This window comes from Bactrocera latifrons, unplaced genomic scaffold (assembly GCF_001853355.1).
Source record: "Bactrocera latifrons isolate USDA-ARS-PBARC rearing strain unplaced genomic scaffold, ASM185335v1 scaffold_35, whole genome shotgun sequence".
Lineage (NCBI taxonomy): Eukaryota > Metazoa > Arthropoda > Insecta > Diptera > Tephritidae > Bactrocera > Bactrocera latifrons.
In genome coordinates this window covers 884,450-941,230 of record NW_017536990.1, presented here as the reverse complement: position 1 = coordinate 941,230, position 56,781 = coordinate 884,450, and the positions used below count along the sequence as shown (strand labels likewise).

General features: G+C 35.0%; 3 protein-coding genes across 3 annotated transcripts; 1 reads left to right on the top strand and 2 right to left on the bottom strand.

The window, feature by feature from the left end:
* Positions 1 to 2,446: 2,446 nt before the first annotated feature.
* Positions 2,447 to 13,295, top strand: LOC108971668 (protein lethal(3)malignant blood neoplasm 1; the record flags this gene model as incomplete). The annotated part of the gene is given in 6 exon segments (XM_018937904.1): positions 2,447 to 2,677; positions 2,752 to 2,860; positions 11,084 to 11,221; positions 11,297 to 11,548; positions 12,252 to 12,350; positions 12,429 to 13,295. Coding segments are annotated over 6 exon segments (1,350 nt in total). The 3' UTR covers positions 13,139 to 13,295.
* Positions 13,296 to 16,438: 3,143 nt separating this feature from the next.
* LOC108971572 (glycine-rich protein 5-like) lies at positions 16,439 to 17,077 on the bottom strand. The gene has a single exon (XM_018937732.1). It carries the CDS (start codon positions 17,075 to 17,077, stop codon positions 16,439 to 16,441), a length of 639 nt encoding a protein of 212 aa, XP_018793277.1.
* Positions 17,078 to 17,100: 23 nt separating this feature from the next.
* LOC108971666 (DNA-binding protein D-ETS-3) lies at positions 17,101 to 53,570 on the bottom strand. Its single transcript, XM_018937903.1, has 7 exons — positions 52,121 to 53,570; positions 50,523 to 50,573; positions 45,709 to 45,792; positions 40,678 to 40,725; positions 28,900 to 29,089; positions 17,504 to 17,712; positions 17,101 to 17,328 (listed from the first exon to the last, which is right to left on the bottom strand). The coding sequence occupies exons 1-7, from the start codon at positions 52,200 to 52,202 to the stop codon at positions 17,192 to 17,194; spliced, it is 801 nt and encodes a 266-aa protein (XP_018793448.1). The 5' UTR covers positions 52,203 to 53,570; the 3' UTR covers positions 17,101 to 17,191.
* Positions 53,571 to 56,781: the final 3,211 nt, after the last annotated feature.

Genomic DNA, 56,781 nt, shown 5'->3' with positions numbered 1-56,781 from the left:
AAAAAAAAAAAAAAAAAAAAAAAAAAAAATGTTTGACTAATACATTATTATATTAGCTGCTGTAATTTGATTGCTGTTGTTGTAAAATTACATTTGTTTATTTTTATTCCAAATTCAATTTGGCGAGGACATTATCGAAAAATCCGTAGGAGCCTAAAACCGTAAAAACCGAAAGTCATTTACGTAGCGTTACTAGGCTCCATATCTGTAAGAAGCTCTCTCTGAAGCTGATCATTAAAGCGCTTTTCAAGCAGAGGTGGTTGTCATTAAGGGAACCGTAGATGTTTTGTCTCAAATGCAGCCTCTTTCAAGGAGAACTCGCTCGTTTGAAAGGAGTGTCTGACCTTACCACCGATAGCATCAAGTTATTTTATTAGTTATCACACTCTCCACTCAATACCATTCATCTTGCCGCAGTGGTAGTTCTCCTTCCCTAAAGACGTGCACGCGGTAAGGCTAAAAATTTTGTCTTAAACTAACTGTCAATGTTTAATGAAGGAAAGTGAGATGGAAACAACTAAGCACTTTCGCCTTCTTTGCAATATTGAAGTTGAAGCCTTTTCAGCTTTTCAACACCTAAAAATCTTTATTATGCGTTTGCTGCAAATTAACTAGTCAAAAATTACGGAAAGTCGATGTTATAGAAAGAGGAAACAAATAATTTACACTCGATCCATAAGAGGTGTTGAGAACCCTTGCTAGACTTACTTTTATGTTTACTGAGGTGAATTGACAACTCGCATGGGAAAATCGTATGAAAAATTCGAGACCCTTAAGGGGCTATACCAGTATGACACTTTCAAAACAAACACATTTTTTTATTTGCTTTTTCGATAGCTTATATTTCCATAAATATCCTGTGGAATCGGGAAGACCGTTTCTTCATTAGTTTTTGGGTGACAGCGTTCTAAAGAGCAACCGCTCGGGGGTGCAAACATATATAAATGAAACTTTAAACGCGTTTTTCTCGAAACGACATTTTGCTGGCGTCGTAAACAAGAAATTGACAGATCGACTTCAAATTAAAACTGAGTATTTTTGAATACATTTACAATGACCTACGACCTTTGTGATTGGTTGAAAATTGTCACTTTGGCTTTAAAAAAAGGCCAATTACCTGAAAACCGTTTTTTTTTTTTTAATTACGCCATTTGTTAATTTTCGATATTTTTTAAAGATCGTAGGTCATTGTATAAGAAACATCTTTATGTTTAATAAACTTTTCAAATTTTTTTGTTTCACCTACTCATTCGTCCGGAATCATGCCAGCAGTTGGGGCACTTTTTTTTGGCTCCTACGAAGACACCGTTATTTTTTAACATTTTTGTAAAACAAAAACAAACATAAAATATAGCTGAAAATATACTTTATTACATTCCAAGAAGTTCGAAATATTCAATCGTGTATTTTCTTTAAACAAAAATTACTTAGGAAATAGAAAATTTAAAAATGTCGTGATACATTAGAAAAATAATTGACATATTGAGATGAATAAAATCACTTCTCCTTACAATCGAATAAGAATACCGAAAAGGTTATATTAACATCCGATAAAAAGCATAAGGCGCAAGATATGACGAGATAATTCATTATAATTAAATAATGAAATCACACTAACAATGCGAGAACTACACACAACAAATTGCGATTCCGCAAACAAGCACGTTTTACCTTCAGACCGCTCAGCTAAAAAATTCTGATAAAAGATAACACAGAAGCTTGAGTAAGCAGCTTCACAAACATAGTCACACACAAACACGTACACAGCATTTGCTCAATGAGAGCTTACAGTGATTCAATGGATTGCTTCGTTTGACACGTGCGACGCATTCACAATAGATGGCATTGTGTCTGTGAGCGCAGCCACCCAACACTGCCAGAGTAAAAGTACCGCTGGCGTTCTAACTTCTATGTGAGTAGGTGACATCTACATATACACACACGTCATGTAGTAGGCGTAAAGTAAGGTCTTACTAGCATTACTATCTCTGTGTGTGTTTGTGGTTATAGCAAAGCAAGAAAGGAAGCAACAGCATCAGCACCAACATCGGGGCAGGTGAAGATCATAAAGCTGCGTTTGCGGCTGCGCATTAGTTTGTGCTGTTCTAATGTTTTATAATACTTACTTTACTTAATATTATTAACTTTGTCAATTTCGCTCAGAAACAAACGAGGTGTGTTTCAAAACGGCGGTCAGACACGTTGCTCTAAGTAAGCGTACAGCGTACAGACAGGCAGGCGCGCAGGTATTGCTAAACTTGCTAAAAACGTCTCCACACACAATATTCAAAACCGAGCAACCAATTGAACGCGCCAATAGTTACGAACGCGCAGGCGTAGAACGAAGTGCAGCAAAGTGCTATTGTTGGCTGAGTGCAGTGCAGTGCGTGTAAACAAAATACATTAAAAAAAGTAGTGTTCATAATAATTAAACAAGTGTACCTAACCTTAAAGTGTGCTAAAAATTTTAATAAAAAATTTGAGTTTATGCGAAAAAAAAAAATAAAAAGTTTGGAAGAAAAGCTAAATTATTGTTTGCAATATTGAAATAAGAGAAATAAATTAACTTGTGGGAGCCTAATTACCGTTACGCAATAGTTCACTTGTCTGCTCTTCAATATTGACGAGCCAAAAAATGCTGTTGCGTTTAGTGTCGACATTGCTTGGCGTGGTGGTCGTAAGTTGTTTCTTCGCCCGTCGAGTTTCCGCGCCTTTCGGCACTAAATATATTTATTTTTATTTTGCTTAAAGTTAACGGTACTGATTGGTTACTTACCCAACACAGAGGCTGCCTCGACTCAACGACCTTACGAGTTTGGTTTCTCAATCGAGAAGCAGCAACATCGTCATGAGAAAAAAGGTGCGTATTACAATGGTGGCATGCCAAAGATATGGCGCCACTATTGTTTTGTTGTTGCAATGCGTTGCCTGAGCATACAGCTGTCTTCTATTTCGTTTACTACTTTTTGTTGGGAGTTAACTAGGTGATAGAAAGTTCAGTTACTTAAAATATTAAATTCAAATTAGTTAGATACTTCTAACCTCAAGTACTTGTTTTCTGGACATTATTAACAGTTTCATTATAGATAATTATATTAACTGCTGACATGCAACAAGCAAAGTTTAAAATCACATTCAAAAGTTGGAATAATTCGTACAGTCGAAATTTGGCAAAGATTATTGCCTAACACAGTGCCATAATCTGCGAACCTATTGTTCAGATCGGACCCCTATAACATACAACCGTCCGATAAAAATCATGCTATATATATTTCTCTGCACTTTTATGCCATAAAAAATGTACTTGTGAAAGTATTAGCTGCCGTGCAATCAAAGTTATGGTGCTCTCCTGTTTCGAGGGTCTTACATATGTATATAATAACATATATATAATAATATAGGGTAATTATTGGTTTCCTCACAATAAAAATATTATGACAAGAAAGCTTCAACAACTTAAGGATGATAATATTCACACTTTCTATCAAATAATTAAAATATGTTATTTTTAGTATCACTATTGCATCTACAATTGTTCTCAAATTTTATGTTGAAGACCTCAACCTATGTTGAATACTAATTAAAATGAAAGAAGGGTGAAGCAGTTTTGCACATCGGATACTCTAAATTTTAAATGAACCACGAACATTGTATGTCGCGGGCTAGTGTCTTAAGCCTTTTGTTATATCATTATTAAAAATCGTTTAGTACTATATAAATGAAAAGATCTTACTGGTTGACAGTGGTAAAAGTTTGTTAAGGAAAGGGAGCTACAATCATCTCAACTATTCCTTCTGGATTTCACTTCAAAAATGCCTGGATTTAGGCGCCGCAGACTACACTTCACCCATACAGGTCCAGAAATCGCCTCAGCAGATTTATAATGGGCTCAAGACGCTTTACAGATAAATGGCTCTATTCTAGAAATGTTTCAGGTAGAATTTTCCAATGCACACCCTTTCGACTTCTGTTCCAAAGGAACTTTTTGTTGTATTTTCTCCCTACAAATGTTTTAGCATTTCGCCGGGTAAACTAACATCGACATGCTTTCGAAGTTAACTTTTTTAATCATTTAAAAGTTTTTTGCTGACTAAGAAATAATATTATATGTCTTCTTGGCAACAAAAGTGTACATAAAAATTACAGCTGTTCACATATCTTACTTCAATAGATTGATTTTTACAAAGATAACACAAAAATAAACACAAAGTCATATTGAAATGATGGCTTAAATCATTTCTAGACGCTAATGTAAACTCTCTTGACTACATATATTTATGCATTCCAATAAGCATATATACATATGTATGTATGTATGTGCACGCCTGTGACTACGAATTAGCTAGCAAAAGGCTATTAATAAAAGTGATGATTGTGTAAAGCTTTATGATTTTGGAATATTACCTGGGTGAGCTATGTGCGCTTATATTGATGTTACTCTTAAAAACATGCATTTACATATACATGAAAATAGATAGCCACTCATATATTATATATATTCTATGTACATATGGATTCGTGCACTTGCACTCTTGCAGTTAGATAACCTTTCGATACCAAAGCAAATCATCATTGCGTCTGTCGGTGCAGCAAACAACAATTGTTGCAGTAAACCAAAAAACAACGACATAAGTACATTCATACATACGTATGCATGTGTGCATTTGAAAAGCATCAATCTTCTTATGGCTAAGTATTGTCGGCACCGCTAAGCTTAAAAGACAAACAATAATTCACAGAGATGTCAGCTTGAAAATATTATAAAGACACCAGTTAGTCAATCTCGCTGATTGCTTATGCCTGTGTGTGGGTGTCAAAAACGTGTCCGTGCGGGTATGAGCGCATTCTAAACGCCTCATTATGCTCAGAATAGTGCTGAAAGGTCAGTAAAGGTCAGTGTGTAGAAATGGTATTATGCAACATGGAGGTTGGCGTAATTTATGGAATGACATTTTATAGCTTTTCGAAAACCTTATACAACATGTTGAACTACAATGAACGAGCAAACAAACCGAAGAAATAACGCCATAAGAAAACTGGTTCGATAAAGAACTAAATGCAAATTTTGAAATGATTACCGGTTATTTATAAGACATAGGGGTGACACTATCTCATTGAATTTGTGCATGGCTATTTTACCAAAAAGGACACAGAAGCTTCCAAGTTTTGTGCTTTTATGCACATAATAGCGTAATATTAATAAACGTTTACATGTTTCCCAGATAGATATTTATTTATATATAGTTTCTGGATTGAAAAATGGTATATTTAAGGAAATAAAATAACTTAAGCCATATTAGTTGCTTTCGAAACAAACCAAATTAATGTGAAGAGCAATTATTTGTAAATAAAACTTATATAACTTCAAAAAATTCTTTCTTTGCATCATTTGCAAAATTCTTAGGTGAGATAGAAGTTAAAAATAGAAACTACAAACTTCTATCTTTGACTGTTTAAAAATTAATATTTGAAAAGCATTATGCCTTCGAATGTTCAGCGCAAATAAGAGTTAGAGTATTTCAATTAGTCAATAGTTAAGCTAATATATCTGCTGGCAGCTTAGCTTAAGTGGTTATGGTCAACACTTGTAATAGTACAGGAGACCTAAGCAAGCAAAAGTTGGTAATTTTTTCTGAGAGTAAGGGAAAAATAAGCATTTTATTTGTTTCGTGCCGTTTTAAACATGTGTTTGAGCGTACAAAATATTTTTTCTATAGATTTTGATATTCTGATTCACAATGGGGTCTACTAGGTTACTCTTCGGTATTTTTTTATATGAAATTACGACAGTATTTTTAGGATTTCATACTAGTTGAAAAAAAAGGTAATCTTACTTTCATAAAATTTTTAACAAATTTCCACTAGTAGAATGGCTTAACCCCTTAACATAATTCCAGCAGTCCAAATGACGGAAGTATAGACAGAACTATCAGCAGCTTGGCAGAATTTTGGGCTTTATGTAAACATCACATGTAAAATTTTGACAGTTGACAACCATTGTAGAATCTCCACTTGAAAATAAAACTTCCGTCAAAAGCTGAAAAAATTAAAAACCTGCATACTCTAATGATCACTCCTGAAACTTCCTGCAGTTACATTAAGGGCTTACATGAAGTTACTATCTTGAAATCGTTTTTCTTTTTTTTCTCAATTAAAAAGTTAAATATATTATTAAAAATTTGTGTTATTGCGAAAGCAAGTATTTTATAAAGATTTTGTTTCAAAGGAAAATATAGGGATTGGTTGGAGAAAACACAGTGAACATGTATTTTTGGCAGGCGTTTTTTACAAAAATTTTGTTAAAAATATATTTGCAATTGAAAAGTTCTTTATTCAATACATTATAAATTATATCTCGCAGACCTGTATGGAATTTCAATTAGATTTGTTGATTTGTTTGAAAACATATTGATAACCAACCGTGAAAACACTATTTCGAGAAAAACGCTTTAAATCTTTTGAAGTAGTTATGTAGCCCAACTCGCATTTTTTTAAGGTTTTATCTCTAAAACTATTCTCGGATCAATGTGAGCATTAAACAAATTTTAAAACGAGATAATAAAAAGTTATTATTTTTAGCCGGGAAACCAATATAACCCCTCAAAAACAACTTATTTTATTAAAAATATTCCTTTCCATATAATAATAAGAATAAAACCATAACATTTTCTGCTATAATCATTACACCCAAATTTATATTATTATATGGCTTACTGTTTTAAAAGTGTTCGTGTATTTTTTACCGATTGTACTTAACAATCTAGGTTGATTAATTTTTAAGTATATGTTAGTACGGTAAAACCCTTCTTGGTTAAAATTATTCCGTTTTCTGTTTTTGTCAAGAAGACAAATTTGTCCAACACATTTTTTAAATCATTTTTTATGGATACAATTAATTTCTGTGCAGATGTTTTCTATTTAAGAATGAAATTTACAACTCTTACGCTATTGCTTTTTCTAAAATTCGTCAATGAAACAATGAAACAATCAATACAAAAACATGAACAATTTGCGTACTTATTTGGCTATTCGAATAATTCATGCCTACATATATTAGAATTGAAATTTGCATAAAACCATTTCGTTCCACACAAAAATCCGCAAAACCAGTAAGCATTCCAACACTTGGCGTCCATAGACAAATCGGGTGGTAATGAAACTGACTTGGCTAATTTGAGAGTGTCAATAAATCACCTTTAAATTACCGATTGATTGATAAATTTTATTATTACTGGCGCTTGAAAAATTATCGCTGTGCTAAAGAGCTGTCAATTGGCACTAAGTGAACAATTGAGTTCATGACATAATTTATAATTTAGTGCCAAATAATTGAGTGCAAACAAAGTTAATCTTCTCTCATTTTAATCCGTTTGGTAAAAAAAATTATGTATGTCTGGTTTGATTAAATTTTACTTTGAAATAAAAATAAATTTAGCTCATGCACAACTCATCGCGTTTTCTTTAATTAAATCAAGCCTTTGCGTTTTCAAGACAGCCTTTCATGGCGTATGAGTAAAGTAAATATAAATTTGCGATTGCTCCGCATATAGGTGAAATTATATTGCTATAAATTATTTTTTGTATTATTTTCGAAACCAGTTATTATAGATCTTTCCAGCATACACCGCAATTAGTGAGAATTCAATTAGCAAGTCGCAGAATGCTAGATAACACACCATCATCTTGAGGTGTTGACATTTTTGCTGGTGGAATTTGTGAATATCAAGTAGAAAAAAACTTAAAATCTGGGCATGCGATCAAAAGTGTAGCTGCATTATATTGAAACAGGAGCTTGGGTTGTTTATTTTTAACACCTAAAATTAGCTGCTGACGAAATCGCTACAATTGGATTATCTGCGCCATAACAGTGCCTCAAAAACATATTACAAATATTTTATATTAATGGAATGAACTTTTTATTGTTCAACAATAAAGTAAACACTTTTTGTCATAACTTTTTAAGTAATTGATATGTCACATAGAGCGATTGCCCAATTTATATTGTCGGTCTTTACAGATTTTTAAAAATGACATTAAAATTAATAATTAAGCTATTAATTTTAAAACAGATGCCAAGTGGAACACTTACAAATCAGTTATTGTAATAAATATCCTAATGTCGTTTACCTTTAATTTCTAATAAGATATGTTCAAAAAGAAAGACGGTTCTTTTTTCATACTTTTTTCGTTTTTACGTCTCATATTAATGAGTTCATAACACTTCTAGTAGTTTCTTTCGAGTATAGCTTTGAGTTCTTTTAGTTGCATCTTTCTGGTAAATTTTCGGTTTGGAAAAGGCATTATTTGCTGTAAATGTGGAACATATAACGTTAGCATTTTTTTTTTCTTAATTATTCGAGGCACATTATATTCACACTCCTTATTAACATCAAACTCTTCCGAACAGAAATTCTTATATACTACGCCTAATTAAAACAAGTAACCAATGGCTAAACTCGGGTGCAACCGGACATTTCATACTTTGGAAAATTACTCGGATTAGAGTTAGGGAATAACTTTATATTAAAAAATTGTTGCGAAATAATTCAATATCCATTATCGGATCCAATTACAATCAAATTTGGTGTTTTTAATTAGTAGTTTAATAACTTTACTTTAATATATTGAGTTAATATGCAAAACGTCAACAAAGAACATCGCAATTAAGGCCAACCGGGAGTTTGAAAATCGTTTAATAGGGATATGGGAGACAGATGCTGTATTGGCCCGATGTTATTTATTTTTGTCATTACTATATATTATTATATTAGAAAAAGATTATCTCTGAGTTTTATTAGGTACCTCACATACTATCAACAATATATGAGGAGTAAAATCAATTGAATGTTTCAAAACCTGATATTAGCTAAATTTGGGCTACAATAATATTTCACCAGATTTTATCCAATTTAGGTACAAAGATGTTTCGCTAAGAAAAAAAATCGTCCACTAAATTTAATTAAGATAAATCACATATTGCACGATATATGGGGTATAAAGTCAGCCAAAAGTTTGAACTTTTTTCTGTTACGTATATGGAAGCTAAGAGATATCGAGCCAATCCAGCCCATTTTTGACATACAGACATACTACAAGTATTATAATTTCTTTTTTGTCCCTATTTTTTAATGTATATCTCACCTATTGACCAATGTTTACGGCAAAAAGTCAGCCGCTATGGAACTTGAAAGCGAAGCTATTTCCATAAAAAGGAAAAGAGTTAAATCGTGTAAAGGAAGGCCCATATTAATGGTTTTTACGCAACAGCCAAAATCCTTTATTTATGTGTAATTCGAAGAATATACTGTTGAATTTTCATGGAGAAATATTAAAAAAATATGGCAAAGGAAGAAATTATCTGAATCGTCTCAGAAAAAAGTTGGATTGTGGTGCCACTCATAATTAGGTGCTGGACCGTCGGAAATCAAGAAATCAATATTATATCGTTAGATAATCGCTTTGCTCAGAAGGTGTTTTCGATGTTTTTTTTTTTTTTTTTTTTTGTAACTTTTATGGAAAAACGTGATTTTTTGCAAAAAGCTGATTTAATTTTATTAATGTAAAATGAAAGATATTAACCAATTAAAAACACTCTCCAAATTTAGCATAGAAATAGTATTTGAAAGCAATCGGTGCTGTAGCTTTGAAGTTATAGTGAGCACCGGCGGGACGAGGAGTTGAAGGGAAACCTTTAAAAGTTTTGAAATCTAATATAAAACGTTCATAAGTCATATGTAAACATATTTATAATATGTAATTTGGATATAAGAGAAAAATTTATGTTATTAATTTCATAAGCAAATGGTTTGGCATAACAGTACAAGTATAAACTTTATGCACAACTGTAGAAACTAGATACCCGAATTCGCTAGTCAAGATACACAAAATTTCTCAGCGAAAGTGCTTCTTAACACAATCCATACAAAGTCTTTTATTATGTAATAAATATCAACAGTGTTTCCTAAAATTTACGGCTTCTCTATGTGCGCATTTCCAAAAATCAAGTTGAACAAGGAACAAAAGCACTTTATTTCCAGTGAATAGCAGACTATTGCTAATTAGGCGAAACATCAATACTTTGCAGAGCCGAAATAGTCAGAACACAAAACAAAGTAATAAATGCAAATAATTTGAAAATAATATACATATAAAAAATATGATAACATGTAGCCGTTGAACAAGTTCCATTCCTGTATTTTGAAATTGGAACAATAGACATACTTCTTCATATTGCAAAAGAAAGTGAAATTTCGTATTGAAAAACTATGCAATTCGCTTTGTACCTTGGGGTATGGTATTTTTTATAATCATTCAAGCCGTAATAAGTTATGATAATTTGATAGAGGATACTTAAAAAGATCTGATAAGATTATTTATTACTTCTCTTTTAACTTAAAAAGAAATATCAATTTCTATTTGATTTGAATATTTGGTATTATGTTATTAACGACTTTCGTTTGAAATAAATCAAATATACATTTTTTAAAGGTATAAGCATAAAACAAAATGAAGATTTTTAGCTTGATTTTGATCGTTCATACATTCAACGTTTCTAATGCAGCAGTCGATAACTTGTTATCTTTTGACTTTTGCTTCTGCTGCCAATGGAACTGATCAAGTTCACTTGAGCTTAAAATGTCGAACGGTTTTGTCACTATCCAAGAGATCTTTGAATCTGTCTATCAAGCAGTCAATAACATTTTCCATTTCTTTGGTTTTTAAAGCACATATTTTTCTGGAATCAGCAAACATAGTTGAAATTCATTCAATACTTCTCTAAAAACGAGTATCTTCAAATCATCGAAGATTGTATCCTACAGAGGAATGTACACTGAGTTTAGAATTTTCCCCATTACTTTCTTCTGACTCCGACACTGCTTTATCTTTTGCATTTTTCAGTAGTTTTATCTTTTTTACCAACGTATTTGTTTTCCAAATGAGTTTTGGAAACTAAAAAAGCTGGCATTTGAAAGTGCAACTTGAAAAGGTAGACTTTACTCTAATAGTTGCACAACCCTAAATTTTATTTTAATATATTTTTTAATGCTTCACTAACAAAAATAATACGAACCTGTTCATCTAGATGAGCGTGGCATCGTTATGGGCGAATTTGGTTTCATAACCGCTGACGGCATTTATCACGTGACAGTCTATGCAACTGATGAAGAGGGAAAATTTCGCATATTAGCTATGCGCAGTTATCCCTATGAGGAGAATCCAAGTGAGTATTTACGATTAAGGTGCACACAAAATGTTTAGAAATACAACTACATATATACTTGTGATATTTTCCCAGAGACAATCGAAATGGTGGTGCGGCCGAAGGCTAAGCCGACTACACCAAAAGCCATCGCTCCACCTTCACCTGGCACGACAACGGAGCGCGCCAAACCGAAACCTTTCGAAAAACACAATTTCAGTGTACAAGGTTGTTCCGGCTGTTTTATTAAAAATAACGCACCAACAACAACAAAAAAACCAGAAGATAAAAAATATGACATAAGTCTCCTATCAAAGCCGCTCGCACCAGAAGGAACACCTGTTATTGGTAAGCAAATTGTTTCGCAAGTTTTCCCGCAAGATTTGCCCCAAGTGATACAAGAGGTTCAATTAGTCGAAACAAGATTGAAACAAACAGCCACAAATGTGGTACCCAGGGTAACTGCAGGTATAGGCTCAGCTATTAATTTGGCACTACCAGAGAAGAATACACAACAACAAACAACACAAAAAGTACACACTGCATTCCTGCAACCTCATCTAACAACACCTAAAGTACAGAAAACACCAAATTCACAATCCGCTTCACCACTTTCGGTACAAACAAATAATATAAAGGCTGGCAAGCCAATTGCAGGACTTAGTACAAACACAAACCACCTGAGTCTTTCAGACAATGCGCACACCATCACACGAAACCCTCAACTAACAACAACACAAAAAGCACAGGGCTCAAAACCTACGCAACACAATTTACCACTTGCGACACAAACACAAATCAAACCGTTAGAAACAAATAACATTCCGCAAAATGCTAAAACACCCGCGACACAAACTCAAGCAAAAGTGCCAAAACCTTTTGAAACAGTTAGCGCAAACGCAAACCATTTGCGTCCTGTCATTGCGCCGAACGTAGGAAGTGAGTACACAAAAACAAACTATATATTTAAATACACAGAGTTGCATTTTCATACATTTCGCTACAAAAATACTTTTTATACGGACTTGCTATAATATTGCTACTTTTACAGATTCTGCACCACCTGGTACCACTTTAAATGTCGGAAAAGCAAAGACCTCAACCACCGGCGCATATGCACCACAAGCACCCGGTAAAACCGGCACAAACGGTTAGTGTAGTGAGGAGCACACACAAGTAATCTTCGCTTGCTATAAATTCATTAAATTTTCTATTTCTACAACCGCAGCAGTTCCCAAAGCTCCGAGCAATCAACCCTCTGTCGGCGTTAAGGGTTCAACCAGTAACATTTCAACCCCTAATACTCAAATTACGGTTCCGGCGATCAATGCTGGCAACACTGGCGGCGCAAGTACAGGTATCGGTGGTGCTAGTGGTGGAAGTAGCGGCTTTGGTGGAACCAATAACTTTGACGGAAATAGTGGAAGCGGCGCAGCAAAAGGGGCTGTAGGCAGTAAAGCAGGTAGTGTTGCTGGTTCTGGCAGAGGTGCGCCTGGCAGTAAAGCAGGCAACGCTGAAGGTTTTGCTGGCGGTTCTCCTGGAAATCAAGCTGGCAACGCCGCAGGCTTTGTTGGCGGTTCACCTGGTAGTAAAGCTGCAGGATTTGGCGGCGGCTCGGCTGGTGGTAAAACTGGCAACGCTGCAGGCTTTGTTAGTGGTCTCGCTGGCAGTAAATCTGCCGTGGGCGAAGCGGGGGATTTGTACCGCTTCAAGTATCTGCTTGACTACAATGGTCACCGGGAAACCGGCTCGCATAATGGCAATAAGGAAGGGAGCTTCTACGCCATTGGCGATGACAATGTGGAACGCACCATTGAGTATATCGCGAATGAATTCGGCTACCAGCCGCGTGTGCGTTTCCGTAAATTGGACGCACCTGTGCTAGCGAATGAAAATACGCTGAAAGATTATGAGTTTGTGTGGTTCAAAAAGGCATAAGCGCCATAACGATGATTTCGCTAAATAATTTATAATTACATGTTTTTGTTTAATTTATTTATGCTGAAGTTGCTGTTGCAGCAGCGATCGTATGAGCGGAGTGGCACCAGAAAGAGAGTACTCAATAAATTTAATGAAAAAGATAGCGTATTTCGAATTTTGAAATCGTTTTATTTCCACTCTGATTTTTTATATATTTTTAATTATTTTTGCAGTTTCATTTATTTTATAATTTATTTTGCTTCTTAATCACACTAAAATTTATTTTCCAAATACACTGCAATCAATTGTAATTTGCACATTTATGTTTATTTAACTTTTAAATCTTACTTCTGTATAATAAATGTGAGGAGGTCCTTTAATTTATTTATACACATCGAGATGACTTTAAAATTACATTTTTTATAATAATGAATATTATTAATTTGTAAATACATACAATTAGAGAAATGTTACTGCGAATTGGTACTAATCTTTATTTCATTTCTACATTTGTAGTACTGACCTTTTTACTTCATTTTCATTATTTTATACATTTATTTTGTTTTTGTTTTTGTTTTTGTATATGCAGCTGTCATATTTGATTTGTTTCTTAAATGCAATACGCAGTATTTATGCACAGTAATTAATTAGAATGCAAGTGTTTTTGGATTTAATATTTTTCTTTTTACCGTCAATTGCACATACATTTACACGCACACAAACGTAGATATACATGTTATTTACTGTTATCGGAATTTATTTCATATAATATCATACACCAAGATATGAACAGACATTTAATACACACAGATTTCTTAATACTCTTTCTTTTTTTATTTCTTAAGGACTTATGAGTACCGTTAAACATTAATTTTTAAGTATACATTTGAAGTACATATGTAATATTTTTCTGTTTTTGTTTTTGTTTATGTATGTACTTTTTTGTTTTGTTAAAATCAATAAAATACTTTTTATTTTTACTTATTCATATTTAACTGTACATATTCATCTATCACAGTCCACCATTTTAAGACAAACATGAAATACTGCATACACATATTTTTATTTAACAGCTACACAAGCACACATTTGTAATTAGAATTATGTAAATAGTTAGTTCTTATAAGTTGTTCAACTAAAATAACCACTTTGGTTTGAGAAAAAATTATTTCGAAAATTTTATACAATTTGAATAACCTCAAATTATAAATTGTTATAGTGGCAATCGAACCTCGCACACTTCCTTATGACATCAGTAGGTCTATTTCTGAAATGCTAAGTAGTAGCTGCTTAAAATCCGGAAGAAGAGAAATTCGAAAATTGGCACCGAAAAAGTACAGAAACGAAAAACATCATATCAACATTTGAAAATTAAAGATACCATTTTTATTTCCCAATTTAAAACTATTAACAAGTGAGTTGGGTTTCAGAGGTTCAAAAAAGGGTGTATTTTCATTTTTTTTTTCAATTTATATAATCATATATTTTATTTATGCAATTCAGTATATCCGAGATATATGTATATTCAAACAATATTTTGTGAAACTCGTATTTAAAAATTCCGAAAACTCAGGCGTTACTAAGTGATTTGTGAAAGTGAAATTATCGATGGAGTTAGAAAGTACTCGGAAGTTGAAACAATAACCTGTTTTTTAACAGTTCTTGATGCGATCTACAGATCTAATAAATAAGCCCAACCTTGGTAAGTGGTCGATCAAACAACTAATACGAATCAAATAGAATAGAATATTACTTTTCGATTAAGAAAGAATTTACATCACTAAAGTAAGTTATCCTCAACCTATTTCTGGTCAAATTTAACCTGATGGCTTTGCTTTTGCTTTACGACTTTGTTGACAAAGGAACAAAGCTCAAACCTATCACGTTTGTACGAGGAGTAATGCGATGGGAAGTCAGTGCTGTCAGATCTTCCGCGATGTGAATCTGTGCATCGACGGGAAAGTATTGGAGTAAGGAGATATAATCAAATGACGTCAGTTCACTATTGTCATAAAATTAGGACATAAATTCTCGCAACCTGTTGCAGGTTCGAAAGATCCGGAAAATCTGGAAAAACGCGCCGATCTGGCTACTTTTTGTTTTCTAGAAACTTTGGTTTTCAGAAGGAAATATTTAAAATTGACGGACTCTTTGCTCTGAAAGAAATCGCTATAGGAACATTTATTAATGTTCAGTTCTTATTTTAGTTATTTTCGAAACATTTTTTCTCAACCGTTGGAACGAAGTATCGAAAAAATTGTTAATTTTAATTTCGTAATGGAATCAGAAAATAACAAATAAAATTAATATTTAACATAACTATTTATGTCGTTACATACATACATATTTACACTTTATAATAATAATTCAATTTTTATTTAATTTTAAACTTAAAATTATCTACGGGCAAGTGAATTTATATTTAAAAAGCGTCTTTTACGCTAAAATTTTCTTACAGCTATTGTTTAACTATTCTTCATTAATAAAATAGCACACGAGAAACTGTGCTTATAAATTTCGTTTAATGAAATTAATATTGCTGAAAATACACGAAGCATACATACTTATATTTATTGAAAATGTATGCTAAAATTTACATTCTCAAGGAATTTTATAGTAATTTCCATAGAAAAACAAATTTACAAATTTCATTGTTTCCGGGGTTAATGTTAAAAGTATTCTCAAATACGCCCCAAAGCTGAAGAGTGATGAAAGCATTCGATTCACAAGTAAATGTAATAGTTTCTGATATAACTTTAAATCGGTGTATAATTCAATGATAATGGCGCTAAAGGAGCTTAACGACAAAAGAGGGATGTTTATATAAAGAAAAGTATTTTGCAACAAAATTCATTTAATTTGATTCATTTTTGCCGCATGTGTAGAAACATTTATACATACATCAAAGACTATTAACGTCTTTTGCTTCTTCGTTTTTACCTTATTCTTCTTCTTCTTCTTCTTCTTAACGATAATACTTTCAATGCTCGTATTTTACATATTTCCTTATCCGCTAATCTAAGCATGAACGATTTTGTTTTGTACTCGAAATGAATGTAAAATGGTGTAATGGTATTGGGTCTCCAGTTTGTGATTTATAAATATAATATATAGATACACCCACACACATATGGGGTAAGCGAACTGGGGTTGCTGGTCGGTTAGCAGTGGCTTGCTTGCCATTGTTTCTCCCAATTCCCACTGGTTGGTATGCGAGCGTAAGCATTGTTGTTGCGCACATTTATTGGGACGACGCCTGGCAGGTTGGTCGCGCTGCTCGTCTCATCGTTATGCAAAACTTTCCGCATTGAAATGGCATCATTTCAATATCGTCGGTAAGCCTGTGTTCATTAATCGATTACCAACAACAAGAGAGTTGAGATTGCCACCGCCCATCCCCATGCCCATACCGACACCCACACTGATGCCGCCCAAACTGCCAAAGCCACTGCTCGCGCCGACGCTATGCGTTGGAGCAGCCGTTAGGGTTGCAGTTGCTATATTCAAATTATTGCCGCCACTGCCAATGCCACCAACAACACTATTGTGATGATGATGGTGATGATTTGCGCTACTACCATTGGAATTGCTGCTACTACCGCCACTGCCACCAAATGCCGCTAAACTGCTAGCACCACTACCGAAAGCACTCAATCCACCGCCACCACCGCCGCAGCCCGCTGCCATGCCCATCGCGGTGAGTCCTAAACTTGCATGTACACCACCACCGCCACCCAGACCACTGCCACCACTGCTAGCGCCAATGCCAACGCCGCCACCATTGCTGCCACTGCCATTAATGCTACCGCTGCCGCCACTGCTATGACTACTGCCCACCGAGGTGAGACAGTGCAATGTGGCAGCGGCATTGATGGCAGCCGCGCTGCTGCTACTGCTGCCGCTACCACTGCCGCTGCTAATGCCGACACTAACTCCTCCTCCACCTCCACCACCCATCGAACCAACACTGCTGGCTGCGGCAGCTGCATGCGCGGCGTGGGCAGCATGGGCGCTGCTGCCGCTAACAATGGCGTTGCTCTCATATTAGAAGCCACCGCCGGACGATGATGGTCATGCATAATGCGGATAGGAGCTGAGGTGAGGCGCAACATGCGACGGCGTAACATGGCCCATCGAGTGCGGCTGATAGAGATTTGTGGCCGGGTTGCCCCAATTGCCCCACGAAGCGGCCGATGGGAATATCGATGCTGCAATAGAGAAATGGGAATGTGTTATTAGAAATTCACATCAGTGGGGTTATAAAAAACTTCTGCTAACAGTAAAGTGTAATAAAAAGTTTACGATTTCAAAGGCAATAAAATAAAGACGTAAACAATAATTGGTGCTGGGAAAATGAGAAGGAAAGTAAAGCGTGTAAAATACCTGATGACGATGTCATACCATGATGCGGACTCATAAATGAGCTCAGTTTGGCGCTATGATGATATGGTGTCATGAACAAGTCACTCTGGTACTTGTAGGTGGGATCGCTGGCGGCGGGTTGTGTGGCGGCGGCCAAGCCTTGAAAGTCGAACTTGTACGCATAACGTTTGCCATGCACTTTCGTCATAATGTTCTTGTCGTAGTAATATCTGTTGGTGAAATATATTATATTAAGTAATGCCAAAACATAATAACGGTATATGCGATAAAAAATATTCATTTAATCGATTCAGAAATGTTTAGCCAATTAAGACGGGAGCCGCTTTTAAAAATCTTATCTCCGCATAAAAAAGTGCTAAAACGAAACTGGTTCACTCACTAACAAGGCAGAAAATATTAATATTTCAATCACTCACATAAAATCGAGTTTATTTCTACTGGAAATATTTCGTCGCAAGGGAAGCTATGGCAGTTCTAGTTATGATCAGTTTATGATATTTCGAATATGGTAATCAAGGTAGTCTGCTTGCAAATAAACTTACTGTTCAATGGAAGGCTTGGCCTTCTAAATTCACGTGATTTAGAGTTTAAAATGAACTTACGACTACTTTAGAACCTTTTGACGACTCGGCGATATTTAGTTAGTTTAAGCTAATAAATATGAACGGGTTCATTACGAAAATAACCTATAGAGTAATTTTTCAAACGAAGTTAAGACCTCTAAGTTTAAATATTAGTCTCAATACTTTCAATAGTATTATAATAGAATAATAAAATACTCGTATATGGAATTTCTTGCAGTTGTGCATTAAATCATTCCATATTGACCTCCCAAAAAACAAAAAAATTTTTATAGTAGAAATTGTTTAAGAAAGTTAAATTAAATTACAGATGCACGCCTGGCAAATCTATTTCGTGTATTTGAATATTTTCTTCTATCATTTCTAGCTCCAATATTTTACCAATATTAACATAACTCGCTCTTGGCAACTTTTCAAACTCTTCATCATCACTAAAATATAAGGTTTGTGACCCTAAACAGTTTGACAAAACCTGTTTAGAACCCACAATCCTGTCGATACATTTAAAACGCCAAAAATAAGTTTTAAATTTTATCGACTCACCGGATAGAGCTTTATTCGAATAATAATATTCGGTTTATAATAATATTCGGCCGAATGGTCGTGAGTCATCGACTATTCGATTAACCAACAACCAAATTTGTTCAGCGCAAATATTATAAGAACTCCTACCGACAGAATGTCAATGTGTTTTTACGTGAATACCTGTCTATGAAGACTAAACTCCACGGTGCTTTCTATTGCTAGAAGCACACAAATCAATACAATGCGTTGATCAGCGTCCCAAAGCATAAATGCATTTTGCACTTAATTTTTTGGTTCCAATTGGTTCGGGTGCATAGGGACACCCTAGTCACCTTGGTCGGGTTCGAGGCCCATCTAAAATCTCTGCCGTACTTTGGGTCCGGCACCCGGCCGCAGTGCCACTCCACATTGGACAAAATGCTCTTCCTGCATTTAGGTTTAAACCACAGCCACCACGATTCTCCACAAAGGGCCAAACCCAATGAGCAGATTGGAGTTACCTCCAAGGGCTTACTGCTCCCTTGGTACCAGGTTTAAGTCTTTGGTCTGACTTTGTAGCTTTTGCTACTACCAGTTGAGTCCCCAAAAACTCAATGACTGGTTGCATTTGTTGCTGTGACAAATGCCTTATATTTTGTGATGTAAATATAAAGCTAAAAAATTGACTTCCAGCAGAACATTATAGCACTTATCTGACTTAGACCATGTTGACAGCAAAACATGGTCTCTAAAGAGTGACATAGTGCATATGGCTAATAGTCGCCTCATACGACAGGTATGCCTTGCCGCGGGTATATTCGGTTTCCCCTCGAACCCGGAGGGGTCCCCCTACCCGCAGGGGGAATCTTCTACCGACAGTCTGAAATGAGGATGAGGTCTCATTCCCCATATAACGGGACTGCCCACAACTACTAAAAGCGCAATAAATCAATATCTAAATAAGCCAGAGACATAAAATTTTACCTAGGAGATACTAAGTATGTGAGGGGTTATGGTAGTCTCTTTGGTGAAATCACATATCACCTGACCGACCGATTTTGACTAAATTTAGTACGTCTTATTCCACTCTTATTCTTATGTTACTGTGTGAAAATTAGCCTACCTCCCATACAAGTATAACACAATTTTCAATTCTTCTTTATTCTTCCACTTTCTAGTACACAAATCAAGATGTAATTAATACAACGAGATAAAACTTTGCACTAATAATGCCTTTAAAAATCCAAACAAAACCATTCAAAGCGAAAATGAAAACAAAAATCAAAGCCTTCGACTCGAAGCAGAGCAACTATTCGAATAGTCGTAGTATAACGGTTTATATTCCCATGAACGGTTACAAACAGGATATTCGAATAGCCGTGTTTGGGGTTATTCGAATAATTTTAAGAGGCCTATGATGTATGTAATATATGTACATATGTATAGCAGGAAAAAATCAAAAACTGGAAAAAGTTAATAGAAATTAAGAATTAGTTAGCAAGAGCTGTAGTGGTAGAATAATTTTATTAAAAAAATAAATTAATAAAACGTGAAGCGTAGACCAAACATAAGTTGTTGCGAAAATTTACATAAACTTGTATGCAAAAATATAATCTGTAGCATAAAGCAAAGCGCGCAAACTTAACGATGTCTTAAACCTAGTGTGCAAGCATGTAGACAAAGTTAAGTTAACTAATTATTAAAATTTGATTTGATAAGAAAACAAAAGTTGAAAATCCAGTATGTTGATATAATTTTGCATACTTTTATTGCACATACAAACATACCGTTTTGTATATTTTCTAATAAGGAATAAACTGTTTTTATTTAAGAAAAGTGGAAACAGCCAAGAAAATATTGGCTTTTTACTGCTTGAAATGTTCATTTTTCGTGAGTTGTTTTTGGAAGAAGTTGTAAATTATAAAATATTAAGAAATAAATTTGGCTTTTTATTCTCCATCACCCCTCTCTTATTTTGTACACACAAAATAATTGTTCAATATTTTATTTATCAGTTTTATTATGCCAGAAGCAATGAAAAACCTTCATCTTTATCTCTTTATCTTCTTATAACTCGCGTTTAGTATTTATATATACCACAATTCAGACACAAGTCGATAAAGGTTTAAGTTTTGTGGATTAAATTGTTGGTATTTTTGGAATTTTCTTTTTTTTTTTTCTTTCAAAACCAAAAATTTAAGATTTTACTTAGAAGCTTTGCCACTTTTTTTCCTAGTACGATAAAATTAAGATAACTATTAAGCATCATAGTTAAATTCTACATTACCCATCGTCTTTCCTTTTAGGATATGAAAACACTTTTCTTCCCAAGTAAATATCTATAAAAAAGAACCTTAATGCTATGAAATTACTTAATCACAGCTACATTTATAACATTTAAATAATTATACCTATACTATGTAAGAAGACTGGAATGAGATAAACCTATATACAATATGTGCATGCGTCCCTTTGAATTTAGGACTATATTATGACGCATATCATTCTCTACATACACATATTCTAATAATACAATATTTATGATTATATACATATATAAATAGATCTGTGCATATTTGGAAATGTATATTCCTTTGTTGACTGCCAAATTGTAAGCCTCCCCTTTCTTCATAGTTGCGCTTTCTTTGTGTGCTGTGGCTCGTCCTTGGCTATTTTCAAATTTATTTGCTTAACGTTTGTGCGAAGTAATTAAGTCACCGAGATTACTCGTACTACTGTGCACACAAGAACATTCATCTCTACACACACATTTCCCAATACTATGTAAATATTGTTTTTGTAAATACGAAATGTAATAAAAATTCTCTGTAATTGCTAGAGGGTGTTAAAATGCAATCAAATGGCGTCCCATGAAGGCAACAAAAAATATGGAAAATAATTTGTCAGTTTCGTGTTTTGTTCTTTTTTCATATAGTTATGTACCTTAAATACAACTTTTGACATCACGTGGTAACTTTATTTAGTGAAATTGGTTAATCGGTACATAAAAGATAATTTCAAATTAAATTTACTTGAATGATGTATTGTTAAGGTTTCTGATAACCCTCTGGCATACTCAGAACATTTTCACATATGAGCGCTATTTGTATTGTTAACAGTAAATTAAAAAGCACTACTCGGGAAAAAATGGAACTAAAACAACTTTCGAGGTGAATTATCACAGCAACAGTGCAGCAATAAACTTAATTCAATTTTCGACGATGAAGCTCCATCTATAACGAGTGTTTATTGATGGTATGGTTAATTCAATCAAGGTCGTAGGTCGCTCAAAGACAAATTTCGTCAAAGGCGTCCAAAATCAGTTATTGTTCCAGAAACGATTAATGCCGTAAGGAAACTAGTGAGACTAGCAAACTATCAATATTTCCTGAGGATTTCATTGTAAAAAAATTTGGGTTCGTTAGATCCCACAAAATTTGTCACTTGGTTGATTGAAAAGTTAATTAAATACAATTACATGTCCATGAAATCTAGACAGATGATTTATTTACATGAACCCACAGCAAACAGCAATCGACTGTGTAGGTATTTTAAAATGAACCGAATCCAAAAAAGTCGTTCGCGCACGAAACACTTCCAAGTAAATGGTTGTCTCTTTTTTGGAAAAGTTGACTTAGCATCGAATGCCGGCTTTTTATTTCCGTAAGAAAAAAATTAACTAAGAAGTCAAAAATGTTGACCCCTGAAGAGGCGGTTTATGCATACAGAACACATTTTTTAGGGGTACTGCAATCAGAGTGACAAAAGTGCTTCGACAATTAGTTTAAATACAAACAGAAGTGTATAGATCTTTAAAGAGAATATTTTGAAATACAGTAAAGCGATTTTTGATGATATTTTTGTGGTCTCACCCCGAAATATAAGAGGCAACCTATGTATTGCAGATCATATTTAAAGTCTCTGTTTTATACTCTGAACCGAGTATATTAAGTTTGCCACGAAGTAACAACAAAAAGGAAATGGCGGAGACCCTATGTCTGTTTGTATAGAGGATCGATATTTTTCTATAAACACGCTCCCTTTTTTTAACTTCTCATTACGGCCCTCCGCCTTGAATTGATTGTCAGATTAATACATATATATCAACTATCAGAAATGCAATGCGCGTTTATTCCATAAATGGCTGACGCGCTTGAGTATTTTTATGTGACTATTTTTTTTTTTTACATTTTTTAAATTAATTACCCGCTCTTCTCCCCACTAAAATGAAAAACTTCACCTAGACTTTCTTTTTTTTCAAACGTTATCTTGACAATCTAGGAGGTCTCCATGACGCTCCAGTAATGCTAATTTAGCACTCCAGGCTTCCCTACTATCAAGAACAAAAGCTCTGGAAAATGCAGGAGACAAACCGAAAAAGTGATGAAATGCACAACCCAAAGGAGTGGTGCTATGAATTGAAAAGTCTGACAAACGATAGGGAGTGAAACATCAACTCAATCCGAGTGTAAAAGTTTTGGAGGAGCAACAACAGCAATGGCGTCGCCAATTTCTATCGAGTGGCGTAACCATTGAATGGAACAAAACGAAAACGAATAATTGAAGCAATGGCAATGGCGTTCTGAGTAAAAACGTTACCGAAATGGAAACAGCAAATGTATGGATGTTTATATTTACGGCGCACAACTATGTCAATACTTACATATGTAGTATGTACGAGTATACTAGTATCATATATGGTATGCTATGAAGTACAACAGGCTGGCACAGTAAATGGAAGGTGGTCATTGAAAAAAGCATAGAGTTGCGTTGGTTGAAAATTGATTGCTCTGCAACATTCAGACATATGTATATATGTACATGCATATACTCATATGTATGAAAATATGTATGCACACGCATGAGTGCAAACTTTCGCCTGAGTTGAGTAGTGGAGGCAACTTCCGGTCGAAATGAATGAACAAAATGCACCAGTCAGGCAATCAACCGAAACTGCAAACGCTAGTATGTCCAAATAACAACAGCAGCGAGCAAGAAGAAGCAGAGAAAATAACAAAAATGTCTATGGTTATTTGTAGCTTGTTGCTGAGTAGCTGAGGAGTTCGCAATTTTTCATTATCTTTTGAAGAATTTTTTGATTTCAATTTTCGTTCGTTGTAAAAGAGTTCGATGGCAATTGTCACGAATTTAATTTGTTTGAAACAATTATTTCTGTTTCGAATTTCTTCATTTTTATTTATATTACTATTTTTACACACAACAACCAGTTGACAATCGAGAGGCGCATTCATTTGCCATTTTATTGAGAAGAAGCTGACAAATGAGCAATAAAATAAAAAAGAACGCTGATTGTCGTAATTAAAAAGAGAACAATTAGTGACAGCAAAAATATCAGTTGTCAACAGAAAATAAAAGTTGTCTTTTTTTTATTACTTTTATGGGTTTAACGTTGCATGTCATTTGCTCATACAAATGGTAATTATGTTTGTATAAGGAATGTGCCGATCACTGTCTCTGCTGGCTCCATCTTACACATTTCATTATAAAACATTTATTAAAAAACAATTTAAATTGCACATTAAATACGATTGGCTTTGTTTAAAAATGTGTCAAAGAAAATGTTGGTTTATACACATATTTTTAATCATGAATCTACAGTTAATACGTTTATAGTAATTTGCATATTTATACTATAAGTTTTTACTAGATACTTTGCTTGTATATTCATACATATAATAATTATCAAATTTGGTTTAAGAAAAAAGTTATTTATAGCTGCCTTCATCGATTCGCCAATTCTCTGCAACTGACCTCTTGTTAAAAAATTTACTTGTAGACAAAAATTAGCTATTTATTTATTTACTTATTACAAAGCCAGGGAAATACCTTTAAAAGCAAATGCAAACCATAACCAGAGGATCGGATCCCAGCAAATATACATACAGTTGAACTTCCTTAACTCGCATCATAATCATCCGCAAAAAACTTCGAGATAGAGGGACTTTGTATTATGGAAGGAAGTTTGTATGAAATTTGACGTCTATTGCCAATTCAAGATTTTTAGTTATGAAGGATTTCAAATTATAGAAGTTCGAGATATGGGACGTCTCCTATATATGTATATTCCCTGAGGTTCAATAACTTAGCACCATTATATGGATTAATGGGTGTATTTTTGTTTTGGTTTTAGTACTTTTAATATATTGAAATGATTTCCAGAACATTTATTTGAAAAGGAATGAGAGGTTCGTTTGAAGTGCAAAGAAAGATTTTCATTGAATTTTAGACTTTATATCTAGACATCTTCACATTATATTTTTATTAAATCTTAAAGCCTTCCGCTTAATTTTTCACAGTAACTTAAAGAGCTAAAGAGTGGCGAGCATGTGATTTATCGTGGTATCTTCGTAATCTGTACTTATGAAACTATCAAAAGATGTTTAAGCATCCAGGGCACCAAAAAAATATTGTTATGCTATAAGTTTCCGTTTATATTTTAATAATTAGATATTATGTATATATGCTTTTTGATTTTTGCCTTACTTCTATTCCTTGAAATATAGCTGAGTTTATATAATATTTCCTTTAACTCTGGTGGGAACGTAAGGTCAAATCTGCCTTTAGCATGTACCTATTTGGAACAAATAACGGAAAATGTATTTACTTTTTATCAGCGTCCTTCTCTATATTTTAATATTTACACAAAAGTGCCCAAATCAATGCCAATTGACCAATTCTCCACCCAATTTGCTATGTACATATTATTTAGTAAAAGCTGTCCGAAAAGAAAACAGAGCCTTTACCCCTTTTAAAGTATCCTTTAAAAAATGAGAGAAAAAACGCTGTCATTTGCAATCAGCAAAGAGAAAAAGTACTCACACACACTTCAATACACACGCGCATATCTATAGATATGCAAACCCACACTTATACTTAAAAATTTACATGCACACGTACATGAGTGCTGGTGTGCGTGTGCAGACATATGCCCGAAAGTACTGTCATTGTTGTCACTTCGCATGTGCAAATACGCAAATAAGCCAAAGTAATCTCAACTGGAATGCCAGCTCAAGTGGAAAAGTGCCAGCGAATTGGCAGACAAAAAATAAACGCAACAAAAATGGAAAAATTGTCGTATCTTTAAGGCAATTTGGTGGCTGTGATTATTGCGAATCTTCTTACAAACAACAGCAAGGCAGTTGTTGCACTGCCAACTACAGCAACAACATATATATGTGTGTGTATTACTACAATCAAAACGGAATCGTCGATAATGCATGCAAATGTTGTCAAGTGAAATTGTTACTGCCAATGATTTTCAGTCCACAATCACTTTGATGTCGCTGGCAGAAACGCCAACCAAAACACACCTCTGAAAGAAAAATGGTGATAATGTGTTAACAGTGTTGGTGTTGCTGATAATGAAGCTACCAATTGTGCTTACTTCATATCACTTCATCATAATCATATTCATCCCACTCCCAATCGCAAGTGTGTGTGTGTATGAGTATGTATGATGTTATAGCTGTACTAGTCTTGTGTGTTTGGCATTTAAAAGGCGGTAGCAGTGAAGGAGTTAAGCGAATCGCTAATGCATCTCATCGTGCGTAGACAGCTACAAGTACATGATTCTTCTGCAATTTAACTTTGATGTTTACTAAGAAACTTAAGCCAACAACTTCTGTAGACGCTCGTTTGTGCCCTAAAGTATGCTTTCATTTTTCTTGCGATTACTTTTTGTATGCGCACAAAATTAACCATTCAAACACTTGTCGTTGACGGTGTGTTTGTTGTACCATATCACTGTGCATATGTGTCATGGGAGTGTTTGCGATTAACACTAGCCCAATCAGGCAACAATAGCATTAAGTAAAAGCTAGTCATCAGCTACATCAACCTCAGATCATCGCGGCATCCTTTTAAGCATGTACGGCACATCCTCATTGTTGGCGTCAAAGTGTCTGGCTGTCGCCTTAATGCCTCATTTGTGCTGTTTATTCATGTGTTAATGTTCAACATTAACCCTAAAATGGTACGGTACCTTGGAGCGTCGTTGTCAGCATTTGGCACTGAGTGTTCGCATGTGTGTATTGTGTGTTATTTGTCCTTTTCGGTGTTGTTTGACTGTTGGACACTTGAAGATGTTATTAAATGGCTTACTTTAATCCTTTTTTCTCCACTTGTTTATTTCCCAATCAATCTTGCTCAGGGGTGTTGTTGAATTAGCTTTATTGCTTTGTGTTTGCTTTTAGGGAGTTAAACGGCAGACTTGTTCTTCTCGTCTTTCATATTCTTCAAGTACTTTGGTGTTTCGATCAGTTTGTGATTTTAGACGAATTTCGTAGTTTAAACTTAAAAAAAAATGCTTTTAGAGGAAAGCTATATAGTTATGTACATATTGTGTGGACCCATTTTTCATTCGTAAAGTGCGGCTTTTACAAGTATAATTCATATCAGGATTGTCGAGTTAGTGTAAAATACTTCTTTGTTTATAAATATTGAAAGAAATCGGACAACAATTCGAGAGGATTTCCAAAAAGAATTGAAAACTTCAAATTATTCGTGTTTGTTTTCAAGGCCTCGAAAATCAGGAAACTATAAGTAAAGAAACTTGCACATACGAAGCTTCAGCTTTTAAAGAAGTCATAGTCCAGTGTAAAACCTTCTATATACACAAAAAAAAAAAAAAACGACAACTCTAGTTGCCTTCAATGGTAATCTCTGTAAATATATATATTGTCTAATGAAATAGTTTTCGATACAAAAAGTTTATTTTGACCGATCAGTTTCTATCGGCAGCTATATCATTTAGTGATTCCACATCGGCGGTACCGCCACTTGGACAGCTCTTTGGGGAGAAAAGAACGTAGCGAGATTTCAGATCAGTTAACTCTGTATGATATGAAATAACAAATTAAAGTAGTATTTTTTGAAAAAATATTGATTTCTTTAAAAAAAAAGTATTGGACGTTAGGCTAAATTACAAAAAAAAAATATATGACGTCAAATATGTATTGAAAAAAAGATTACCACTTCGAAAATATAAGATTGTTCTACTATATACTTCTACTCCCCCTTTACTGCTAAGAACCTTTATAAATACAATTAAGCTGCACAGTGGGCACTTATTGTGTAATAAAAACTTTCAAATTACATTTCATCTTTGTTGCTTCTGGCCTTTGCTTTCGCCATCACAACTGCGGGTGCACAAAACATACCACAATTTTTTATTTAGTTTTTCATTTCCACTCCGAGAAGTATGCTGTGCTCTTTTATTTGATTTCGGCAGACGAAAAACAATTTGTTGCAACATACACACACATACGCACGGAAAACAGTGACATATGGCATATGTGAGCTTACCTAGTATACGTAAAAATACAAACAAAATTTATTTTATTGCATTCAGAATGATTGGGCGGTTCGGCACTTTAATCGCAAAGCACACAAATCAATCAATGAAAATGCAGAAATATAACATTTTGATTTTTGGTTTGAAAATAGCAAGTTTTGCATGAATTTTGTTTCTGTTTTGAAAAAGTAAGCAATCGATGCAAGTCTACAAAGACCAATAGAAATAATCAATGCCCAATTACCCTGATAAATGCCGGAAAATTGGGCACATGTTCGTATTTTGAGAAAACTAATCACACACAAGAACAGTCGTTGCTATTAGTAAGTATACATATGTATAATCTTGATAGCAATGAGCTCGATAGCGCTCGAAAGGTGTGTAATGAGCCTAATATGCGCTTGTGCATTGTACACACAGTCTTCAAGACAACATAATTTAGTTAAGTATTCCAATCACAACCGTTCAACACAATAATTTCGCTCATCATGTGCCCTAATGACCGACCTTAATAAAGTGGTTCAAGCTGAGCAGTCATCACAGCAGCGCTGGCAATGTGGCATTCACGCTATGTGGCCACTTGTGCGCCGCAGTGATTGCTAATTAAGCACTAAAGCAGCATCATTATGGTGAAGGGTGAGCCTTATGGCTTCACAGTAAAAATTCCACGAGCCACCCTGCTTCGTTTCAATTTGTTTATGTAATGCTGAAGGTATTAACATTTAATTCGTTGAGCTTAAACCACAACAACAACTCTCCTTTTAATGTGCGCATCCTTTATTTTTGTTTTGTCACAAATCGGATTTGTCACAGTCGATTGTCAGTGTTTTGTGGCTTGCGTGGCAGCAACAATTGTTGTAAGGAAAAAAGTTTTAGTGTTTCTTATAATAGATTTTTGATTTTTTTCTTCGTTTTGCGCTATTCACACATTCATATTTATGAGTCGTTTTTATTTTTCTATTTCATAAAAGTTTATTGTTGTTGTGCATTCAACTTACCTTAACGCACGACTCAGCTTATCATAATTCATATTCGGTTTTGATTTTCGTTCACCCCAACGTCTGGCCACCTCGTCAGGGTCTGTTAATTTGAATTCACCGTTTGTGCCTTCCCAGGTAATGCAAGCCGCATTGCCGGAGTCGGATAGTAGTTCTAGAAGAAATTGCCATAGCTGTATTTGTCCCGAACCTGTTTGAGGTGAAATGAAAGAATAAATTATTAATAACTTTATATTTTTTTAAATAAAGTGTGAAAGCCTATACTTATTAAATGTATGTTTTATTTTTAAGATTTTTTGTCAAATGAATTCAAAGAGGTAATAAAATCAATTTCTATCTAACGGGCGTCAATTAAATCACACACCGTTGCGGAAAATTTCTGAAAATCAATAAAAATATAGCAGCTCCCTCATTTTCTAATTCCAAAAAGCATTAGCTTCCATAAAACCTTACTCAAACACCAAAGATTTCTTGCAAGAACTTTGATCGTTCATATTGTCCCGCGATCTGAAAAATTTGTTCGAAGATTGTAATCCATGCCAAATTTTCATGGATTAGTACACACCTGTTCAAGGAGTAAAAATACATGGTCATCAATTTTAATTTAACCCCGAAAAATAATATATATATAAAAATATATATATATTGCTATTTTCAAAAACTAAGATTTTAATTAAGTTTCTGTTACATAAGATTTATTTGCTTTCTTTTAACCTCAACGAAATATATTTTTTTCTTCAGCATTTATATTAATTAAATTCTGACGTGGGCCACGTTACAACTTACGCCATTTCCAAATTACTGGTGCCTGAAAGTGCGACACTGCGCCGCCGCTGGTAGTCGACAACCATAACCGAGGAATTAGCAATTTCGAATAGTTTTTTCAGTACTTTACTTTTAGCATGCTAACTCACCATAAGCCATATCCGGTACCTCCAACAAATGATTTAGCTCACTATGTTTAACTGTTGTATAAAGATTTCCTTTCGATTACCCATTATTTTCTTTATAATTTCAATGATTGACAAAGCAATGAAAAAATATTGCGTACATTTACAGTTTTATATACGTTTTTGTAATACTAACATTTTCTCGACAATTATTGCATATTGCTTGCCTTACATTTGCTACTGCAACATTTCCTGTAATTTTTGATTTTTTCCACCAGAAACATCAAAGCCTACATTAAAATGTCAAGCTTTTCTTAAACTTTCAACACTTTTGCAGCGGAAAATAATTTTGCAATAAAAATTCATGCGCTAATATTTTAATTACCCACGGCAGGTCATTACGTGCGGGCAGTAGCAGACGGAACATTACTACCTTCTGGTGTGCTCTAACCCTCGCTGACGGCGACGGCTCTTTTTGTGCACAAAAACACAAATTTACTTATGTATGTGTTATATAAAGGACATGAAAAGTATAAGAAAACAGCAAGCAAGTCAACGAGCGCTGCTTACAGTAATAAATTAAAATATTTGCATCATTTTTCCACTTTCCAACACTTACAGGTAAATAATAAAAAGCAGTCAAAAAACTATTTCAGGTTAACCTTTTATTTTCAAAGGCACTTACTGCCAGAGCAAGAGTGTTTTAGAGCTTTGGTACTTTGCTTTGAGTTTCTGTTTCAGTTAATTTGCTTCAGCTGCAGCCACTTCGCAACGACATGAATATTGCATCAAAGTGGCTAAGGCCAAAAATTATTCTCTATTACATATGTAATCTAACTAGCGGCTGCCTAGCAGTTTGTGTTGATTTCAAAGGAGGAGGCTACATAAGAGTAATTGCGCAAAAAGCCGCGACAAAAATTTTAATTTAATAAAAAGCGGAAGCAATTAGTTGATTTATTTTTGCTTTGATGTTAAAGTAAATGAAATTTACATCAGTGGGAAGGGTTTAGAGAGATTTTTATATGTGTATATATAACAATTATTGATATATAGTACATGAATACTCATACATTAAAATAATAATATTTAAAATAAAAAGTTTTTCTTACTAGAACTTGGTTATAAACGATCAGTTTGTATCACAGCTATGCCCTATAGTAGTCCGATCCAAACAAAATATTCGCAAGCAGACATGAATTCTCTCAAAATAAAGCAGCGATAATCATATTTTATTGAACAGTGACAAGTGAGTGATGGAATTTCTTTATGTGCTATAAAATATGTATGTCAAATACAAATATGGAAATTGTTTTCGAAGTGGACAAAGTGCACAAAATATTGGCATTATTTGATTTAATAGATTTGTACGATTTACTGAAAGGTAAGTGTTGAAATAATATTGCGAAATAGATGCAAGTGCAAACATGAGCCTTTTGAAAATGCATATGTACATACATCAAATTTTTGTGCAGCATTACCAAAGCATTACCATTAACTGTTAACTATAGATATGCATGTATGTACATATGTATGTTTGAATATATTTCACAAGAAAAAAGACACCGCGAACAATTTTGCTTCGTATTAATTTTTGTTATTTTTTTTAAGAACACGAGGAAAGTTTAAAGTTTATGCAGAGCAGCCACATTAATGAATTATTCACCAAAGAACTTTTGGAACGCAAAATTATTTTTCAACAGAGATTGAAGGAGTGGCAAATAGAACAAGGAGTGGTAATTATGAAATGAAAATCTAAATAATGAAATAGCTAATCAAAACAAATTGCAGCGCGTTGAAATTTTATCTTTTTCAGCAGAAAGCACAACGCCCGGATCAGGATCAACAGAATCCATTTCTTCTAGTTTTCTTTGTGCGGTTAATGATTTAAATGATGTAAGTATTATTTTGCGTTTCTGAGTAACTTACAAAAAAATTTAGTAGATTTCGTTAATAGGAATTTTAAAATCTAACATGAATGGAAATGCTGATTTAAATTACTTTGAAAATAATCAAAGTTTATCAACCAAAACGCGGAAACTTTTATGTTCGATCACAGAATACTTAATTTATAACAAAATTAACCCAACAAGATTTTAATAAATTTGAGAGCCATTTTTAGTCCTATTTAACTTTTATATATTTAATTTAAAAGATATTATTTTCCTTATTATTAAGTATTATAATGTAAATTATAATAAGTATTTAAAACCTAAGTTTAATTTTTAAGAACAATGAAATGAAATAGATGAAAAAAAAATAAGTTTTTGCATTTTTATTTAAGTTTTATTTAAGTTGCATTAGTATTAAATGTAAAGACAGGGAGACTTAATTCTATAGTCAAAGACCTTTTAATCTCAGGAAGTGGTTTTTATTTGATGGCCTTATATTAAGAACGTCTTTACTTTAAATTAAAAACAAAAATGTTCTTCGTTTGAGAAAATTTCCTTTAATTTAAGGCAATATTTTCCTCTTTTTAAGGAAACCATATGTACTTAAAAGTAGAATCGTGTTTCCTTAACTTATGGAAGACATGTCTTTAGTGCTATTTCATTCCCATTTTTTCCTTAAAACAACTAAATTTTCCATAGTTTTAGGACACATTGGTTTCAGTGAAGGTTGAAGCGTTACCTTAGATAATAAGCTTTGCCAAAAGGCGTGAAGTTATCTCGTCATATAAAAGAGTTTTCCATACAAGCACTTTACTCCGATCGATCATGATGTATGACAGTTATATGATATAATGGTCCGATATCAGCGGTTCCAGCAAATGATTATCTTATTGAGGAGAAAAGTACGTTTATATGGTCAAATCTACTCAGCTCTTCAAGTTTTTATTCTGCTGTCGATATCAAAGATATTCAAAATAGCAATTCAGTAGTAATACTAACTGAATTCCGATGATTTGTATGTTTCCAAAATTTAATGATGGTTACTATTTGTTTATTGCAATTTTGTTTACATTACTATTTCCGGAAGTTCTGATATTTGGAAGTTTCTATTGTATAAAACCGTATTTTTTCAATATTTAGATATTTTTCTTGCTATTTGTGCTTATATTGAAGCTTCTTTAGTTTTTAGTTTCTAGAAATGGCCACCAAATTTCCAATTTAGTATGCAACAATCGCTATATCAGAAATATCTACCTATTTTTATAGCAGACGTTGAAAACAGGGTATACTACGATTCCAATTGTAATATAGTGATGGATCTAAACGCGCGATTCTCGTTTTGCTTCATGTAACATTAATTTAAAAAGACAAAACGTTTGTATTGTTATTTGAAGTAATTACCTTGTCAACACATTTAAAACCCATTAACAGCCACGTGACCGCAAAATGTTGCAAATCATGAGAAACAAAAGATTATTAACATGGCAATATTGTTCAAATCCAAACCAACTTTAAGATCTCTAAACTATAATACCCAACTGTCTCTTTCTTCACATTTCTGCTGTAGACAGGGAGTACCCTGTTTTCATTGCTTCTTTGCCCGCCAGTGCTACGATGATTTGCAATTAACGCAATATTCACGATGTTGTTGGCATTATCACACATGAGTGGTGTTAAAAAGGCATGAAAGGCTCAATAACAAAAGGACGCATGGATATTTATATATGTACCGCACATTCATTCATTCATACATTCAAGTTATGCCCAGACATACACTAAAAGACAGAGCGCACTTTCTTCGGGGCTGACATTGTCATTCGAAATTTTTGGTATATTCAGAATCATTCATCCCTTATTGATGCGCATACTCATTGCGAACAGTTTGTACCCGGTTGGGAAATATGAGTTAATGGTTTTCAGCATTAACTCCAAGTCATGTAAATCGGACAAGTAAATTTGTAAAAAAAAAATTGTTGGGATGAGTTTTTTCGAAAGCATGTTGTTTTCATGAAATTGTGTACCTCTATTTAAATAAAGACCAGCATATGTTACTAACTAATGGTTTTTTTGAATAAATATTAGCTCCGATTTTCCTACGAGGTACGGTCTCGTCCTCTTTTACTTCTATTCAATTCGATCTCCTTTTCAACGCTTTTACTGTGTGCCACAAAGCACCTAATTGCCAAATGATTAAGCGATTTATGATTGCGTATACTTTGAAAAGCTTGGCGTAAATAATAGAAATATTCTATAGTATATTTATCTTCAATATTTTCATTGACTCAATGAAATAATTACATATCTTGTTCTGAGAAATATTATTGAATTTAAAGTTAATTGGACCGAATACATATGTAAATATTTTTAATTTTTAAGTTGATTAGTATTTACTTCATAATATCAATATATATTTTAAACTAACTTCTAAAAAAATGCAGATAGCAGAAAATATATTTGAGAAGATTTTTAAAGAATCTAACCTATATGTACTATACATATGTTGTAGATATGCATAAAATGATTCATAATCGTTGGATCATTGGAAAGAAAGGAGTCGATAATAATATATAGTTCTCCTCTTTCTTCTAACGAATATAAAGAGGTATAAACATATAGAAGTAGAGAGAAAACTTTACGAAATCCTCTCATTAGGCATGATGAGGTTTTCTGTTTTTAATCATAAGCCAATCCTTTTCTAAAATTTTAATAGGTTTAACGAACAGAAATCCTCTTTTTTGATTTAAGCCAAATATGCAACGTTTTGGTTGCTAACTTGCTGCAAATTTGAAGGTAATTTTATATCGTAGAAACCCTCATCTCTATTGGCAAAAAAGTATAATTTTACAAGCTCATATTCCATAAACAGGAACCAAGCTTCTGGAAATTCTGGTGCGTCACTAACGATGGGTATGACCAAAACTAGCCGCTGCTAAACAATTTCTTTCTTCCCTGTCACTACCTTCAAACATATAGCAAAACCTTTTTGACCATCAGTCCAGGGATGGACACAGTTTGCTCCGGCTCACCAATATTCAACCAACCGTTTTCATTTGAAATTGTCGAAATTTAACCACTTTTCTGAAAGGGAAGCGATACGCAGATTGAAATTCGGTCTTGTTTATTGGCCTAACTCGTGTGACAGCCGTATGGCGTGCTCAAACTCTACTTCTTCTGGTCTAACCAGATCGTACGTAAACGACGTGAGGTTACTAAAGTCATAAATTGTAAAAATAATGGTTTACTTTTTACTAGAGCCTCTTGCGAAAAATTTTACATGACAGAATCAATACAACTCCATACAAAATATATCAGAACGGTATTAAGGGGGGAGCCCGATTTAGAAGTTTCAAAAAACCGATTTTTTTTCTTTTAATCTCTTTAAAAAATAATCTAAGAATATGTCCTAAAGCTGAAATATTTTCGAGGCTAGAAGGAAAATAGTGACCGAGCGTCTGGCAGATATATGAGCGATTGGACAGGAAGCGAAAACTTTGACGCGCGATTTCTTGGCTTTTCATTTTTACGATTTTTCTAAATTGGCGGGCAAGATAGAAAAAAACTAAACATCGTATGGAATTGGAAAGTTGATTATCTTTGCCATTAAATTGTCTTCTATTTAAACTTAAAAAATTTAAAAACTCAAGTTTGAACACATTTTTAAACAAACTTTGTTTGGTCCAGAACCACTTTTTTCAATTTTTAAAAAATTTCTAAAATTTGTTTGGAAATTTTTTAGTTTAACTAGAAATAAATTACTAAAAAATATGAATCTCTCTGAATTTTTTGTTTGAGATAGAAATTGCGACCTGCATCCTGCCTGCCGGCCGCAAAATGCACATGCGAGATGCATCGGCAATTGCTTACCACAGGCAGAATATCAAAGACTTTCTATCCAAAATGGGAAATTTGGCATGATGTTTAAATGTACACCAATAAAGCCTAGAAATTTCGTTTTAATAAATTATTTTTTTCCCTCCAAAAAAAAAAAAAATCTCAAAAAAAACGATTTTTTGGAGCCTCTAAACGTCAAATAGAGTTTTAAAAATCGAGATTACATACACTACGAAAATAAACCAAAAAAAATATTATATTTCTATATACAAATTTTAGACATTTATCTCCCTCAAAATTTAAAAAGCACCGAAAAAGGCAATCTGTGCAAGTAACGCCCTTTATTTCTTTATCTTACGATTTCACTTAGTGAATGCCGTTATAAAAGGATATTCAAAAAAAAAAAAAATTGTATTAAACTAAAGTGAAGCACTGACTTTCGCATACACATATCACAGAAGTAAATCGGAACAAAAGCAAGTTGCAATAATTTTCATGTTGCATGCTTAAGTGCATTTAGGCGAAATTTGGCTGGAGGCTAACGTCACTCCATGGCAGGGTCTAAGCAAGCGTCCTAAGCACGTAGTCCAAGCGTACCGGACCTGCTGTAACAAAGCGGTTCCGTGTAAAAAGGAAGCCATAATTAATCAAAAACAGCATTTTTGCCACCATCAGAGCGAAAGCGCACGGCAGTCAAACCGGAGCTGAAAATGAGTTTTCACAATATTTTACCACGATTCCTTTTTTCTCTTTTTTTAGACATAGTCGTAACGACAGTACAACATGAGTGCAGTTAAATAAGAAAAACAGAATTAACACAAGCGCTTGTATGTAGGGTCTGTGAGCAGGCCAGCAACAAGGTACAACGAAGCAGTAAAGTACAAGCTGGCACTTCGTACTGAAGTACAACGCCTTGCTAGCGTGCAGGTCTCGAGAAGTCACGACATCTTTAAGAAGCCGCACGAGCCTGCTGTGGCAAGAAGGAAAATTGAATGTGAATAACATAAAAGACGAAAGCGCAACATGACCACCCACTCAGACAGCCGTCCTTCCGTTCTGCCAAGTCAGTCTGTAGGTTCATCAAAATGGAGCTCAAATTTAAATACACGCGAACACACAAACGCGCCACCATTACGAGGTAACTTATATATTATACACACGCACGCACATGCAGTGGTGCAGTCGCACATGGACACAATTTGGTTGTCGCGCCGGAAAATAGTGGGCGCGATAGGACATTTTTATGCTAATTCCGTTAGCTTTCAGGGGAGACGAGGACGTCATAAAATGGCGTTTTCGTCGTTGAATCGGTTGGAGAAAGTATGGATTTTTGAAACACACACCCTTAGCTGACGAAGCCATGTAAATACATGCATACAAACACTTAAGTGTGTGTGTGCAGCAGTCATGTTGGGGAGCTGGTAGCGGTTTGGTTGTTGGCGGCTGGCGGTTGGCGAGTCAAAAACATTTCGCAATTGTGGTTCACGGTTGTAAAGGTTATGCAAAATAAGGTCAGCATATGCCAAGCAGTCAGCCAGGTTATATCTTGCCTATAAATATTGCTCGGGTTTTGTTTGTTTATTTCGTCAGAAATAAAATATGTAGAAGTGGGACATTTGAAATACATTTTTTGTGTGCCTATGTATTCTTAAATTGCTTGTTTTTGTTAACTTTTTCGTCTAATGTGACTTTTGTCTACTTGAACACTTCATTGCCGTTGCTTGAGCAGCCAAAGGAACCGTTTCGTTATGACCACAATTTTCGTGCTGAAAATCAATAAATGAGGTGGGTTTCAAGATTTTATTTCAGTATCGAAATTCTTTAAATGAGTTGATTGCGATTTGACGTGAGTTTTATTAGTGATATAACCGACTTTGTTGACTAGAACAAAGCAAGCACATTTTTTTCTCAGATTTATTTTTGAAAATACTAACTAGTTGTTGATATTAAAACTCTTAGAAACGGCCCAGGAAAGATCAATTCAGAAAAGAAATGTATATTTAAATATATTTCGCAAGAGTATTATAATGCAATCTTAGAAGGAAATGTGCTATAAACCGTTGTTTGCAATAATTTTGAAGTTATTAAATTGTTCCAAATATTTATACAAAATTGTTGAAATCAAACTGGCAATGAATGACGAAGCTTGTTGTCACAACTTCGAACTCTGAACGGTTTGCAAACCTGTACTTCTAAATATTTAAAACATATCGGACGCCGAAAATTCTTTTATGAGATATCGATCTGAAATTTTGTACACGTCCTTTTCTCCGGAATAAGATAGGCATTCGTCGGAACCGCAGTAGCTCATACATATGTAGATTCCGATTTTTCAAAAAGAATTTGAGCGATTCTATAACTTTTTTTGTACTATAAGTTTGACCAAAATTCACTGCTCATTTTATCAGACCAGTTGTAGATCTAGTATACCTAACCTGTAGCTGAACTACTAGTAACCGATGCCAAAAAGGATCCTTCAAGAGTTCAAAATTAATAATGTATGGGCTTGAAGTAAAAACTAATAAAACGTATCAGTTAATATACAAATACGAAAAGAAAGATAATACATTTTTTATCTCTACCAAACTTTTTTTCGTTTTTGAACATACACTACTGGGGGCAAAAGATAGTAAAACTTTGTTCATAATTCTAAAATTCTTAATTTATTGTTCAAAATCTATGTCGTCCCCCTCAAAGTAATACCGCTTGGCCCCAATACGCTTGTGTCAACGTTTTTTCGAATCTTCGAAAGAATTGTTAAAGTCAAAATCCTTGTTATTGTTATTGCACTACACCTCAATTCTGAAGAAAACTGTCAACATAACCTTGGTTTTTGATCTGCTTTGATGTGGTTTTTCGGCTTCGGCTCACCTTTGCCCCGAAATTCGGGCGATTGATAGTCTGTTTCCGGGTCGTAAACATACATCCGAGACTCACCGCCAGTAATATAATAATACGATTCCTTACATCCTGATCTTGCGTCACGCAAAGCTGCTAATGAAGGGTTACAACCTCAAGAGGTTTAAACTCATAATCAATCTCCCAAGAGATAAAGTCAGGCTACTGGTCGCCTTTTACACCGGCCATTGCAAACCTAGCTTCTTGCGCAAATTGCCGGTTCTGCGACTGGGAWWCCGAAACTCCAGAACACCTGCTAATGGATTKCCCAGCAATCTGCAGACGCAGGATTAAGGCCCTTGGATCCATGTTTCTAAATAGGGATCACATCGCCTCRTTAGCACCTAGCAGAATATTGGAATTCATCAATTTGCTGGGGCTAAGTGAGACGCTGTGAGTTAGTAGAGGGAACAATAGTCCCTAGGTCGCGGTGCAATCCTCATTCTTTATCTTATCTTACCTTATCTTACATCCTGATAGTCGGAAAGCATTGTTTCAAAGTTAACTCGACACGGTTTTTCGTAAAAATTTGGTGATTCTGGAACCAACTGTGCTTTCACTTTACTTAGGCCCAAACGATTTTTCAAAATGGTTTTGAGTGACCCTTATATTCATGCATGTAGGAAATAAATACACACTGCAAATCTTGTAGTTAACAAGTATACGAGTACATTTATTTAGTTTCATCTCCATTCATATTCAAAAAGCACCTGTCCCGTTTATCCGTTGTCGGGTACGCGTCTTGCATATTCGTCAAGTTGGGATTGACTACGGCTACCATAGCATGGTTGCATTCTTTCGTATTTATGTAGTTTAAGTTAAAAATGTAAGTAATAGTTGTTTAGTTAGAAATGTATGTAATTAATAATATATCTATATATAAATATGTCTGTCCGCTTCGAGTCGTCCGTCCGTGTACGTCGCCTACATAAATATACCCCATACACAAAATTTTCAAACAGAACTCATTAATGATTTTATAAAAATCTGACTACGAATGTAAAAGCTTAAAATATAAACTGACCGTTAAAGAGGTAAATATATATACATATATTACATGCCCACCCTGCAGGCCCACAAGATTAATGGGCATTTATTTAAGTCAACCACGCCCATAAAACATTATATTTTTATGCAACATACTAAAAGCATACGTTATGAATTTTTAATGAACTCGAAGCGAGCCACATTAACACTTTATTTCGAAAGAGCTGTAATTGATGACATCTACAATCTGGAACCACGTAACCAAGCAGAATAGTCCATTAAATGCCACCTAACACATAACCCTTTCATACATTGCGCCAAACCCTTTCGCACTATCTGAAAACAAAAACTTTAATGGTTTCTCACAAAAGTCAACTGATAAATTTCTAGATCACGTGCGCCAGATTTAAACACACAAAAATGTAAATAAATTGCAAGCAATAAAAATATGATAATTTTAGAAAGGCAGGGAGAAAAAAATCATGACTTACAGAGGCAAGTAACCCAATTCGGGCCGCACCCCTATGGAAATGTAGCAAGTTCGAACTACGAAAGGGATATTTTCACGAAACACCTTGTCTGGTCGGCGCACGCCACACACACAGGCGCACTCCGTTATGGATAGATATCTGCAAGGGTAACTCGAATAATTTGTAGTTGCGTTAAACTATAATTAATTCAAAGGTGTTTCGGGGGAACCCCCTGAACACAGATAGACAGCGCCGTGAGACAATAACTTTTGAGTGATAAAAATCACACACTCGGCTCGGTTACACCTAATAGGGATTTGTATTCACACTAATAAATATTTTCAAGAATTTCGTTCCGCTGCATTCATACAAATGTACATACATACATATGATTATGCAAATGAACAGCATTGCACGAATTTTTCGTAATAGCATGTTGCAAGTGAATTTTAAGTAGCTTTTCTATTAACTTACTTGCACACACACACGCACKTACGAAGAAACTTTTTAACCTGCAAAATGCGTGGGGTAAACTGCCATCTGAATGCAGCCACCAGGCAATAAGTTGGGTCGATACTCTTGGCAAAGTTGTGCACGTGCTCACTTGACAGCCGCTTGACATTTAAGTTGTCACATTGGAGTGTGTGCGAGCTGTTGGCGTGTGTGCGCCGATTTAATCTCAACACCTGCATCTTTATGCTTTTATGACTTTAAAACCAATACGCGCCTAAAACATTCAACTAAATATAGTAACTGTATTCACACAACTCATTAATATGTTTATATACATATGTATAGTGTTACGTCACTCACCAGAGCTGGCTAGTCGACTGCTGGTAGGCCCAAACATTTGATATGGATCTGGAAAAAACAATTTGAATAAATAAATACTGTAAATACTTGATTTGCATACTTTATATATCTCAAATATATTTATAGCTAGAATCACACAACATAGACGAGACCCTTTTTATTATAAATGTATGTAATAATGAAATGAAAACGTTGCTTGTGTTAAAAATTATATGTAATAAATCTATATATATGTATGTAAGAAACTTGTGTTAGTTACACCATTTATAACACAATAGCGGCTGAACCGATTTGACTGAAATTGGTGGGGAGGTAGCTTAGAACCAGGGTAAGCATATTGGATACTTTCTATCTCCTTATGTTAGAATCCAATACAACGCATAAATACAAAAATTATATTTTAAATCATAAGGACTTGTTCAGAATCGTTTGAAGATATGCGTACAATTTTAAACAGATTCTTCTTCAAAAATAATACATTTGCTAAGTATTTGGAATAGAAGAAAAGAACTTCAGCCATATACACAGTGAAATAGATTATAACTGGCTCAGTAATCAGTCGTTGAGTATGTATTATATCACGTTCATCCCAAAAGACTGATGTCATAACCTTTCCAGCCTCCTTTTTCGTCTTTCCACGCCTGAGAAAGGTTCATCATGTGCAGTCCACTAGGATGTCTGCCGATTGGACTCCAGTGGGAAATGATGCAGCTACGTTTCTATCACCGACGCGAAAATTCGGCTTTATTCCGATTAGACTTAAACACTTCTCAGAATCAGTTATTCATTGGATTATGAACTTGCGAAGCACCTACCTTGCTCATCTCGGCTGTTTCCAGCTTAGCAAATATCTTTTCAACGGGGGATTGATTTCCCTGAGCCCAAATTCAACAGTATTTTTCCCCAAAAAGCAATGCTTTATTAACACACGAAATGCTTTATGATCTATTTTTCTGTAAACTGACACAAGTTGCTTCACAAACATCATATATCTCATTAACAAATAGTTATAATCCAACTAATAAAATCATATACATAGATGGTAGTAGAAGTATTATCTATATTTCAGCCACAGTGAAGCGTGGACGGATCCTCTAGTACATCAGAAAAAATTAAAGCAAGTAAAGATTTCTATCACAGGAAACACTCAAAACTCTTATTCTCAGTTCACAATTATAAGACGTGTCTTAACTGTATATTTACACATATATGATCTTATTTTAACTAAACAGGGAACCCAGAAAATTTTTTTTCTGAAATTCAATAAGCGATGTATATGAGTATAATAAAGTTGGCCTGGGCAGGTCCATTAAACTATGCATGCAAACCAAATCGATACATTTTTTCCTATATTTGTACAACTGCATTTTACGTGTGAAGTTAAGTCCTTAAATATTTCAGGAGTGTTTTGGGGAGTCTGTGAACACAAGTATTTGAATAGCACAAATGAATTAGTGATGATCAGTAAGAAGATCTAATATAATTTATTATTGTTTCCTTTCGGAATCAGTTCGGTTTCCTACTTACATCGGCCAAAAATCTATCTACTCATTTGATGTTATTTCCAAATTGTGACAAATACGATTAAGAAAAGTTTTTTATGGCTTATAATTCGGAAACTAAGATTAACTTAAAGACCTGCGTTTGAGTACTGTCGACAGCCTCTAATAAATTATTTACATTATAGTCAACATATGTATATACTTATCTGCTTTCTGAAAAACTTTTGTAACTCTGTTTTTTTTTTTTTGAGCAAATTCTATTAACGAAGGTAAACATTTCAAATTGAAAACAAGTAAGAAATGAATAAGTTTGGGCGCAACCGAACATTTTAATTCTTGCAACTTGCAAGAATCTAAACCAGGAGAATATCTTAAGATGTAAAACTACAACAAGAGGATCGGAATCTAAGCAATTTTTTATATACATATAATCTGTATAACTCATATACTGATCGACTTATTCACGATAAGGTTTGTTAGAAAAACTAAAATCATTATATGTTGTGTATGGGTTGAGGTAGTATCGACCCGATTTTTTCTATTAAAAATTATCATGTCACTTACAATAAACATGTTTCTGGGTTTCATTAAGGTAACCCATTTTTTGCACTGTGACTTAGGAATATAAAAAGAATGCTACGTAGTAAAATTAGTCGAAATCGGTCAGTCGGGTCCGGAGATATGTGATTTCAAAAAAATATGGACGGTACCACGCCCATCGTCCAGTTTTCACACCCCCCAAAACGCTCTCTCACACCAACTCGGTGGTAAAATTTATCGACTCTGGCGTAATTAGTTAATGGTTTATTGCGCTTTTAGTGGTTTTGAACAGTACTGTTATATGGTCTGTAAGCGGGGTTATATTCCGATTTATTTCATTTTCATATTGCCGGTAAGAGTTTTTATAATATTTGAGCCGAGCAATATTGGTTTTGGTAGCTTTAGTAGTTTTGGAGATATGTACGTTGAACTTGTTAAAGGTCGGGTTGCCTCCACTTTTTCTAAAGTTGTTTCCCACAGGTACCCCTGGCCACTGCAATCCCTTGTGCCAAATTAGACTTCCATATTTTGATCTAGTGCTTAATTATGACACTTTTTAAGCATAATCAAGATATATCAAATTTTATTCACGTTATAATTTGCATGGATGGATGGACGGACAGGCAGACAGTCACCCGTATTTCAACTTTTCTCCTCATCCTACAGCGGGATAGACGCTTTAGTTTAGGTGATACACATAACCATTAGGTGAACGAAACTATTCCATTCTGTAGCAACAGGTTGTAAGAGTATCATATATTTTATATATATAAATATTATTTTGATGATGATGATGATGATATATGAGAATCGAAGAATTTTGTGCACTTATTTTTCGAAGTCTTCCTACAACAAAGTTTCAAAAGTGAAACAAAAAAAAAAATCTCTGCAGAATTCCATTTCTGGTTGAAAAAAGAAAAATCTTGCATGCTTTATATTTATAACGGAATACAGAAATATGCATTACTTAGTGCCATTCCGGTACGGCCTGCATGCGTTTCCGATTTATTTATATTAAAAAAATGGCACGTGTGTAAGCGTGCTCAAGGACTTCTGGTCACACATTTATGCAAGCATATCCTTCTTCGCAAGTTTTTCATACACAGCAGAGCACTCGACGGTTGCCTAAATGCATTTCGAAAATACAATTGCGAGTACCGAAACTTGAGTGTTGTTTTCTAAGCGTATGATGCTTGAAAGTTTTCAGCCTGTTGCAGAACATTGCGACTATTGTCGACTAAATGAATTTGTAAATATGTTTGCGACGGCAGTCATACGCTGAAATTCAGTATTTATGTTTTTCATATCCTGCCACCACCACTTGCAAACACTCATGAGGCACACATTCACTAAAATTTGCCCAGATTCATTATTAAGCGGCATTAGTGTCGAGGCTTCAGCGTTCGCTTTGTTTCAATGTTATATTCATACAAGTATATATATAATATGCATATGTATATTATGTATGTAAGTACACAGCGGAAAGCAATTGCATTTGCAAAATAAACGCAATAATGTGTGCTCGCCGCTCGCTAATGGCTTGCACAATAGCTGCAAGAAGGTTACATTTCCTTAATATGCGTCGAGTTTTTTTCGCATTTATTATTTAACAATTACTGGTCTGGCTCTCAGCACGTGCTTGTAGATCGCATTTGCTCTTATTAGTTGTATACTATGCTGCTTGTCAAACCAGCTTCCCGTCCAAAGCAGACTGCATTTTTGCCATAAGTTTTTATTCAATGTATCAGTCTACTCACGCATGCTACGAGTATAACCGATAATATTTCGATTTTACTATGCATATGTACATGCACACCTCACTGCCTTTTTCTGCGGGCCAAAAAACCATTTCGCCATTGAAATCTTAACAAAAGTCAGAAATTTGGCTTTATCCGTAGTATGTTAGTTTTAGTCGTTATACGACCTTCTGACGCGTGCCTCCTATTGTCCATAATGGCACGCGTTCATCTTCGTGACATTTCGACACAGTTAACGCATATAACTGTATGTTTTTCCCATTCATATACGCCGCATAAAATCAAAAGGTATTGAATGTCAATTTTGACAAGCCAGATACCGCAAATGAGCACTAACTCAAACACCAGCCTCCGTGGATGAATTCAAGTACACTTCATTGCACTTTTATATTCGGATTCACTTTTTTCTGCCCACCCCTGGCTCAACTAATATGTTCTCACTCGGACTTTTTATACAGTTTTAACCTTAATTGAGAACGTTTTAAGGCTTTTCAATTGTTTCATTTTGACCGTTTTAGCTATGTTTAATTTTCCTCCACATTTTACTCTCTCTTTCTCAAATATAAAACTCTTTATTTGTCTTTCGAGTGTCTATGAAGTGGCGAATTTCTGTTTGATTTGCTACTGTATGTAAATATGTTTACAAAATTTGGCAACCTTAATGCGCCAGCCAGTCAGTGAACCAGTCAGTCAGCCTTCAAAGCACTCACAATACGAAGTAGCTTCGCCTTTGTTTTGGATTTTTTGCATTTCGAGTATTTGGGCACACTTTAAAGTGGAGTGTGTGGAGTGCATGGAGTGTTTTACCTTGCGCACAATTGCACACATTCACTTGCAACAATAGTTACTTGATGCGTGTGGTGGCCTAAGTGTTGTTGTCGTTCTGTCGCTTTTTGTTACGTCTCTGTGTCAATGTCGCTTTGATTTCGCATTGCTTTGTGGCAATATTTCCACACACGCATGCAACACATAGAGAATTCACTCGTTCTGCAGCGCTTTTAAAGCATTTTTAAAATATTTACTTCAATTTTTTGCTCTCGTTTTAAGGTTTTCGCTTGAGTGGTACTCAATGGAATTGGCATGCAGCAATTTGTCATAAAATCCCACATCTTTCAGTACACTGTGAGGGTAAAATATCCCAAAACACTTTAGTTTTCATTCATTTCGAGCGTAAAGCGAAAATAGAGCGTATTCAAATTATTCGCAGTTAAAAATGAATTTTTTGGACTTACCAGGCTGTCTAAGATGTGAATGCGGATCAAGCGATGACTTGCCGACGCTCATGCCCACGCTGCTTAGCGCATTTGAGCTGTAGCCTAAAAGAAAATTATAAACATTTAACATTTTGTAATTTGAGGTTGGTTGCTTAATTTAATTTTCAATTCTAGATAAGTAGAATATATATATATCAATAAGAAAGAGAGAAATATGGCAGACAACTTTTAATTAGCGCAATTCCTTAACATTGTGGTCTAAGTTCTTGTCACACATTTTGACATGCTCAGATTTTTTCCATTAAACGTTATTCTAGTGCTAGTGAAGAATTTGGGGCAATTGAAGAGAATAAATTAAACTTTTGAAACTTATATACTAATCAAATAACAAGAGAACGCGGTAACTTCAGCCACATCCCTCCATAGGTATAATTCTAATAGCATAAAAAAGTATAAAAAGATCTTTATGTCGATTTGGATCGGTAAGTGTGTATAAAAGCTACGTACTACAGTGGTACGTAAAGAATAATTTAGTCGGAGATTCCATCGCTGGTCTAGGATAAGAACTCATGTCATATTGCCTTAAAATATTTTTGCAAATAAAAACTTTTCCAAATTATGATGAGGGTTTGCAATCCGAAAATACAGCGTTCATTAGAGCAGATTTACGCGATTAAATTCTGTGTGAAACTAGGTAAATATGCGACAGAGACAGAGACGTTTGTTCAATGGGCTTACTCAGATGTTGCTTTAGTAAGAAGTGGTGTGTTTCGGTAGCACCAGGCCTTTGTGGAGGGCCGGGAAGAGGTCGCTGATGAAGACCGTACTGGAAGACCTGCGACATACACCGACAATGAGATTTGTGTGCGCAAGGCTTTGAACTCAGACCGTCGATGGTCCCAAAAGTGATCGCTGTCGACCAGAAATTGCGGCGAGTGGAAATGTTCCAACCGTCTTTCTTGTGAACAGCTACCTAACCAAGGCTGGCATCCCAACGCTTCCGCAGCCGCTCTACATCCCAGACGAACCCCCCCAGACTTTTTTTGTTTCTTTGCCTGAAAAGGCCGATGAAAGGCAAGCATTTTGAGACGACAGAGGGGATCCAAGCAGCATGCACCTCGGCTCTCAAGGATATTCTAGAGAATGCCTTCCGTTACGTTTTCAATACTTGGAAATCGAGCTGGCAGCGCTGAATCGACGCAGAAAGAGCCTACTTTGAAAATTTTTAAAGAAGAAAGTTCAATAAATTTTTTTAAATTTATTTAAATTACTTTCCGGATCAAGTCTGTAGTTTCTATGGTAACTTTATTTTATAGTGATCCGATATAGGGCTAATTCATTTATATACACACACCTTAAGGGGTTTCCGACAAACTTTGTGGTAAACTTAATTTAGAATCCTGTATCCTATAGAAGATATAAAAATCCCGCAAATCCATAACTTATTCTAATGCTAAGATCTTCACTGCTTCGAATTTTGAAAACAATAAAAAACTTATTCCATATACAGTTTAACTTCACTTAGTACTCTTTCCTGAGCGGGTATGAAAACTCTAGAGAAAATTCGGGAATATCCATTCACTCAAAACCATCGAATCAAATGTTATTGGGTCATTTTAATAGACATCAGGCATTTTCGAGAAATAAAACAAAATTAGTTTTCCTAGTTATATTTTAGTCATTTACCATTAAAACAATATATGAAACAGAACTATGTGGAGACTTATAGAATTGGAGAATTCCTATAACATCGGCCAAGTAGATGAAACTGAATATGTTTATAAAATTAAACAAGGTAGCATAGCGAAAACTAAACCGTAATATCATCAATATCACAATACACTGAAGTCTAAATTATCGCACATAACTAAATTACTCCCTCCCTACAACGTGCATGTCTTTTGCAAAGAGCGCTTCAAAGTGTCATAAAATCACCAAATATGACTGACAGCCTAAGAAGCCACCTCGGGGCTAATATCTTATCAACCGCAAACTGATCTGTGCATCAAATACCCTTTTTCAGAGGATTGCACAAACACCAAATGACACTCAAAATAGCAAACAACAAAAACACCAAGACAAAGCCGAAATCACCACCAAAGGTTGTTGGCATGAGGAACTTTTTAATAGATTGTGATTACAAAGCGATGAAACAATGCCGCAAGCGATTCAATTTAAAATTGTTCCAGAACGCAACAGTGCGAAAGAAAAACATGCAACAACACAAACAACGAGCGCAACACAGCCAATCGCAACACAAAGCGGCCAGCCGAAGAACAATGAAAGTTGTGTTGCCAAAAAAGCAAAGGAGAAGTGACAAAAGTAAGCGCTATAGAAATTACACCCACGGGCGATGGCACACAACTGTGACACCGCCGGCAGCAGCAACAGCAACAGCAATAGCAATGACAAAAACAACATGCTCGTGATTTTATTTTTCTATTTTGGTTCTTACTTTGCGAGAACACGCGTACAACAACGCACGAGTGTACGCAGCCAACAACGAAAAGCGCAATCACAGTTTACTTTGTGCAACAACAACAATGTGTATGCTGGCGTTACGAATTGGTGTGATGTGGTGTGACAGTGATGTCGCTGATGATGTCCTTTGTGATGCCACTCAAGCGACAAGCGCGCACAATACAAAGCGGGGTGGTGGGGGTACTGGAGTGACTTGAAGGCAGTGTGTGGCATGGTGTTAAAGCAAACTTTTGGGTTTTCGTATTCCATTGAATTTGTGCTTTATGTTGTGAGTCACATGCAGCGAAGCTGAAACTCCACAGGACATGCTGTGATTGAATACAAACTTTTTCACTTACTTTTGCATAGCGATGTATAAGAGTGCCTTTTTATATGAAATATTGCTCAAAATATATTTAATGGCAACAATTTTGAGTAAATATAAAAAATTAGTACAAAGAAACTTTAAATTAAGAGTCATATTAAAATCTGTACCCTTTTCCGAGATTGGTATAAGACTTTTTTTTATCGTCATATATCAATTCGTTTTTTGCTTACGGCAAGAGAAATTACTAAGAAAGAACATTACAACAAGTTTGGTTGTAATTTGGTGAAATCACGGCTACGGAGTCGTTCAAAATATTGTAGAAGAGTTTTGAGAAAATGTATTTATTAAGAAAGAAAGTAGTTGACTGACACAAAGCATTCAATGAAGTTCGTGAATTCATCGAAAGCCCGCCTCATGACGGTCGTCCATCCACCTCAGTTAAAGACGAAAGCATCCAAAAGGTTGAAGGAATAGTACTCCAAAAATACCTCTTACAGATCGATTCAAAACATTTTGGTTAATTTTGGTTTCGCGAAACGCGCCATTCGTCCTGAAGCCATTAAAAGTCATACGCTGACGGCATTGATGGCTTTCTCAGTCGAGACTTATAACGTTTTCTACTTCATTTTTCTATTGTTTAACAATGTTTGAAAAGTCATAACGAGCATACTCACCAACATATTTTGAACGAAAATACTTATTTCTAATTACCTTCTACTAAATTGTAATCAAATATTATCACCGACAGATTTCTTTAAAATTAGGTAAATGAGTACTTACTATCTAAAATAAATTACACATATATCATTAGTTGAAAGATCTCATCTGATTAGTCTGCCAATTTATATCTAAGTATGTATATTTGAGCGCATAATAGAGATAATGTGTTCTCCTCCCTCTCACTACATGTCAATCAATAAACCAAAAACTATCCTCACACCTAAATAACCTGAGTAAACTGGCTTTCATACACAATCATCTTTTCACGCCATTATCTTCAAACAAATCGCCCAACCCCAATGCGCATATATTTACATGCAAAACCCATGTTTCTGGTTAAGATTACGACTTCTTTCAACCAGTCATTCAATTGAATAAACATATGTATGTGTGTAAGTACGAGCTCATTTGTGTGAATATATTATTTGTTGTTATTGATTGTCGATTTGTTTAAATTGCACGCTTGAGTGAGCTTATTGTAGTACACTGTCGAATGAAGTCGAACAAAATGCACAAATACAAATATATGTATGTACATGTGTTTGTATGATTTTTGAAGAAGGGCATAACCATTTAGGCGCATTAATAATGCCCAGCTACCCTTTAGGAAAACATAAATTGCATGAATTGGCGTGAAAGCTATTTATTGTAAACCAGCCGCTGCCATTGACAATTTCTTGCATCCATATATGAGTGTATATATATCTGTGCATACATTTGGTTAAGTTTACACACATGAATGGGCAACGCCTTTAATGTGCGTGTTCGTAAGGACTAATCGAATACAAGAAATGATTTTCACACCTTGTCATTTTAATAGGTGTGAGTGTGTTTTTCTGGTAGGCGTCGATTTATGGTGTGCACATGCACAGGTACCCATCTCCATCTACATGGTATGTGTGGTGCATATACCATATACTATTTGTATCATCGACTGGGCGTGAACCTGTAAATGGGCGCGTTCTAACGCAGGTGCTGAGAAACTTTCTTAACCAAGAACAACTTTCATTATTGCCACTTAGAAGTTTTACAGTGAATTTTAAGTAATTTGTAGCACTTCAAAAGTTCATTAATAATGTTACATGTATAAGTTATCATTACTCAGGAAATTTTAAAAAAATTACCATTATTTTTTTACTTTAAAAAATAACTAAGTCTCTGAGAGAAAAGAGGCCTCAAATTACAAATCAAATTTTATTGTCGTTCATGTTTCACATAAGAAGCAAAATGTTATAACTTTCTTTTGAAAATACAACAATTATGTACTCTTAAAGCGCCAATACAATAAAAAATTGGCAAGTCTCTTGGATCTAGTTTAACTTACCCTGCGACTGCGTAGAGCCATGTGATCCCCAAGAGGACTTGTATGAGGAATCTGTAATGAAAATGATAAAATTAAATTACAACATTTATAATTAAGGAAACTGAAGAATACATATGTATATAAATAAATAAGCCAGAGATTTGATAAAGGAAGAGAATTCGAGTCAAGTCAAGGGAAACAAATCTATTGAATATATCGGTTTCGGCTAATTTTAGGACAGTATCGACATTGTATTCATAAACCCATATCTCATCAGCAGCATAATCATCAACATAATAATCAACGTTTAATGAATGTAGTACATCTTTATTGAGACTTCTATTCGACGTTGTTTTTGCTAAGATTCACGCTTCATACTCAAAACAATATCAACATGAAGATTGTCAAGCTCTGTTTCCTTAACTTAAATGAACGACTCGATTAAGGCAAGCTTTTGACGACTTCACGACCTTCACTGTATATTTTCTGCCCTTCAAATACTTGTGTTCGTGATAAAGTAGACCTCCAAAACACTTAAATGGTTTTGTTACATTTATTTCTATTTTGTACTAAATGTCATGCTAAGATTTCGTTCCGATAACTTTGATGTATCTGAAAGAGCAAATTTTGAATATATCGATAAAATAATGGAAATTGGCAAGTTCAACCGTCTGGTTAGCACAGTTTCGATTTTCCAGGAACTAAGTATTTCCGTTTGAAAGTATGTAAATAACAAAAAGTAGACCGATGTTCTGTTGTTAACTCGACTATAATCGCGTAAGTGGTGTCTACGCCAATTAAGAAGAAGAAGACCGATGTACAAGTGCCACATGAGCCACTTTATCTCAAATTAATGCATAACTTCTCAGGAATTATGTGTGCAAAATTCCCGTTATTTGGAGCAAACTTGATGAAGATATGATATTTTAATACTTCTCTTAGGAACCTATAACATCAGATTTCAGAGCTTTAGAGCGTTTTCCCGCAACTCAAATTCAGTATCTCTCATAAATTGGAAAGTTCTCAAAAAGTGAAAAATCGAAATATCGTAAAATCCTCCAGCGTTACATAGGCAAAGCGATTATCTAACCATATGATTTTGATTTTGTGTTTTCGGCACGAAGTTACGAGAGACACCACAATTCATCTTTTTTCCGAGAAGATCCAAGGAAATTGCTGTCATTGCCGTATTTTTTAATAATTCTCCATGAAAATTAACCAGATTATTATTGAAATGTCACAATGTATAATTGGTTTTTTCACTTTCTCATAAAAAATATAAAATTTCGCCTTATTTTACACTAATGAACCATGCTCCCACTTAACGCAAAAAAAGCCTCCTGAACCGAATTTCCATCTGCGCATCACTGCAAACTCGCAATAAAATCGATCCATTTGTGATTGGAGATATTTGATCGAATTATCCGAACTGTGCTAAAACTATAAAATTTCACCTTACAGATATAGCAATCATCAATTCATTTCGTCACAACATCTCTTCAATATATTTATACATCATATATCCAGAAAATTACTTTCACGATTAGCCAAGTTTAAGACTTCACAACTGGTTGCAATTAAAACATCATAAAACAACATATACTTATTGTGCAACTCACCTGCGAATAACATTGAAAAATTGCTAAAACTTCCCGTCGAACGTGACAAATAATCAGCTGATGTTTTAATGTCAAGCATCATGGCACCAGGACACAAATGGGCGGCGGCAATTTTTGCGTTATCCAGCACACCGCCGACGGCAAATGTGCTCAGTTACACCAAGAAACTCGCAATGTGTTCACAATTGTTTACAGTTAACTTTGGACTAAGAGTTGCACTAAACAAACTTTAGTTTCTACTTTTACACTTTTTGAGAGTGAATAACACAATGTAATTTAAATAAAACTAATTTTATTAGTCGCAATAGAACACCAATTTAAATTAGTCATAAAAGTCGCATGAATTCGAAGTAACAAATCGTTTTATAGCTCAAAAATTTTTTAACAGCTTTCAAGTTTATACACCTTTGAGCAATAAAATGGCAAAATTAGTATGTGGAAACATGCGCTCACGTCAAACCGCGACCGAATCCTTCAAATATTTGTATATAATTGTGTCGGTCACACCGGAAGGTAATAACACCGGAGACCGACAATTTGGTTCGCCGTTTTCACTAACTTACACACAAGAATTTTTCTAATGCTCACGGGAAGCTTGCGCTGGAACAATGCGCGCTCGCAAATGTTTGTGGGCGGTCGGCACAAGATGTGAATTGCCGTAACCGACACTCCTTCAATTTAATTTATTTCAAATGTAGCAACGCACATTCACTGAATGTGAATTTATTTATATATGACCCTGCCTAAGTATTTACAATACATATATTATGTGTAAATGTATAGGTGAGCGTTTCAAATGTACATATGTAAGGTCTCGCTGGCCTCTGGTAGCTCGCGGTCGGGCTAGATGCTACCTTACTTTGGCACACAGGCGGAACAGGAAAAGGAAGGGGAAAAATGACGATCGGAACCGGTTACCGTTACCGGACACCTCGACTTCCGGACAACTATGGTCGCTGCCGCTGCCGCCGCCTTCGCTGAAACGCTGACTGTTCGTTGGCAGCACTTCAGCACTACTTATTTATATATTTTCAAGTGCGAACTCGTATTGACATTATGTTTGCGCATAGATTTGTCTATATTTAAGTGGATTAATATGTTATTAATTTCGTTCACTGTTCGTACAACAATTTGCTTGGTCTTTTTAGCAGCGCTGTGCCGCATCAATAAAAAGTCAGTTGAAAATTTTCAATTCTGACAAATTGTGCTCAACAGTTTCTATTTCCTTTACTTTTACTCAAGGATTATTCAGTAATATTTACTTCAGTTTACACCTGTGGCGCTGTAGGCCTTAAAGTACAATGCGGGTTATGTAAAACTACAAACAACACTTCAATTCAGCTCGTAGCAGCGACTGCTATTTTTGTAATATATTTATGTATGGAATACTTTGCACGTTCGTCTTTATTACACCGGATTGCGACCGATCTGTGGCACGGCAACGTAACAATTGATTTCATTCCGTCACCAAATCGCGCATATCCTGCCCAGTTACCGGGCTCTGTCGCAGCCCGATTGCAGTCGCCGCATCGTGCCACACCGAACAACCCCCTGCTATGTTGTGCATCGCCTACACACCCACTGCCAACCGCGTTGAGCGAAAAGCACACCAGCAACAGGGGTGAGTTTGCGGATGTGGTGAATGTGGGTTGGTTGTCTCGACGCTTGACTTCACTACATACACATGTACAACAACCACCCACCCACCAAAGGTTTGCGCAGTTGGTTTTGCTCACTAGTGTCGTTTCGATTGCATAGCCTGAACTACACTTTAGGGGTGTTGCTCTGCAGTTGTTGTATGCATGTTCGCTTAATCCCAGCTTTATAGCATTAATAACAAGAGAAACTCACTAGAAACACTAATACTACACAAAGTGCGCAACATTAATAACGGTACATACATAAAGCACCCATACTGCTGCCAACACCAACACTTGAAGCCCTGCTCACACACCAACAACCCATTTTCCGTTGGTACACCAATCAGCGTCAAGCCAAGGTGTGGCCTACTCACACATGCACAGAGCGCGTCAAAAGCAGCCGCCGCACGCACACATTTGCAGAGGCACAAATACTTAAGCATACACACTGCATGTGAGTGCGCTAGTTATTCTCATTACAAAAATGAGCTTTACAAATGCTTCTACGCATCAATGAGTTGACGAGAGATTCAACTGCTGGCGGAGAGAGTGAGAGCGCGTGCGGTGCTGGCGTGCGAATAGACAGGATATGTGGGTAGGAAGAAAGGAAACGCACAAGGAAAATAGTCGGAAATTTTTGCCAAATTATTGAAAAACATACAAATTAATATTGAAAAATATGTAAACAAAAAATAAAAATAATAAACATATGTACAAATGTGATATGCAAAATTGCGCACCGCTGAATGCTGCAAGTGCGGTCTGGGCTAATAAGCGTACAACTCACTATACCTATAATATTGTGGCTATACGTGGAAATCTTAGTATTTAGTATTTTCAAATATTCAAAAAAATTTAGTTCTTATTAAGCCTAAAGATTAATCATAAAAGCTATTAGCAAAAGTGAAACACATATTTAGAGTCATTTTCATGAACCAAATTTATATTTTATCTCTTCCAACTTGTATTTGACATTATAATCATCAAAACTATAACTTATAATATATTAACTATCCAAATATTTTATACAAATAATTCTAGAAAAACTCCAATATTATCCACTATTTTATTATTAATGAATGAATTACGAAGCGGGATAGTCATTAATGACCGAATATGATATTATTTTTAATATTAGCCTACCGCCACTGAATAAAAAGTTACTCCTAAGAATATCATATAACCATAATAAATAGAATATGTAGTTAAGTTTGCTGTAAGCTCTATAATCACCTATAATCAATTTCAGTGTCTCTCAAACATCGCTGTGAAACATATTCGAGAATTAATCCTCTTAATATAACAGCTTATTTCACGTTAAGGACAAGAACAGGAATATTATTAGCCGTGAACCTGGTACCAGGACAATACCAGAGGAATAGAAAATGAAAAAGGAGAATACTACAAGAACGAACATGAGAGGTCAATCAAATATATAGTAATTGATATAGCAACTCTCAAAAAAATTACTAAAAATGAAAATTCAAGACTAATCACAACTTGAAAAAGGTTTCAGATTTGTTGCATACAAATTCTATCGTAGGCCCACAATTTGGAAAAATAAATTCCTATTCCGAAATCAACTTCTCACACACCATTTTCTGTGTGGATGTGTATGGCAATTCGAAGCCTCTCTCCGCTGAACGGCTCCTCAATAACACAACACCACTGCCAGCACCAACAGCACGAAGTAAGCGTGCGGTGCCCTTTCTAGTGGGTGACACACGAAGCAACAAGGACGGATGTATTATCCACTTCCTTTTTCCTTCCACCAAACACAAGGATATTACCGTTTCGTCGTCATTGTCGCCGCACTCCACACTCACTCACGCACCCAACACACATACAAATATTGCTGGAGTAATGGGTATCCACCATCGCACAGCACGTCAAACTCCTGTCGTCGCGCGCACTCTCTTTCTCGCATGCCCAGACGCTGGCTTGCTCTTTCCTTCATTCTGACACAAGACTTGGTGGCGTTGAGCAGTGACTTGTGGGGCGCTTCGTTAGCGCGAAGATTGAGCAATACAATGGTGGCTCCAGCACCATGCTATACCAACTATCATATATATCTGTGTATATAAGTATGTTTGCATATTTTTTTAGGTAGGGATATGCTATCACTTGATGGCAACTATTATGGTACTCATAATGCAGGCAAACAGCTACTAACTTTAAACACTCATGTAGCTGCAAACGTAAGGCGCAAAGCGTGGGTGCAGCGCCCAAGTACTAATGGGACGATTGAGCGGTCGGTTCAAGGCGGGCCGGCGACACTGCGCTCAATAAGTACGATTTTTTTTTCCAACTTTCCTTAAGCGTTTGGGCGTGTGTCAGGGAATTTCGGTTGTAGGCTAAGGAGTCTTTGAGAATGAATGGCAAGGAATGCGAATGAGTTCTACGCACACCGTTGGCATACGATAGAGGAAGGAACAGTTAAGTGGTGCCCACTCACGCCGCCGACTTACTGGCTGATTGTAGTAAGCTTTGTATGGTCTTATATATGTATGTATGTCTATATATGTATGTGTAAATGTGCATATTTGTGTATGTGCCAGTGTATGCAAATCATTAGTAACGCCTGCAAATTTAACATTTCGACATAACTACAAGCGCTTAAATACACATATACATACATATATAATATACATATGTATGCATATTATGTACCCCTAGCATGTCATTTAGTTATGGGGATATTAAAGCTTCTAGCTTAGCATATAAATACCTTGCACCTTCCAACAATTCGCAAATATTGATATGTATGTATAAAGAACCTAGTAGGACAATTTCTATGAAAGCTACTACTGACGCAACCTTAATGTTTTCCTATTTACTTAAAGCTCTCTTGTTCCTTAATACTCTTATTCAAAATTTTGTAGTTCTCTTTAGGCTTATTCTTATTAATACAAACTAGTTCTTCTTCTTCTCAATTGGCGTAGACACCGCTTACGCGATTATAGCCGAGTTAACAACAGCGCGCCAGTCGTTTCTTCTTTTCGCTACGTGGCGCCAATTGGA

Bases quoted from the DNA above. Each gene is read 5' to 3' on its own strand.
- LOC108971572 (XM_018937732.1), bottom strand. From the start codon at position 17,077: ATGGGTGGTGGAGGTGGAGGAGGAGTTAGTGTCGGCATTAGCAGCGGC.
- LOC108971666 (XM_018937903.1), bottom strand. From the start codon at position 52,202: ATGATGCTTGACATTAAAACATCAGCTGATTATTTGTCACGTTCGACG. The intron at 40,726-45,708 runs GTAAGTCCAAAA...TGTTTTTTCCAG, and splicing joins TTCACATCTTAGACAGCCTG to ATCCATATCAAATGTTTGGG. The intron at 17,713-28,899 runs GTAAGTTGAATG...TTTCACCAACAG, and splicing joins AAGCTGAGTCGTGCGTTAAG to ATATTACTACGACAAGAACA.